Here is a 72,089-nt window from a genome sequence, read left to right as displayed (position 1 = left end):
ATTACAGTTTTTTTTATGGCAAAAAATGCCAAAAGCAGGATAATACAGAAGTTTGACCCGTGGAACTGCAAAACTACAGTTCTATTTTTCTGGCCTACACCAAACTCTTTTAAACAGATATATTGGAGTCTGAACAGTCAGGGAGACACTATTACTGTTTTTTTATGTCAAAAAATGCCAAAAACAGGATAATACAGAGATTTGACCCGTGGAACTGACAATCCACAGTTCTATTTTTCTGGCCTACACCAGACTCTTTTAAACAGATGTATTGGTGTCTGAACAGTCAGGGAGAAACTATTACTGTTTTTTTACGGCAAAAAATGCAAAAAGCAGGATAATACAGAGAATTGGCCCCTGGAAATGCAAAACCACAGTTATAGTTATGTGGCATACACCAGACTCTTTTAAACAGATATATTGGAGTCTGACCAGTCAGGGAAACATTATTATAGTTTTTTTTACGGCAAAAAATACCAAAAGCAGGATAATGCAGAGATTTGACCCGTGGAACTGCAAAACCGCAGTTGTATTTCTTTGGCCTACACCAGACTTTTTTAAACTGATATATTGGTGTCTGACCAGTCAGGGAGACACTGTTACTGTTTTTTTTTTATGGCAAAAAATGCCAAAAGCAGGATAATACAGAGATTTGACCCGTGGAACTGCAAACCACTGTTACAGTTATGTGGCATACACCAGTCTCTCTTAAACAGATATATTGGAGTCTGAACAGTCAGGGAGACACTATTACATTTTTTTATTATGACAAAAAATGCCAAAAGCAGGATAATGCATAGATTTGACCCGTGGAACTGCAAAACCACAGTTATAGTTATGTGGCTTACACCAGACTCTTTTAAACAGATATATTGGTGTCTGACCAGTCAGGGAGACACTATTACAGATTTTTAGCGGCAAAAACTGCCAAAAACTGAATAATACAGAGATTTGAAACTTGGAACTGCAAAACCACAGTTCTATTTTTCTAGCATACACCAGACTCTTTTAAACAGATATATTGGTGTCGGAACAGTCAGGGAGACACTATTACGGCAAAAAATACCAAAAGAAGTATAATACAGAGATGTGAACCGTGAAACTGCAAAACCACAGTTATAGTTTTGTGGCATACACCAGACTCTTTTAAACAGATATATTGGTGTCTGACCAGTCAGAAAGACACCATTACAGTTTTTTTTTAAGGCAAAAAATGCCAAAAGCAGGATAATACAGAGATTTGACCCGTGGAACTGCGAAACCAAAGTTCTATCCTTCTGGCCTACACCAGACTCTTTTAAACTGATATATTGGTGTCTGACCAGTCAGGGAGACACTATTACTGTTTTTTTTTAACGGCAAAATATGCCAAAAGCAAGATAATACAGAGATTTTACCCGTGGAACTGCAAAACTACAATTATAGTAATGTGGCGTACACCAGACACTTTTAAACAGATATATTGGTGTCTGACCAGTCAGGGAGACACTATTACAGTTTATTTATGTCAAAAAATGCCAAGAGCAGGATAATACAGATATTTGAACCTTGGAACTGCAAAACCACAGTTCTATTTTTCTAGCCTACACCAGACTCTTTTAAACAGATATATTGGTGTCTGAACAGTTAGGGAGACACTATTACATTTTTTTTATGGCAAAAAATGCTAAAAGCAGGATAATACAGAGATTTGACCCGTGGAACTGCAAAACCACAGTTCTATCTTTCTGGGCTACACCAGACACTTTTAAACAGATATATTGGTGTCTGACCAGTCAGGGAGACACTATTACTTTTTTTTTTTAACGGCAAAAAATGCCAAAAGCAAGAAAATACAGAGATTTGACCCGTGGAACTGCAAAAACACTATTATAGTAATGTGGCGTATGCCAGATTCTTTTAAACAGTTATATTGGTGTCTGACCAGTCAGAAAGACACTATTACAGTTTTTTTATGTCAAAAAATGCCCAAAACAGGATAATACAGAGATTTGACCCGTGGAACTGCAAAACCACAGTTCTATTTTTCTGACCTACACCAGACTCTTTTAAGTAGATATATTAGTGTTTGACCAGTCAGGGAGACACTATTACAGTTTTTTTTAAGGCAAAATATGCCAAAAGCAGGATAATACAGAGGTTTGACGCGTGGAACTGAAAAACCACAGTTCTATTCTTCTGGCCTACACCAGACTCTTTTAAGCAGATATATTGGTGTCTGAACAGTCAGGGAGACACTATTACATTTTTTTATTATGGCAAAAAATGTCAAAAAGCAGGATAATACAGAGATTTAACCCGTGGAACTGCAAAACCACAGTTCTATTTTTCTGGCCTACACCAGACTCTTTTAAACAGATATATTGGTGTCTGAACAGTCAGGGAGACACTATTACATTTTTCTTTTTACGACAAAAAATGCCAAAAGCAGAATAATACCGAGATTTGTCCCGTGGAACTGCAAAACCAAACTTATAGTTTTGTGGCGTACACCAGACTCTTTTAAACAGATATATTGGTGTCTGTCAAGTCAGGGAGACACTATTACATATTTTTTTTAGGGAAAAAATGCCAAAAGCATGATAAAACAGAGATTTGACCCGTAGAACTGCAAAACAACAGTTATAGTTATGATGCGTACACCAGACTCTTTTTAACAGATATATTTGGTGTCTAACCATTCAGGGAGACACTATTACAGTTTTTTTTATGTCAAAAAATGCCAAAAGCAGGATAATACAGAGATTTGACCTGTGGAACTGCAAAACCCCAGTTGTATTTTTCTGGCCTACACCAGACTTTTATAAACTGATATATTGGTGTCTGACCAGTCAGGGAGACACTATTACTGTTTTTTTTTTATGTCAAAAAATGCCAAAAGCAGAATAATACAGAGGTTTGACCCGTGGAACTGCAAAACCACAGTTATATTTATGTGGAATACACCAGACTCTTTTAAACAGATATATTGGTGTCTGAATAGTCAGGGAGACACTATTACATTTCTTTATTATGACAAAAATTGTCAAAAGCAGGATAATACAGAGATTTGACGCTTGAAACTGCAAAACCACAGAACTATTTTTATTGTCTACACCAGACTCTTTTAAACAGATATATTAGTGTCTGACCAGTCAAGGAGACACTATTACAGTTTTTTTAACGGCAAAAACTGACAAAAACAGAATAATACAGAGATTTGAACATTGGAAGTGCAAAACCACAGTTCTATTTTTCTAGCCTACACCAGCCTCTTTTAAACAGATATAATGGTGTCTGAACAGTCAGGGAAACACTATTATTATTTTTTTTTACGGCAAAAAATGCCAAAAGCAGGATAACACACAGATTTGACCCGTGGAACTGCAAAACCACAGTTATAATTATGTGGCGTACACCAGATTCTTTTAAACAGACATATTGATGTCTGACCAGTTAGGGAGACATTATTACAGTTTTTTTATGCCAAAAATTGCCAAAAGCAGGATAATACAGAGACTTGACCCGTGAAACTGCAAAACCACAATTCTATTTTTCTGGCCTACACCAGACTCTTTTAAACAGATATATTGGTGTCTGACCAGTCAGGGAGACACTATCACTGTTTTTTTTAACGGCAAAAAATGCCAAAAGCAGGAAAAAAAGAAATTTGACCAGTGGAACTGCAAAACCACAGTTCTACTTTTCTGGGCTACACCAGACTCTTTTAAACAGATATATTGGTGTCTGAACAGTCAGGGAAACACTATTACTATTTTTTTTTACGGCAAAAAATGCCAAAAGCATGATAACACAGAGATTTGACACGTGGAACTGCAAAACCACAGTTATAGTAATGTGACGTACCCCAGACTCTTTTAAACAGATATATTGGTGTCTGACCAGTCAGGGAGACACTATTACAGTTTTTTTATGTCAAAAATGCCAAAAACAGGATAATACAGAGATTTGACCCGTGGAACTGCAAAACCACAGTTCTATTTTTCTGACCTACACCAGAATCTTTTAAACAGATATATTGGTGTCTGACCTGTCAGGGAGACACTATTACAGTTTTTTTATGGCAAATTATGCCAAAAGCAGGATAATACAGAGGTTTCACCCGTGGAACTGCAAAACCACAGTTCTATTTTTCTGGCCTACCCCAGACTCTTTTAAGCAGATATATTGGTGTCTGAACAGTCAGGGAGACACTATTACATTTTTCTTTTTACGGCAAAAAATGCCAAAAGCAGAATGATACCGAGATTTGACCATTGGAACTGCAAAACCAAAGTTTTAGTTATGTGGCATACACCAGACTCTTTTAAACAGATATATTGGTGTCTGACCATTCAGGGAGATACTATTACAGTTTTTTTTTCTCAAAAAATGCCAAAAACAGGATAATACAGAGCTTTGACCCGTGGAACTGCAAAACCACAGTTCTTTTTTCCTGGACTACACCAGAATCTTTTAAACAGACATATTGGTGTCTGAATAGTCAGGGAGACACTATTACATTTTTTTATTATGACAAAAAATGTCAAAAGCAGGATAATACAGAGATTTGATGCGTGAAACTGCAAAACCACAGTACTATTTTTATGGCCTACACCAGACTCTTTTAAACAGATATATTAGTGTCTGACCAGTCAGAGAGACACTATTACAGTTTTTTTAACGGCAAAAACTGCCAAAAACAGAATAATACAGAAATTTGAACCTTTTAAGTGCAAAACCACAGTTCTCTTTTTCTAGCCTACACCAGACTCTTTTAAACAGATATATTGGTGTCTGAACAGTCAGGGAAACAGTATTATTATTTTTTTTTACGGCAAAAAATGCCAAAAGCAGGATAACACAGAGATTTGACCCGTGGAACTGCAAAACCACAGTTATATTTATGTGGCATACACCAGACTCTTTTAAACAGATATATTGATGTCTGACCAGTCAGGAAGACACTATTACAGGTTTTTTTATGGCAAAAAATGACAAAAACAGGATAATACAGAGATTTGACCCGTGGAACTGCAAAACCACAGTTCTATTTTCCTGGACTACACCAGACTCTTTTAAACAGATATATGGGTGTCTGAACAGTCAGGGAGACACTATTACATTTTTTATTATGACAAAAAATGTCAAATGCACTATAATACAGAGATTTGATGCGTGAATCTGCAAAACCACAGTACTATTTTTATGGCTACACCAGACTCTTTTAAACAGATATATTAGTGTCTGACCAGTCAGGGAGACACTCTTACAGTTTTTTTAACGGCAAAAACTGCCAAAAACAGAATAATACAGAGATTTGAACCTTGGAAGTGCAAAACCACATTTCTATTTTTCTAGCCTACACCAGACTCTTTTAAACAGATATATTGGTATCTGAACAGTCAGGGAAACACTATTATTATTTTTTTTACGGCAAAAAATGCCAAAAGCAGGATAACACAGAGATTTGACCCGTGGAACTGCAAAACCACAGTTATAATTATGTGGCGTACACCAGATTCTTTTAAACAGATATATTGATGTCTGACCAGTTAGGGAGACACTATTACAGTTTTTTTATGGCAAAAAATGCCAAAAGCAGGATAATACAGAGATTTGACCCATGAAACTGCAAAACCACAATTCTATTTTTCTGGACTACACCAGACTCTTTTAAACAGATATATTGGTGTCTGAACAGTCAGGGAGACACTATTACATTTTTTTATTATGGCAAAATATGTCAAATGCAGGATAATACAGAGATTTGACCCGTGGAACTGCAAAACCATAGTTATAGTTATGTGGCATACACCAGACTCTTTTAAACAGATATATTGGTGTCTGACCAGTCAGGGAGACACTATAACAGTTTTTTTTACTGCAAAAAATGCCAAAAGCAGGATAATACAGAGATTTGACACGTGGAACTGCAAAACCACACTTGTGTTTTTATGGCTTACACCAGTCTCTCTTAAACAGATATATTGGTGTCTGACCAGTCAGGGAGACACTATTATAGTTTTTTTTATGGCAAAAAAAATGCCAAAAACAGAATAATGCAGAGATTGGATGCAACTTACTGCAAAACCACACATCTATTTTTCTGGCCTACACCAGACTCTTTTAAACAGATATATTGGTGTCTGACCAGTCAGGGTGACACTATTACAGTTTTTTTTTAACGGCAAAAAATACCAAAAGATGTATAATACAGAGATTTGAACCGTGGAACTGCAAAACCACAGTTATAGTTATGTGGCATACACCAGACTCTTTTAAACAGATATATTGGTGTCTGACAAGTCAGGGAGACACTATTACAGTTTTTTTTTTATGGCAAAAAATGCCAAAAGCAGGATAATACAGAAGTTTTACCCGTGGCACTGCAAAACTACAGTTCTATTTTTCTGGCCTACACCAGACTCTTTTAAACAGATATATTGGTATCTGAACAGTCAGGGAGACACTATTACTGTTTTTTTTTACGGCAAAAAATGCAAAAAGCAGGATAATACAGAGATTTGACCCGTGGAACTGCAAAACCACAGTCATAGTTATGTGGCGTACACCAAACTCTATTAAACAGATATATTGGTTTCTGACCAGTCAGAGAGACACGATTACTGTTTTTTTATGGCAAAAAATGCCAAAAACAGGATAATACAGAGATTTGACCTGTGGAACTACAAAACCACAGTTCTATTTTTCTTGACTACACCAGACTCTTTTAAACAGATATATTGGTGTCCGACCAGTCAGGGTGACACTATTACAGTTTTTTTTTTACGGCAAAAAATAGCAAAAGATATATAATACAGAGATTTGAACCCTGGAACTGCAAAACCACAGTTATAGTTATGTGGCGTACACCAGACTCTTTTAAACAGATATATTGGTGTCTGACCAGTCAGGGAGACACTATTACAGTTTTTTTTATGGCAAAAAATGCCAAAAGCAGGATAATACAGAACTGTGACCCGTGGAACTGCAAAACTACAGTTTTATTTTTCTGGCCTACACCAGACTCTTTTAAAGACATCTATTGGTGTCTGACCAGTCAGGGAGACACTATTATAGTTTTTTTTTATGGCAAAAATACCAAAAGCAGGATAATACTGAGATTGACCCGTAGAACTGCAAAACCACAGTTCTATTTTTCTTGCCTACACCAGACTCTTTTAAACAGATATATTGGTGTCTGAACAGTCAGGGAGACACTATTACATTTTTTTTATGGCATAAAATGTCCACAGCAGAATAATACAGAGATTTGACCCGTGGAACTGCAAAACCACAGTTCTATTTCTCTGGCCAACACTAGACTCTTTTAAACAGATAAGTTGGTTTCTGAAAAGTCAGAGGCACACTATTACTGTTTTTTTACGGCAAAAAATGCCAAAAGATGTATAATACAGAGATTTGACCCGTGGAACTGCAAAACCACAGTTCTATTTTTCTGGCCTACACCTGACTCTTTTAAACAGATATATTGGTGTCTGAACAGTCAGGGAGACACTATTACTTTTTTTTTTCGGCAAAAATTGCCAAAAGCAGGATAACACAGAGATTTGACCCGTGGAACTGCAAAACCACAATTATATTTATGCAGCGTATGCCAGAATCTTTTAAACAAATATATTGATGTCTGACCAGTCAGCGAGATACTATTATAGTTTTTTTTTATCGTAAAAAATGCCAAAACCAGGATAATACAGAGATTTGAACCATGGAACTGCAGAACCACAGTCATAGTTATGTGGCGTATACAAAACTCTTTTAAACAGATATATTGGCTTCTGACCAGTCAGGTAGACACTGTTACTGTTTTTTTTTATGGCAAAAAATGCCAAAAGCAGGATAATACAGAGATTTGACCCGTGGAACTGCAAAACCTCAGTTAAAGATATGTGGCGTACACCAGAATCTTTTAAACAGATATATTGGTGTCTGACCAGTCAGGGAGACACTATTACAGTTTTTTTTACGACAAAAAATGCTTAAAGCAGGATAATACAGAGATTTGACCCGTGGAACTGAAAAACAATAGTTATAGCTATGTGGAGTACACCAGACTCTTTTAAAAAGATATATTGGTGTCTGACCTGTCAAGTAGACACTATTACAGTTTTTTTTATGGCAAAAAATGCCAAAAGCAGGATAATACAGAGATTTGACCCGTGGAACTGCAAAACCTCAATTCTATTTTTCTGGCGTACACCAGACTCTTTTAAACAGATATATTGGAGTCTGAACAGTCAGGGAGACACTATTACATTTTTTTTTTATGACAAAAAATGCCAAAAGCAGAATAAAACCGAGATTTGACCCTTGGAACTGCAAAACCACAGTTATAGTTATGTGGCGTACACCAGACTCTTTTAAACAGATATATTGTTGTCTGATGAGTCACGGAGACACTAGTACAGATTTTTTTTAGGGCAAAAAATGCCAAAAGCATGATAATACAGAGATTTGACCCATAGAACTACAAAACCACAGTAATAGTTATGATGCGTTCACCAGACTCTTTTAAGCAGATATGTTGGTGTCTGACCATTCAGGGAGACACTATTACAGTTTTTTTTATGTCAAAAATTTCCAAAAACAGCATAATACAGAGATTTGACCCGTGGAACTGCCAAACCACAGTTCTATTTCTCTGACCTACACCAGACTCTTTTAAACAGATATATTGGTGTCTGACCAGTCAGGGAGACACTATTGCAGTACTTCTTACTGCAAAAAATGACAACAGCAGGATAATACAGAGATTTGAACCGTGGTACTACAAAACCACAGTTATAGTTATATGGCATACGCCAGACTCTTTTATACAGATACATTGGTGTTTTTTCCAGTCAGGGAAACACTATTATAGTTTTTTTTTACGGCAAAAGAAAAAAAAACAGGATAATACAGAGATTTGACCCGTGGAACTGCAAAACCACAGTTATATTTATGTGGCATAAACCAGACTCTTTTAAACAGATATATTGGTGTCTGACCAGTCAGGAAGACACTATTATGGGTTTTTTATGGCAAAAAATGCCAAAAACAGGATAATACAGAGATTTGACCAGTGGAACTGCAAAACCACAGTTCTATTTTTCTAGCCTACACCAGTCTCTTTTAAACAGATATATTGATGTCTGACCAGTCAGGGAGACACTATTACGGCAAAAAATACCAAAAGATGTATAATACAGAGATTTGAACCATGGAACTACAAAACCACAGTTATAGTTATGTGGCGTACACCAAACTCTTTTAAACAGATATATTGGTGTCTGACGAGTCAGGGAGACACTATTACAGTTTTTTTTATGTCAAAAAGTGCCAAAAGCAGGATAATACAGAGATTTGACCCGTGGAACTGCAAAACCACAATTCTATTTTTCTGGCCTACACCAGACACTTTTAAACAGATATATTGGTGTCTGAACAGTCAGGGAGACACTATTATTTTTTTTATTATGGCAAAAAACGTCAAAAGCAGGATAATACAGAGATTTGACCCGTGGAACTGCAAAACCAAAGTTATAGTTATGTGGCATACACCAGACTCTTTTAAACAGATATATTGGTTTCTGTCAAGTCAGGTAGACACTATTACAGTTTTTTTTAACTGCAAAAAATGCCAAAAGCGGGATAATACAGAGATTTGACCCGTGGAACTGCAAAACCATAGTTGTGTTTTTATGGCTTACACCAGTCTCTGTTAAACAGATATATTGGTGTCTGACCAGTCAGGAAGACACTATTACAGTTTTCTTTTACGGCAAAAAATACCAAAAGCAGGATAATACAGAGATTTGACCCGTGGAACTGCAAAACCACAGTTATAGTTATGTGGCGTACACCAGAATCTTTTAAACAGATATATTGGTGTCTGATAAGTCAGGGAGACACTATTACAGGTTTTTTTTACGGAAAAAAATGCCAAAAACAGTATAATACAGAGATTTGACCCATGGAACTGCAAAACCACAGTTCTATTTTTCTGGCCTACACCAGACTCTTTTAAACAGATATATTGGTGTCTGACTAGTCAGGGAGACACTATTATAGTTTTTTTTTACGATGAAAAATGCCAAAGGCAGGATAATACAGAGATAGACCCGTGGAACTGCAAAACCACAGTTCTATTTTTCTGGCCTACACCAGACTCTTTTAAACAGATATATTGGTGTCTGAACAGTCAGGGAGACACTATTACATTTTTTTTTTACGGCAAAAATTGTATAGCAGGATAATACAGAGATTTAACCTTTGGAACTGCAAAACCACAGTTCTATTTTTCTGGCCTACACTAGACTCTTTTAAACAGATAAGTTGGTGTTTGAACAGTCATGGGCACACTATTACTGTTTTTTTTTACGGCAAAAAATGCCAAAAGATGTATAATACAGAGATTTGACCCGTGGCACTGCAAAACCACAGTTCTAGTTATGTGGCGTACACCAAACTCTTTTAAACAGATATATTGGTGTCTGACCAGTCCGGGAGACACTATTACTGTTTTTTTTTTACTGCAAAATATACCAAAAGCCAGATAAAACAGGAATTTGACCCGAGGAACTGCAAAACCACAGTTCTCTTTTTCTGGCCTACACCAGACTCTTTTAAACAGATATATTGGTGTCTGAACAGTCAGGGAGACACTATTACTATTTTTTTTTATGGCAAAAAATGCCAAAAGCAGGATAACACAGAGATTTGACCCGTGGATCTGCAAAACCACAGATAAAGTTGTGTGGCGTATACCAGATTCTTTTAAAGAGATATATCGATGTCTGACCAGTCAGGGATACTCTATTACAGTTTTTTTACGGCAAAAAATACCAAAAGCAGGATAATGCAGAGATTTGACCCGTAGAACTGCAAAACATCAGTAATAGATAAGTGGCGTACACCAGAATCTTTTAAACAGATATATTGGTGTCTGACCAGCCAGCGAGACACTATTACAGTGTGTTTTTACGCCAAAAAATACCAAAAGATGTATAATACAGAGATTTGAACCGTGGAACTGCAAAACCACAGTTATAGTTATGTGGCATACACCAAACTCTTTTAAACAGATATATTGGTGTCTGATCTGTCATGGAGACACTATTACTGTTTTTTTATGGCAAAAAATGCCAAAAACAGGATAATATAGAGATTTGACCGTGGAACTGCAGAACCACAGTTATAGTTATGATGCCTACACCAGACTCTTTTAAACAGATATATTGGTGTCTGACGAGTCAGGGAGACACTATTACAGTTTTTTTTATGGCAAAAAACGTCAAAAGCAGGATAATACAGAGATTTGACTCGTGGAACTGCAAATCCATAGTTATAGTTATGTGGCATACACCAGACTCTTTTAATCAGATATATTGGTATCTGACCAGTCAGGGAGACACTATTACAGTTTTTTTTTTATGGCAAAAAATACCAAACGATGTATAATAAAGAAATTTGAACCGTGGAACTGCAAAACCACAGTTATAGTTATGTGGCGTACACCAGACTCTTTTAATCAGATATATTAGTATCTGACCAGTCAGGGAGACATTATTATAGTTTTTTTTTATGGCAAAAAATGCCAAAAGCAATATAATACAGAGGTTTGACCCGTGGAACTGCAAAATTACAGTTCTATTTTTCTGGCCTACGCCAGACTTTTTTAAACAGATATATTGGTGTCGGAACAGTCAGGGAGACACTATTACTATTTTTTTTTACGGCAAAAAATGCCTAAAGCAGGAAAATACAGAGATTTGACCCATGGAACTGCAAAACCATAGTTATGTGGCGTATAACAGACTCTTTTAAAAAGATATATTTGTGTCTGACCCGTCAAGGAGACACTATTACAGTTTTTTTTATGGCAAAAAATGCCAAAAACAGGATAATGCAGAGATTTGACCCATCTAACTGCAAAACCACAGTTCTATTTTTCTGGCCTACACCAGACTCTTTTAAAGAGATATATTGGTGTCTGAACAGTAAGGGAGACACTATTACTATTTTTTTTTACGGCAAAAAATGCCAAAAGCAGGATAACACAGAGATTTGACCCGTGGAACTGCAAAACCACAGTTATAGTTATGTGGCATACACCAAACTCTTTTAAACAGATATATTTTTCTCTGACCTATCAAGTAGACACTATTACTGTTTTTTTATGGCAAAAAATGCCAAAAACAGGATAATACAGAGATTTGACCAATAGAACTGCAAAACCATAGTTATAGTTATGTGGCATACACCAGACTCTTTTAAACAGATATATTGGTGTCTGACCAGTCAGGGAGACACTATTACAGTTTTTTTTACTGCAAAAAATGGCAAAAACAGGATAATACAGAGATTTGACCTGTGGAACTGCAAAACCACTGTTCTATTTTTCTGGCCTACACCAGACTCTTTTAAACAGATATATTGGTGTCTGAACAGTCAGGGAGACACTATTACTATTTTTTTTTATGCCAAAAAATGCCAAAAGCAGGATAACACAGAGATTTCACCCGTGGATCTGCAAAACCACAGATAAAGTTGTGTGGCATATACCAGATTCTTTTAAACAGATATATCGATGTCTTACCAGTCAAGGATACTCTATTACAGTTTTTTTACGGCAAAAAATACCAAAAGCAGGATAATGCAGAGATTTGACCCGTAGAACTGCAAAACATCAGTAATAGATAAGTGGCGTACACCAGAATCTTTTAAACAGATATATTGGTGTCTGACCAGCCAGCGAGACACTATTACAGTGTGTTTTTACGGCAAAAAATACCAAAAGATGTACAATACAGAGATTTGAACCGTGGAACTGCAAAACCACAGTTATAGTTATGTGGCATACACCAAACTCTTTTAAACAGATATATTGGTGTCTGATGTGTCATGGAGACACTATTACTGTTTTTTTATGGCAAAAAATGCCAAAAACAGGATAATATAGAGATTTGACCGTGGAACAGCAGAACCACAGTTATAGTTATGATGCCTACACCAGACTCTTTTAAACAGATATATTGGTGTCTGACGAGTCAGGGAGACACTATTACAGTTTTTTTTATGGCAAAAAACGTCAAAAGCAGGATAATACAGAGATTTGACTCGTGGAACTGCAAATCCATAGTTATAGTTATGTGGCATACACCAGACTCTTTTAATCAGATATATTGGTATCTGACCAGTCAGGGAGACACTATTACAGTTTTTTTTTTACGGCAAAAAATACCAAACGATGTATAATACAGAAATTTGAACCGTGGAACTGCAAAACCACAGTTATAGTTATGTGGCGTACACCAGACTCTTTTAATCAGATATATTAGTATCTGACCAGTCAGGGAGACATTATTATAGTTTTTTTTTATGGCAAAAAATGCCAAAAGCAATATAATACAGAGGTTTGACCCGTGGAACTGCAAAATTACAGTTCTATTTTTCTGGCCTACGCCAGACTTTTTTAAACAGATATATTGGTGTCTGAACAGTCAGGGAGACACTATTACTATTTTTTTTTACGGCAAAAAATGCCTAAAGCAGGAAAATACAGAGATTTGACCCATGGAACTGCAAAACCATAGTTATGTGGCGTATACCAGACTCTTTTAAAAAGATATATTTGTGTCTGACCCGTCAAGGAGACACTATTACAGTTTTTTTTATGGCAAAAAATGCCAAAAACAGGATAATGCAGAGATTTGACCCATCTAACTGCAAAACCACAGTTCTATTTTTCTGGCCTACACCAGACTCTTTTAAACAGATATATTGGTGTCTGAACAGTAAGGGAGACACTATTACTATTTTTTTTTACGGCAAAAAATGCCAAAAGCAGGATAACACAGAGATTTGACCCGTGGAACTGCAAAACCACAGTTATAGTTATGTGGCATACACCAAACTCTTTTAAACAGATATATTTTTGTCTGACCTGTCAGGGAGACACTATTACTGTTTTTTTATGGCAAAAAATGCCAAAAACAGGATAATACAGAGATTTGACCCATGGAACTGCAAAACCATAGTTATAGTTATGTGGCATACACCAGACTCTTTTAAACAGATATATTGGTGTCTGACCAGTCAGGGAGACACTATTACAGTTTTTTTTACTGCAAAAAATGGCAAAAACAGGATAATACAGAGATTTGACCTGTGGAACTGCAAAACCACTGTTCTATTTTTCTGGCCTACACCAGACTCTTTTAAACAGATATATTGGTGTCTGAACAGTCAGGGAGACACTATTACTATTTTTTTTTATGCCAAAAAATGCCAAAAGCAGGATAACACAGAGATTTCACCCGTGGATCTGCAAAACCACAGATAAAGTTGTGTGGCATATACCAGATTCTTTTAAACAGATATATCGATGTCTTACCAGTCAGGGATACTCTATTACAGTTTTTTTACGGCAAAAAATACCAAAAGCAGGATAATGCAGAGATTTGACCCGTAGAACTGCAAAACATCAGTAATAGATAAGTGGCGTACACCAGAATCTTTTAAACAGATATATTGGTGTCTGACCAGCCAGCGAGACACTATTACAGTGTGTTTTTACGGCAAAAAATACCAAAAGATGTATAATACAGAGATTTGAACCGTGGAACTGCAAAACCACAGTTATAGTTATGTGGCATACACCAAACTCTTTTAAACAGATATATTGGTGTCTGATGTGTCATGGAGACACTATTACTGTTTTTTTATGGCAAAAAATGCCAAAAACAGGATAATATAGAGATTTGACCGTGGAACTGCAGAACCACAGTTATAGTTATGATGCCTACACCAGACTCTTTTAAACAGATATATTGGTGTCTGACGAGTCAGGGAGACACTATTACAGTTTTTTTTATGGCAAAAAACGTCAAAAGCAGGATAATACAGAGATTTGACTCGTGGAACTGCAAATCCATAGTTATAGTTATGTGGCATACACCAGACTCTTTTAATCAGATATATTGGTATCTGACCAGTCAGGGAGACACTATTACAGTTTTTTTTTTACGGCAAAAAATACCAAACGATGTATAATACAGAAATTTGAACCGTGGAACTGCAAAACCACAGTTATAGTTATGTGGCGTACACCAGACTCTTTTAATCAGATATATTAGTATCTGACCAGTCAGGGAGACATTATTATAGTTTTTTTTTATGGCAAAAAATGCCAAAAGCAATATAATACAGAGGTTTGACCCGTGGAACTGCAAAATTACAGTTCTATTTTTCTGGCCTACGCCAGACTTTTTTAAACAGATATATTGGTGTCTGAACAGTCAGGGAGACACTATTACTATTTTTTTTTACGGCAAAAAATGCCTAAAGCAGGAAAATACAGAGATTTGACCCATGGAACTGCAAAACCATAGTTATGTGGCGTATACCAGACTCTTTTAAAAAGATATATTTGTGTCTGACCCGTCAAGGAGACACTATTACAGTTTTTTTTATGGCAAAAAATGCCAAAAACAGGATAATGCAGAGATTTGACCCATCTAACTGCAAAACCACAGTTCTATTTTTCTGGCCTACACCAGACTCTTTTAAACAGATATATTGGTGTCTGAACAGTAAGGGAGACACTATTACTATTTTTTTTTACGGCAAAAAATGCCAAAAGCAGGATAACACAGAGATTTGACCCGTGGAACTGCAAAACCACAGTTATAGTTATGTGGCATACACCAAACTCTTTTAAACAGATATATTTTTGTCTGACCTGTCAGGGAGACACTATTACTGTTTTTTTATGGCAAAAAATGCCAAAAACAGGATAATACAGAGATTTGACCCATGGAACTGCAAAACCATAGTTATAGTTATGTGGCATACACCAGACTCTTTTAAACAGATATATTGGTGTCTGACCAGTCAGGGAGACACTATTACAGTTTTTTTTACTGCAAAAAATGGCAAAAACAGGATAATACAGAGATTTGACCTGTGGAACTGCAAAACCACTGTTCTATTTTTCTGGCCTACACCAGACTCTTTTAAACAGATATATTGGTGACCGACCAGTCAGGGAGACACTATTACAGCTTTTTTTTACGGCAAAATATACCAAACGATGTATAATACAGAAATTTGAACCATGGAACTGCAAAACCACAGTTATAGTCATGTGGCGTACACCAGACTCTTTTAAACAGATATATTGGTGTCTGAACAGTCAGGGAGACACTATTACTATTTTTTTTTACGGCAAAAAATGCCAAAAGCAGGATAACACAGAGATTTGACCCGTGGAACTGCAAAACCACAGATAAAGTTATGTGGCGTATTCCAGATTCTTTTAAACAGATATATCGATGTCTGACCAGTCAGGGATACTCTATTACAGTTTTTTTACGTCAAAAAATACCAAAAGCAGGATAATGCAGAGATTTGACCCGTAGAACTGCAAAACATCAGTTATAGATAAGTGGCGTACACCAGAATCTTTTAAACAGATATATTGGTGTCTGACCAGTCAGCGAGACACTATTACAGTTTGTTTTTACGGCAAAAAATACCAAAAGATGTATAATACAGAGATTTGAACCGTGGAACTGCAAAACCACAGTTATAGTTATGTGGCGTACACCAAACTCTTTTAAACAGATATATTGGTGTCTGACCTGTCATGGAGACACTATTACTGTTTTTTTATGGCAAAAAATGCCAAAAACAGGATAATATAGAGATTTGACCGTGGAACTGCAGAATAACAGTTATAGTTATGATGCCTACACCAGACTCTTTTAAACAGATATATTGGTGTCTGACGAGTCAGGGAGACACTATTACAGTTTTTTTTATGGCAAAAAACGTCAAAAGCAGGATAATACAGAGATTTGACTCCTGGAACTGCAAAACCATAGTTATAGTTATGTGGCATACACCAGACTTTTTTAATCAGATATATTGGTATCTGACCAGTCAGGGAGACACTATTACAGTTTTTTTTTTTACAGCAAAAAATACCAAACGATGTATAATACAGAAATTTGAACCGTGGAACTGCAAAACCACAGTTATAGTTATGTGGCGTACACCAGACTCTTTTAATCAGATATATTGGTATCTGATCAGTCAGGGAGACACTATTATAATTTTTTTTATGGCAAAAAATGCCAAAAGCCGGATAATACAGAGGTTTGACCCGTGGAACTGCAAAATTACAGTTCTATTTTTCTGGCCTATGCCAGACTGTTTTAAACAGATATATTGGTGTCTGAACAGTCAGGGAGACACTATTACTATTTTTTTTATGGCAAAAAATGCCTAAAGCAGGATAATACAGAGATTTGACCCGTGGAACTGCAAAACCAAAGTTATGTGGCGTATACCAGACTCTTTTAAAAAGATATATTTGTGTCTGACCCGTCAAGGAGACACTATTACAGTTTTTTTATGGCAAAAAATGCCAAAAACAGGATAATGCAGAGATTTGACCCATCTAACTGCAAAACCACAGTTCTATTTTTCTGGCCTACACCAGACTCTTTTAAACAGATATATTGGTGTCTGAACAGTAAGGGAGACACTATTACTATTTTTTTTTACGGCAAAAAATGCCAAAAGCAGGATAACACAGAGATTTGACCAGTGGAACTGCAAAACCACAGTTATAGTTATGTGGCTTACACCAAACTCTTTTAAACAGATATATTGGTGTCTGACCTGTCAGGGAGACACTATTACTGTTTTTTTATGGCAAAAAATGCCAAAAACAGGATAATACAGAGATTTGACCCATGGAACTGCAAAACCATAGTTATAGTTATGTGGCATACACCAGACTCTTTTAAACAGATATATTGGTGTCTGACCAGTCAGGGAGACACTATTACAGTTTTTTTTACTGCAAAAAATGGCAAAAACAGGATAATACAGAGATTTGACCTGTGGAACTGCAAAACCACTGTTCTATTTTTCTGGCCTACACCAGACTCTTTTAAACAGATATATTGGTGTCTGAACAGTCAGGGAGACACTATTACTATTTTTTTTTCTGGCAAAAAATGCTTAAAGCAGGATAATACAAATATTTGACCCGTGGAACTGCAAAACCATAGTTATGTGGCGTACACCAGACTCTTTTAAAATGATATATTGGTGTTTGACCCGTCAAGAAGACACTATTACAGTTTTGTTTTATGGCAAAAAATGCCAATAACAGGATAATGCAGAGATTTGACCCATCTAACTTCAAAACCACAGTTCTATTTTTCTGGCCTACACCAGACTCTTTTAAACAGATATAATGATGTCTGACCAGTTAGGGAGACACTATTACAGTTTTTTACGTCAAAAAAAGCCAAAAGCAGGATAATACAGTGATTTAACCCGGGGAACTGCAAAACCTCAGTTATAGATATGTGGCGTACACCAGAATCTTTTAAAAAGATATATTGGTGTCTGACCAGCCAGCGAGACACTATTACAGTTTTTTTTACGGCAAAAAATACCAAAAGATGTATAATACAGAGATTTGAACCGTGGAACTGCAAAACCACAGTTATAGTTGTGTGGCGTACACCAAACTCTTTTAAACAGATATACTGGTGTCTGATCTGTCAGGGAGACACTATTACTGTTTTTTATGGCAAAAAATCCCAAAAACAGGATAATATAGAGATTTGACCCGTGGAACTGCAGAACCACAGCTATAGTTATGATGCATACACAAGACTCTTTTAAACAGATATATTTGTGTCTGACGAGTCAGGGAGACACTATTACAGTTTTTTTTCATGGCAAAAAATGCCAAAAGCAGGATAATACAGAGATTTGACCCGTGGAACTGCAAAACCACAATTCTATTTTCCTGGCCTACACCAGACTCTTTTAAACAGATATATTGGTGTCTGAACAGTCCAGGAGACACTATTACATTTTTTTATTATGGCAAAAAATGTCAAAAGCAGGATAATACAGAGATTTGACCCGTGGAACTGCAAAACCATAGTTATAGTTATGTGGCATACACCAGACTCTTTTAATCAGGTATATTGGTGTCTGACCAGTCAGGGAGACACTATTACAGTTTTTTTTACTGCAAAAAATGCCAAAAGCAGGATAATACAGAGATTTGACCCGTGGAACTGCAAAACCATAGCTGTGTTTTTATAGCTTACACCAGTCTCTCTTAAACAGATATATTGGTGTCTGACCAGTCAGGGAGACACTATTACAGTTTTTTTTTACGGCAAAAAATACCAAAAGCAGGATAATACAGAGATTTGACCCGTAGAAATGCAAAACCACAGTTATAGTTATGTGGCGTACACCAGACTCTTTTAAACAGATATATTGGTGTCTGACTAGTCAGGGAGACACTATTATAGTTTTTTTTTACGACAAAAAATACCAAAGGCAGGATAATACAGAGATTGTCCCGTGGAGCTGCAAAACCACAGTTCTAATTTTCTGGCCTACACCAGACTCTTTTAACCCCTTAACCCCCGAGGGTGGTTTGCACGTTAATGACCAGGCCAATTTTTACAATTCTGACCACTGTCACTTTATGAGGTAATTACTCTGAAATGCTTCAACGGATCCCTCTGATTCTCAGATTTTTTTTTTCGTGACATATTGTACTTCATGATTGTCGTAAAATTTCTTCGATATCACTTGCGTTTATTTGTGAAAAAAACAGAAATTTTGCAATAATTTTGAAAATTTAGCAATTTTCAAAATTTGAATTTTTATGCCCTTAAATCAGAGAGATATGTCACACAAAAGAGTTAATAAATAACATTTCCCACATGTCTACTTTACATCAGCACAATTTTGGAACCAAAATTTTTTTTTGTTAGGGAGCTATAAGGGTTAAAATTGACCAGCGATTTCTCATTTTTCCAACAAAATTTACAAAACCATTTTTTTAGGGACCACATCACATTTGAAGTCACTTTGAGAGGTCTTTATGACAGAAAATACCCAAAAGTGACATCATTCTAAAAACTGCACCCCTCAAGGTGCTGAAAACCACATTCAATAAGTTTATTAACCCTTCAGGTGCTTCACAGGAATTTTTGGAATGTGGAAGAAAAAAATGAACATTTAACTTTTTTCACAAAAATGTTATTTAGACCCAATTTTTTTTGTCTTCACAGGGGTAACAATAAAAAATGGAACACAAAATTTGTTGTGCAATTTCCCCTGGGCACGTAGATACCCCATATGTGGGGAAAAAACACTGTTTGGGCGCAAGGCAGGGCTCGGAAGGGAAGGAGCGCCATTTGACTTTTTGATTGTAAAATTTGCTTGAATAATTAGCGGACGCCATGTTGCGTTTGGAGAGCCCCTGTGTGCCCAAACATTGCATAGATGCATAGTGAGCACTTGGAACCCCCAGGTGCTTCACAAATTGATTCGTAAAAATGAAAAAGTGAAAAAAAAAACACTTTTTCATTTTTACGAATCAATTTGTGAAGCACCTAGGGGTTCCAAGTGCTCACAATGCATCTAGATAGGTGCATTGGGTGGTCTAGTTTCCGAAATGGGGTCACATGGTGTCCGCTAGCAAATTGAATGGAAAATCAGCTCAATTTGTTAGTGGACACCATGTTGCGTTTGGAGAACCCCTGTGTGCCCAAACATTGGAGCTCCTACACAAGAGACCCCATTTTGGAAACTAGGCCCCCCAAGGCACCTATCTAGATGCATAGTGAGCAGTTGGAACCCCCAGGTGTTTCACAAATTGATTAGTAAAAATGAAAAAGTGAAAAAAAAAAACCTTTTTCATTTTTATGAATCAATTTGTGAAGCACCTGGGGGTTCCATGTGCTCACTATGCATCTAGATAGGTGCTTTTGGGGTCTAGTTTCCAAAATGGGGTCACTTGTGGGGGAGCTCCAATCTTTGGGCACACAGGGACTCTCCAAATGCAACATGGTGTCCGCTAACAAATTGAATGGAAAATCGGCTCAATTTGTTAGTGGACACCATGTTGGGTTTGGAGAGCCCCTGTGTGCCCAAACATTGGAGCTCCCGCACAAGTGACCCCATTTTGGAAACTAGACCCGCCAAGGCACCTATCTAGATGCATAGTGAGCACTTAGAACCCCCAGGTGCTTCACAAATTGATTCGTAAAAATTAGAAAGTGTTTTTTTTCACTTTTTCATTTTTACGAATCAATTTGTGAAGCAACTAGGGGTTCCAAATGCTCACTGTGCATCTAGATAGGTGCCTTGGGGGGTATAGTTTCCAAAATGAGGTCACTTGTGGGGGAGCTCCAAGGTTTGGGCACACAGGGACTCTCCAAATGCAACATGGTGTCCGCTAACAATTTGAGCCGACAATTTGTTAGCGGACACCATGTTGCATTTGGAGAGTCCCTGTGTGCCCAAACATTGGAGCTCCCCCACAAGTGACCTCATTTTGGAAACTAGACCCCCAAAGGCACCTAGATAGATGCATAGTGAGCAGTTGGAACCCCCAGGTGCTTCACAAATTGATTAGTAAAAATGAAAAAGTGAAAAAAAAAACCCTTTTTCATTTTTATGAATCAATTTGTGAAGCACCTGGGGGTTCCATGTGCTCACTATGCATCTAGATCGGTGCCTTTGGGGTCTAGTTTCCAAAATGGGATCACTTGTGGGGGTGCTCAAATGTTTGGGCACACAGGGACTCTCCAAATGCAACATGGTGTCCGCTAACAAATTGAATGGAAAATCGGCTCAATTTGTTAGCGGACACCATGTTGGGTTTGGAGAGCCCCTGTGTGCCCAAACATTGGAGCTACCACACAAGTTACCCCATTTTGGAAACTAGACCCCCCAAGGCACCTATCTAGATGCATAGTGAGCACTTGGAACCCCCAGGTGCTTCACAAATTGATTCGTAAAAATGAAAAAGTGAAAAAAAAACACTTTTTCATTTTTATGAATCAATTTGTGAAGCACCTGGGGGTTTCAAGTGCTCACAATGCATCTAGATAGGTGCCTTGGGGGGTCTAGTTTCCAAAATGGGGTCACTTGTGGGGGAGCTCCAATGTTTGGGCACACAGGGGCTCTCCAAACGCAACATGGTGTCCGCTAACAATTTGAGCCGACAATTTGTTAGCGGACACCATGTTGCATTTGGAGAGTCCCTGTGTGCCCAAACATTGGAGCTCCCCCACAAGTGACCCCATTTTGGAAACTAGACCCCCCAAGGCACCTATCTAGATGCATAGTGAGCACTTGGATCCCCCAGGTGCTTCACAAATTGATTCGTAAAAATGAAAAAGTGAAAAAAAAACACTTTTTCATTTTAATGAATCAATTTGTGAAGCACCTAGGGGTTCCAAGTGCTCACTATGCATCTAGATAGGTGCCTTGGGGGGTCTATTTTCCAAAATGGGGTTTCTTGAGGGGGAGCTCTAATGTTTGGGCATACAGGGGCTCTCCAAATGCAACATGGTGTTCGCTAACAATTTGAGCCGACAATTTGTTAACGGACACCATGTTGCATTTGGAGAGTCCCTGTGTGACCAAACATTGGAGCTCCCCCACAAGTTACCCCATTTTGGAAACTAGACCCCCCAAGGCACCTATCTAGATGCATAGTGAGCAGTTGGAGCCCCCAGGGGCTTCACAAATTGATTCGTAAAAATGAAAAAGTCGAAAAAAAATACTTTTCAATTTTTATGAATCAATTTGTGAAGCACCTAAGGGTTCCAAGTGCTCACTATGCATCTAGATAGGTGCCTTGGGGGTCTAGTTTCCAAAATGGGGTCACTTGTGGGGGAGCTCCAATGTTTGGACACACAGGGGCTCTCCAAACGCAACATGGCGTCCGCTAACAATTTGAGCCGATTTTCCATTCAATTTGTTAGTGGACACCATGTCGCGTTTGGAGAGCCCCTGATGTGCCTAAACAGTGGAGCTCACCCACAAGTGACCCCATTTTGGAAACTATACCCCTCAAGGATTTTATTAAGGTGTATAGTGAACATTTTGAACCCAGAGGTACGACACAGAGTTTGATAACATTAGGTCATCATATTGAATAAGTTGTCATTAGTCTTGAGCGCAAGTGCTCGCTACTTGAGTTTGCATCGGGTACTCAGGTATGCACCATGTACTGCATGTGCTCGAGTGACATGCTTGAGTCCCCACCGGGATGTTTCACGCTTATTAGACACCCAAAAAAAAACATGCGGGGATCGCTCGTGCATTGCAGGCAATCCCCGCAAAGTTTTGTGGGCCGTGAAGCATATGGGGCGGAGACTCGAGCATGTCACTCAAATACCCACGATACTCAATGCATATCAGAACACCCAATGCAAACTCAAGTAGCGAGCACTTGCGCTCAACACTAGTTGCCATATCATCATCTTTTTTTCTTACTTTTGAAAAAAATCACAACCCCATCACAACCCTAACCCCAGCCCTAACCCTAACACAACAGTAACCGTAGCACAACCCTAACCGTAGCACAACCCTAACCGTTGCACAACCCTAACCGCAGCACAACCCTAACCCTAGCACAACCCTAACCTGAGAGTTTATTTTTTACGCCGTTCCTCATGCGGTATAAGTGATTAGACGACCGTATTCTTCGGGTCGGTGAGACTACAGCGATACCAGAATCATATGGGGTTTTTATGACTGACAGCTGTCAGACACTAAAAGACGCATTTTTTGTAAAATCTAGTTTTTGCATCGCCACATTTTGAGAGCTATAATTTTTCCAGATTTTGGCAGACAGTCATTTGACGGCTTGTTTTTTGCGGGATGAGTTGACGTTGTTATTGGTGCCATTTTTTTTTTTTATTCTGTTTCGCGTGTGGTAAAATTGATAAGGCAGCTTTATTCTTCGGGTCAGTACATTTACAGTGGTACCACATTTATATCGTATTTCTATGTTTTGCACTTTAAAATAATAAAAGCAATTTTATAGAAAAAATTATTTTTTAGCATAGCTTTATTCTGAGAGCTATAACTTTTTTATTTTTTGGCTGATGGAGCTTTATCATGGCTTGTTTTTTGTGGGACGAGATGACGTTTTCAGCGGTACCATTTTTATTTATATTTGTCTTTTTGATCGCGTGTTATTCCATTTTTTGTTTGGCGGTATGGTGATAAAGCATTGTTTTTTGCTTAGGTTTTTTTTTTTTTCTTTACCGTGTTCACTGAAGGGGTTAACTAGTGGGACAGTTTTATAGGTCAGGTTGTTCCGGACGCGGCGATACCAAATATGTGTACTTTTATTGTTTTTGTTGTTTTTTTTTTATAATAATATTTATTGATGGGTACATTATATTTTTATTTTTGGTGGATTATTTTTTTTTTTATTTATTTTTTTTTTACAATATTTTTTTTATTTTTTTTTTCACTTTCTGATAGTTTTAATACTTTATTACTTTGTCCCACTGTGGGACATTCACTTTTCTTTCTCTGATCGCCTGCATGGCACAGGAATGCAGCACCATCCCTGTGTCATGCAGGCTGTCAGCGCTGGACAGGGAGAAGATTGTTTGGAGATGCACTGCGCATGTCCAAAAAATCTTCCTGCTGTCTTGTGACCCGGATGTTGTCATGACGACATCGGGTCATCATGGCAACATCCTGGAAGCCACGGCAGGAAGCCGGAAGAGGAGGTGAGTATCTGCAATCACCACCCCTTGCCACCGCAATGCTGCGATCGACTTCGATTGCAGCATCGTGGGGGTTAATGTGCTGGGAGAGGTGCAGGACCGCTCCCTGCACATAGTACCGGGTGTCAGCTGTGACAATCAGCTGACACACGGTGGCGATCGCACCCGCACAGCCTGTATGCGCGCGCGATCGCCATGACGTACTAATACGGGTCTGGCTCTTAAGTCCCAGGGCACAGACGCGTATTAGTACGTCAAATGTTGTTAAGGGGTTAAACAGATATATTGGTGTCTGAACAGTCAGGGAGACATTATTACATTTTTTTTTTACGGCAAAAAATGTCCAAAGCAGGATAATACAGAGATTTGACCTTTGGAACTGCAAAACCACAGTTCTATTTTTCTGGCCTACATTAAACTCTTTTAAACAGATAAGTAGGTGTTTGAGCAGTCAGGGGCACACTATTACTGCTTTTTTTTACGGCAAAAAATGCCAAAAGATGTATAATACAGAGATTTGACCCGTGGCACTGCACAACCACAGTTAAAGTTATGTGGTGTTCACCAAACTCTTTTAAACAGATATATTGGTGTCTGACCAGTCAGGGAGACACTATCACTGTTTTTTTTAACGGCAAAAAATGCCAAAAGCCGGATAAAAAAGAAATTTGACCCGTGGAACTGCAAAACCACAGTTCTACTTTTCTGGCCTACACCAGACTCTTTTAAACAGATGTATTGGTGTCTGAACAGTCAGGGAAACACTATTACTATTTTGTTTTACAGCAAAAATGCCAAAAGCAGGATAACACAGAGACTTGACACGTGGAACTGCTAAACCACAGTTATAGTAATGTGGCGTACACCAGACTCTTTTAAACAGATATATTGGTGTCTGATCAGTCAGGGAGACACTATTACAGTTTTTTTTATGTCAACAATGCCAAAAACAGGATAATACAGAGATTTGACCCTTGGAACTGCAAAACCACAGTTTTATTTTTCTGACCTACACCAGACTCTTTTAAACAGATATATTGGTGTCTGACCAGTCAGGGAGACACTATTACAGCTTTTTTTATGGCAAATTATGCCAAAAGCAGGATAATACAGAGGTTTCTCCCGTGGAACTGCAAAACCACAGTTCTATTTTTCTGGCCTACCCCAGACCCTTGTAAGCAAATATATTGGTGTCTGAACAGTCAGGGAGACACTATTACATTTTTTTATTATGGCAAAAAATGTCAAAAGCAGGATAATACAGAGATTTAACCCGTGGAACTGCAAAACCACAGTTCTATGTTTCTGGCCTACACCAGACTCTTTTAAACAGATATATTGGTGTCTGAACAGTCAGGGAGACACTATTACATTTTTCTTTTTACGACAAAAAATGCCAAAAGCAGAATAATACCGAGATTTGACCCTTGGAACTGCAAAACCAAAGTTTTAGTTATGTGGCGTACACCAGACTCTTTTAAACAGATATATTGGTGTCTGACCATTCAGGGAGATACTATTACAGTTTTTTTTTTTTGTCAAAAAATGCCAAAAACAGGATAATACAGAGATTTGACCCGTGAAACTGCAAAACCACAGTTCTTTTTCCTGGACTACACCAGACTCTTTTAAACAGATATATTGGTGTCTGAATAGTCAGGGAGACACTATTACATTTTTTTATTATGACAAAAAATGTCAAAAGCAGGATAATACAGAGATTTGATGCGTGAAACTGCAAAACCACAGTACCATTTTTATGGCCTACACCAGACTCTGTTAAACAGATACAGTATATTAGTGTCTGACCAGCCAGGGAGACACGATTACAGTTTTTTTAACGGCAAAAACTGATAAAACAGAATAATACAGAAATTTGAACCTTGGAAGTGCAAAACCACAGTTCTATTTTTCTAGCCTACACCAGACTCTTTTAAACAGATATATTGGTGTCTGAACAGTTATGGAAACACTATTATTATTTTTTTTTACGGCAAAAAAAATGCCAAAAGCAGGATAACACAGAGATTTGACCAGTGGAACTGCAAAACCACAGTTCTAATTTTCTGACCTACACCAGACTCTTTTAAACAGATAAGTTGGTGTTTGAACAGTCAGGGGCACACTATTACTGTTTTTTTTAAGGCAAAAAATGCCAAAAGATGTATAATACAGAGATTTGACCCTTGGCACTGCAAAACCACCAAACTCTTTTAAACAGATATATTGGTGTCTGACCAGTCAGGGAGACACAATTACTGTTTTTTTACGGCAAAAAATGCGAAAAGCAGGATAATACAGAGATTTGACCCGTGGAACTGCAAAACCACAGTTATAGTTATATGGCATACACCAGACTCTTTTAAACAGTTATATTGGTGTCTGACCAGTCAGGGAGACAATATTACAGTTTTTTTTACGGCAAAACATGCCAAAAACAGGATGATACAGAGATTTGACACGTGGAACTGCATATCCACAGTTCAATTTTTCTGGCCTACACCAGACTCTTTAAACAGATATATTGGTGTCTGAACAGTGAGGGAGACACTATTAGTGTTTTTTTACGGCAAAAAAATGCAAAAAGCAGGATAATACAGAGATTTGACCAGTGGAAGTGCAAAACCACAGTTATAGTAATGCGGCGTACACCAGAATCTTTTAAACAGATATAATGGTGTCTGACCAGTCAGGGAGACTCTATTACAATTTTTTTTACGGCAAAAAAATGCTAAAAACAGAATAATACAGAGATTTGACCCATGGAACTGCAAAACCACAGTTAGACTCTTTTAAACAGATATATTGGTGTCTGAACAGTCAAGAAGACACTATTACAGTTTTTTTTTATGGCAAAAAATGCCAAAAGCAGGATAATACAGAGATTTGACCCGTGGAACTGCAAAACCACAGATATAGTTATGTGGCCTACACCAGACTCCTTTAAACAGATCTATTGGTGTCTGACCAGTCAGGGAGACACTATTACTGTTTTTTTTTTACGGCAAAAAATGCCAAAAACAGGATAATACAGAGATTTGACAGGTGGAACTGCAAAACCACATTTCTATTTTTCTGGCCTACACCAGACTCTTTTAAACAGATATATAGATGTCTGAACAATCAGGGAGACCCTATTACTGTTTTTTACGGCAAAAAATGCCAAAAGCAGGATAATACAGAGAATTGACCCGTGGAACTGCAAAACCACAGTTGTAGTCATGTGGCGTACCCCAGACTCTTTTAAACAGATATATCGGTGTCTGAACAGTCAGGGCGAAACTATTACTGTTGTTTTTACGGCACAAAAAAGGCAAAAAGCAGGATAATACAGAGATTTGACCTGTGGAACTGCAAAACCACAATTGTAGTTATGTGGGGTACACCAGAATCTTTTAAACAGATATATTGGTGTATGACCAGTCAGGGAGACACTATTACAGTTTTTTTATGGCAAAAAATGCCAAAAACAGGATAATACAGAGATTTGACCCGTGGAACTGCATAACCACAGTTCAATTTTTCTGGCCTACAAGAGACTCTTTTAAATAGATATATTGGTGTCTGAACAGTTAGGGAGACACTATTACTGTTTTTTTTACGGCAAAAAATGCCAAAAACAGGATATTACAGAGATTTGACCCGTGGAACTGCAAAACCTCAGTTATAGTTATGTGGCATACACCAGACTCTTTTAAACAGATATTTTGGTGTCTGAACAGTCAGGGAGAAACTGTTACTGTTTTTTTACGGCAAAAAAAAGGCAAAAGGCAAGATATTACAGAGATTTGAAACGTGGAACTGCAAAACCACAGTGAAAGTTATATGGCATACACCAGACTTTTTTAAACAGATATATTGGTGTCTGACCAGTCAGGGAGACACTATTCCTGTTTATTTTACGGCAAAAAATGCAAAAAGCAGGATATTAGAGAGAATTGACCTGTGGAACTGCAAAACCACAGTTATAGTTATGTGGCGTACCCCAGAATCTCTTAAACAGATATATTGGTGTCTGACCAGTCAGGAAGACACTATCACTGTTTTATTTTTTGACAAAAAATGCCAAAAAAAGGATAATGCAGAGATTTGAACCGTGGAACTGCAAAACCACAGTTATAGTTATGTGGCGTACACCAGACTGTTTTAAACAGATATATTGGTGTCTGACCAGTCAGGGAGACACTATTACTGTTTTTTTATGGCAAAAAATGCCAAAACCAGGATAATGCAGGGATTTGACCCGTGGAACTGCAAAACCACAGTTATAGTTATGTGGCATACAACAGACTCTTTTAAACAGATATATTGGTGTATGAACAGTCAGGGAGACACTATTACTATTTTTTTACAGCAAAAAATGCCAAAAACAAGATAATATGGAGATTTGACCCGTGGAACTGAGTAACCACAGTTCAATTTTTCTGGCCTACAAGAGACTCTTTTAAACAGATATATTGGTGTCTGAACAGTTAGGGAGATACTATTACTGTTTTTTTTTACGGCAAAAAATGACAAAAACAGGATATTATAGAGATTTGACCCGTGGAACTGCAAAACAACAGTTATAGTTATGTGGCGTACACCAGACTATTTTAAACAGATATTTTGGTGTCTGAACAGTCAGGGAGAAACTATTACTGTTTTTTTACAGCAAAAAAAAAGGCAAAAAGCAGGATAATACAGAGATTTGACCCGTGGAACTGCAAAACCACAGTTAAAGTTATATGTCATACACCAGACTCTTTTAAACAGATATATTGGTGTCTGACCAGTCAGGAAGACACTATTACAGTTTTTTTTTACGACAAAAAATGCCAAAAGCAGGATAATACAGAGATTTGACCAGTGGAACTGCAAAACCACAGTTATAGTTATGTGGTGTACACCAGACCCTTTAAAACAGATATATTGGTGTCTGACCAGTCAGGAAGACACTATTACAGTTTTTTTTTACGGCAAAAAATGCCAAAAGCAGGATAATACAGAGATTTGACCCGTGGAACTGCAAAACCACAGTTATAATTATGTGGTGTACACCAGACTCTTTTAAACAGATATATTGGTGTCTGAACAGTCAGGGAGAAACTATTACTGTTTTTTTACGGCAAAAAAAAGGCAAAAAGCAGGATAATAGAGAGATTTGACTCGTGGAACTGCAAAACCACAGTTATAGTTATATGGCATACACCAGACTCTTTTAAACAGATATATTGGTGTCTGAACAGTTAGGGAGACACTACTACTGTTTTTTTTTACGGCAAAAAATGCCTAAAACAGGATATTACAGACATTTGACCCGTGGAACTGCAAAACCACAGTTATGGTTATGTGGCGTACACCAGACCTTTTTAAACAGATATATTAGTGTCTGACCAGACAGGGAGACACAATTACTGTTTATTTTATGGCAAAAAATTCAAAAAGCAGGATAATACCGAGATTTGACCTGTGGAACTGCAAAACCACAGTTATAGTTATATGGCCTACACCAGACTCTATTAAACAGATATATTGGTGTCTGACCAGTCAGGGAGACACTATTACAGTTTTTTTTTATGACAAAAAATGCCAAAAGCAGGAAATTACAGAGAATTGACCCGTGGAACTGCAAAACCACAGTTATAGTTATATGGCATACACCAGACTCTTTTAAACAGATATATTGGTGCCTGACCAGTCAGGGAGACACTATTACTGTTTTTTTATGGCAAAAAATGCCAAAAGCAGGATAATACAGAGAAATGACCCGTGGAACTGCAAAACCACAGTTATAGTTATGTGGAATATACCAGACTCTTTTAAACAGATATATTGGTATCGGAACAGTCAGGGAGACACTATTACAGTTTTTTTTTATGGCAAAAAATGCCAAAACCAGGATAATGCAGGGATTTGACCCGTGGAACTGCAAAACCACAGTTATAGTTATGTGGCCTACACCAGACTCTTTTAAACAGATATATTGGTGTCTGACCAGTCAGGGAGACACTATTACAGGTTTTTTCACGGCAAAAAATGCCAAAAACAGGATAATACAGAGATTTGACCCGTGGAACTGCAAAACCACAGTTATAGTTATGTGGCATACACCAGACTCTTTTAAACAGATATGTTGGTGTATGAACAGTCAGGGAGACACTATTACTATTTTTTTACAGCAAAAAATGCCAAAAACAAGATAATATGGAGGTTTGACCCGTGGAACTGAGTAACCACAGTTCAATTTTTCTGGCCTACAAGAGACTCTTTTAAACAGATATATTGGTGTCTGAACAGTTAGGGAGACACTATTACTGTTTTTTTTTACGGCAAAAAATGACAAAAACAGGATATTATAGAGACTTGACCCGTGGAACTGCAAAACAACAGTTATAGTTATGTGGCGTACACCAGACTATTTTAAACAGATATTTTGGTGTCTGAACAGTCAGGGAGAAACTATTACTGTTTTTTTACAGCAAAAAAAAGGCAAAAAGCAGGATAATACAGAGATTTGACCCGTGGAACTGGAAAACCACAGTTAAAGTTATATGTCATACACCAGACTCTTTTAATCAGATATATTTGTGTCTGACCAGTCAGGAAGACACTATTACAGTTTTTTTTTACGACAAAAAATGCCAAAAGCAGGATAATACAGAGATTTGACCAGTGGAACTGCAAAACCACAGTTATAGTTATGTGGCCTACACCAGACTCTTTTAAACAGATATATTGGTGTCTGACCAGTCAGGGAGACACTATTACAGTTTTTTTTACGGCAAAAAATGCCAAAAACAGGATAATACAGAGATTTGACCCGTGGAACTGCAAAACCACAGTTATAGTTATGTGGCATACACCAGACTCTTTTAAACAGATATATTGGTGTATGAACAGTCAGGGAGACACTATTACTATTTTTTTACAGCAAAAAATGCCAAAAACAAGATAATATGGAGGTTTGACCCGTGGAACTGAGTAACCACAGTTCAATTTTTCTGGCCTACATGAGTCTCTTTTAAACAGATATATTGGTGTCTGAACAGTTAGGGAGACACTATTACTGTTTTTTTTTACGGCAAAAAATGACAAAAACAGGATATTATAGAGATTTGACCCGTGGAACTGCAAAACAACAGTTATAGTTATGTGGCGTACACCAGACTATTTTAAACAGATATTTTGGTGTCTGAACAGTCAGGGAGAAACTATTACTGTTTTTTTACAGCAAAAAAAAGGCAAAAAGCAGGATAATAGAGAGATTTGACTCGTGGAACTGCAAAACCACAGTTATAGTTATATGGCATACACCAGACTCTTTTAAACAGATATATTGGTGTCTGAACAGTTAGGGAGACACTACTACTGTTTTTTTTTACGGCAAAAAATGCCTAAAACAGGATATTACAGAGATTTGACCCGTGGAACTGCAAAACCACAGTTATGGTTATGTGGCGTACACCAGACCTTTTTAAACAGATATATTAGTGTCTGACCAGACAGGGAGACACAATTACTGTTTATTTTATGGCAAAAAAATGCAAAAAACAGGATAATACCGAGATTTGACCTGTGGAACTGCAAAACCACAGTTATAGTTATATGGCCTACACCAGACTCTATTAAACAGATATATTGGTGTCTGACCAGTCAGGGAGACACTATTACAGTTTTTTTTTATGACAAAAAATGCCAAAAGCAGGAAATTACAGAGAATTGACCCGTGGAACTGCAAAACCACAGTTATAGTTATATGGCATACACCAGACTCTTTTAAACAGATATATTGGTGTCTGACCAGTCAGGGAGAAACTATTACTGTTTATTTTACTGCAAAAAATGCAAAAAGCAGGATAATACAGAGATTTGACCTGTGGAACTGCAAAACCACAGTTATAGTTATATGGCTTATACCAGACTCTTTTAAACAGATATATTGGTGTCTGACCAGTCAGGGAGACACTATTCCAGTTTTTTTTTATGGCAAAAAATGCCAAAAACAGGATAATACAGAGATTTGACCTGTGGAAATGCAAAACCACAGTTCTATTTTTCTGGCCTACACCAGACTCTTTTAAACAGATATATTGGTGTCTGAACAGTCAGGGAGACCCTATTACTGTTTTTTTTACTGCAAAAATTGCCAAAAACAGGATAATACAGAGATTTAACCCGTGGAACTGCAAAACCACAGTTATAGTTATGCGTCCTACACCAGAATCTTTTTAACAGATATATTGGTGTCTGACCAGTTAGGGAGACTCTATTACAGTTCTTTTTTACTCCAAAAATATGTCAAAAACAGGATAATACAGAGGTTTGACCTGTGAAACAGCTAAACAACAGTTATAGTTATGTGGAGTATGCCAGGATCTTTTAAACAGAAATATTGGTGTCTGTCCAGTCAGGGAGACTCTATTACTGTTTTTTTATGGCAAAAAATGCCAAAAACAAGATAATACAGAGATTTGACCCGTGGAACTGCAAAACCACAGTTATGGTTATGTGGCGTACACCAGACCCTTTTAAACAGATATATTATTGTCTGACCAGACAGGGAGACACTATTACTGTTTATTTTATGGCAAAAAATGCAAAAAGCAGGATAATACAGAGATTTGACCTGTGGAACTGCAAAACCACAGTTATAGTTATATGGCCTACACCAGACTCTATTAAACAGATATATTGGTGTCTGACCAGTCAAGGAGACACTATTACAGTTTTTTTTTATGACAAAAAATGCCAAAAGCAGGAAATTACAGAGAATTGACTCGTGGAACTGCAAAACCACAGTTATAGTTATATGGCATACACCAGACTCTTTTAAACAGATATATTGGTGTCTGACCAGTCAGGGAGAAACTATTACTGTTTATTTTACTGCAAAAAATGCAAAAAGCAGGATAATACAGAGATTTGACCTGTGGAACTGCAAAACCACAGTTATAGTTATATGGCTTATACCAGAATCTTTTAAACAGATATATTGGTGTCTGACCAGTTAGGGAGACTCTATTACAGTTCTTTTTTACTCCAAAAATATGCCAAAAACAGGATAATACAGAGATTTGACCTGTGAAACAGCAAACCAACAGTTATAGTTATGTGGAGTACGCCAGGATCTTTTAAACAGAAATATTGGTGTTTGTCCAGTCAGGGAGACTCTATTACTGATTTTTTTATGGCAAAAAATGCCAAAAACAAGATAATACAGAGATTTGACCCGTGGAACTGGAAAACCACAGTTCTATTTTTCTGGCCAACATCAGACTCTTTTAAGCAGATATATTGGTGTCTGAACAGTCAGGGAGACACTATTACTGTTTTTTTACGGCAAAAAAGGCGAAAAGCAGGATAATACAGAGAATTGACCCGTGAAACTGCAAAACCACAGTTATAGTTATGTGGCGTACACCAGAATCTTTTAAACAGATATATTGGTGTCTGACCAGTCAGGGAGAAACTATTACATTTTTTTAGGGCAAAAACAAGGCAAAAAGCTGGATAATACAGAGATTTGACCCGTAGAACTGCAAAACCACAGTGATAGTTATATGGCATACACCAGACTCTTTTAAACAGATATATTGGTGTCTGACCAGTCAGGGAGACACTATTACTGTTTATTTTATGGCAAAAAATGCAAAAAGCAGGATAATACAGAGATTTGACCTGTGGAACTGCAAAACCACAGTTATTGTTATATGGCATACACCAGACTCTTTTAAACAGATAATTTGGTGTCTGACCAGTCAGGAAGACACTATTACAGTTTTTTTTACGGCAAAAACTGCCAAAAAAAGGATAATACAGAGATTTGACCCGTGGAACTGCAAAACAACAGTTATAGTTATGTGGCGTACACCAGACTCTTTTAAACAGATATATTGGTGTCTGAACAGTCAGGGAGAAACTATTACTGTTTTTTTTTTAACGGCAAAAAAAAGGCAAAAAGCAGGATATTACAGAGAATTGACCCGTGGAACTGCAAAACCACTGTTATAGTTATGTGGCGTACACCAGATTCTTTTAAATAGGTATATTGGTGTCTGACCAGTCAGGGAGACACTATTACAGTTTTTTTATGGCAAAAAATGCCAAAAACAGGATAATACAGAGATTTGACACGTGGAACTGCAAAACCACAGTTCTTTTTTTCTTGGCTACACCAGACTCTTAAACAGATATATTGGTGTCTGAACAGTCAGGGAGACACTATTACTGTTTTTTTTTACCGCAAAAAATGGCCAAAACAGAATAATACAGAGATTTGACCCATGGAACTGCAAAACAACCGTTATAGTTATGTGGCATACAGCAGAATCTTTTAAACAGATATATTAGTGTCTGACAAGGCAGGGAGACACTATTACAGTTTTTTTTTACAGGAAAAAATGGCAAAAGCAGGATAATACAGTGATTTGACCCGTGGAACTGAAAAAACACAGTTATCGTTATGTGGCATACAGCAGAATCTTTTGAAAAGAAATATTGGTGTCTGACCAGTCATGGAGACACTATTACAGTTTTTTTTTACCGCAAAAAATGGCCAAAACAGGATAATACAGAGATTTGACCCATGGAACTGCAAAACAACCGTTATAGTTATGTGGCATACAGCAGAATCTTTTAAACAGATATATTAGTGTCTGACAAGTCAGGGAGACACTATTACAGTTATTTTACAGGAAAAAATGGCAAAAGCAGGATAATACAGTGATTTGACCCGTGGAACTGAAAAAACACAGTTATCGTTATGTGGCATACAGCAGAATCTTTTGAAAAGAAATATTGGTGTCTGACCAGTCATGGAGACACTATTACAGTTTTTTTTACGCCAAAAAATGCCAAAAGCAGGATAATACAGAGATCTGACCCGTTGAACTGCAAACCACAGTTCTATTTTTCTGGCCTACACCAGACTCTTTTAAACAGATATATTGGTGTCTGAATAGTCAGGGGACACTATTACTGGTTTTTTTTACGGCAAAAAATGCAAAAACAGGATAATACGGAGATTTGACCTGTGGAACTGCAAAACCACAGTTCTATTTTTCTGGCCTACACCAGACTCTTTTAAACAGATTTATTGGTGTCTGAACAGTCACAGACACACTCAATTTTTTTTTTTTTGGGGAGGAATATACCAAAAGGTTAATAAGACGTGTATTTGGACTGTCTGACTGAGGAAAAAAAAATACAGGATTTAGATGAAAAAAAAAAATTTTTCCTTGTCCTGAGTCTAGCAATTTGACCAACAGGAGCACGCAGGACTGTAATGCAGCTTTTGCTGGTATAACCAGTGCGTCTACTATACAGCCTGCCTGCTTAATATCTGGGATGGATATTAGTCCTGACAAGGACTGTTTGTTTCATTTGGCAGGCTTTAGAGATGCTACACTACCTATTTCCCACTATATATCTCTCCCTAGCTCATCAGCACTGACCCTACACTGGCTGATCCGGAGCGACTGTGTCCAAGATGGCGGCGCCCAGTTTTAAATACTCGAGGTGACGCTGTGCGGCCAGCCAATCACTGTAATGCCCACAAACAACATGGCTGCGGCATTACAGTGACTGGCTGGTAATCCCTGCATGTTCATTGGCTCTGTAAAGAGCGCCAAAAGTGCAGGGCGGAGACCCGAGCTCCCACCCGAGTAACCCGGAAATGCTCGGTGCTCGCCGAACATCCCGAGTAGCGTGATGCTCGGGCGAGTAACGAGCAGTGTCGAGCATGCTCGCTCAACACTAATGGCTTCATAAAAAGCCATTGTAATTGTTTATTCATTTTGCAAATAGTAACTGTTGTGGATCCCCCCCCAAAAAAAAAATATATTTTTTTTCACTGGTCCTTCTCTTGATTCTGCTCTCTAAATATTGGGATAATTTTTGCATGTCTTGAGAATACTCTATTGTTTCTTCATTGTGCAAAACTCTGGTGGATCCCAAAAGGATTATTTTTGAATGGCTTGTTAAGAAGCTGCCATAGCTTCTTCTCTATCTAGACAGCCATAATTTTTGGAAGGCTTGTGAAAAGTCTATTGTAAAAAAAACTTAAAAAGTCCATTATTGCTGTGTGTGGTTAAACAGGCTGTTGGTTACCATCTTTTACCATCCATTTATATGGTGAGGTTACTTTAAAATTCTAAGGCTTTATTCAATGTAAGGTGGCTAATTGTCGTGTAGTCGATGAGAGGTATGTATCACAGAGATGGCTGGTCTCTAATGCATGCATGCACTAAGAGTACTAATTGGTGCACCTGGGACCGAGTTACAGGTAGCTGTGAAGAGTTGGGCGGGTATAACTACCCACATACCTCACCTGTTAGCAGCCTACAAAATGGAGGCTGTTGTTTGACACATGGGCTGTGTTTTGGAGGGAGAGGGCCTCCTGTGTGCTGTCTCCAGACTGAGCTGTGTGCTGGACACGTACCAACCTGTGTGACCACAGGTCCGGTTTATCAGAGACTTTGCTAAATGGACTGTTTTCTTTGTTTTTGCCTGCACTAAAGGTTGTTTGCGTTTTACTTTCTGACAAGTTTATGAAGCCAATTGAATAAACCATTCTGGACATTTAAAGTAACATGCCTCCTGTTTGCCTCTCATCGCACCTGAGTGAGTACAATACCTACAATTCGGGGAGAATACGGGCATCGTTCCCAGCAGACACATGTGACTGCTATAAGAAGGACTGCATGTCCTGGGTGAAGTCTTCCATAAGCCAGCAAGTGACACCGGACAAGATGGAGGACCTGCTCAAGCATCTGTTGCAGGTGCAGCAGAAGCAGCAAACACAGCATCAACAGCAGATGACAACTGCAGATGGCGCAATAGAAGACCACCAAATTGCTTAAGCAGCAGCTCCCGCTCCAGCAGCAGGCCCAACAGGACCAGTGCCGACCACAGCAGCAGCAGATCGATTTGCTAGCAGAGGTGATCCGTGGCTCAGCAACAGCTTTGACGACAAGGTCAGTGGGTGATTTTTCCATCCGGAAGGTGGTAAGGGGAGTCCTGCAGAAAATGACCCCGGGGGATGATATAGAGACCTTTCTGATGGTGTTTGAAAGGGTCGCCAAGAGAGAGAGACTTCCGCCAGAGCAGTGGGCAGAGGTGAATACCTGACGGGGAGCTCCAGAAAGCATTCTATGACCTAGCTTTGCAGGACGCTAATGAGTATGGCAAGCTAAAGATCGAGATTCTGGTGTGCTTTGAGGTGACAATGACTGTCAGGGCACAGCGGGTCTACTGCTGGGCGTATTACCCAGATAAACCCCCCCGTTCCCAAATGTTTGACCTGTTCCAGAACAGGCTGCAGCAGGAGTCCGCTATGCCTGCGCAGATGGTGGAATGAGTGGCAATGGACAGGTTTGTGTACTCCCTGCCGAGACCAATGTAGACTTGGGTTGCCCAGAGTGATCCCCGGAACGCCAATGAACTGGTCGAACTGGTTGAAAGATACCAGGGGGTTGAGGGTTCCTTGGGAAGACAGCCCACCCCATACTGGGGGTCCCAACAGGGGGCGGAGGCCCAAAAGGGGGTGGGGCATCCAAGGTCCTAAGGGGCAGGGGAGGTGGTGCCCAAGGTCCCTACGGGTGAGGTGATCTGCTGAAGGTGCCACGGCCCAGCCATAAAGTCGCCCTTTGTCCCATGACCCCCGAGCAGATGGACTGCAGCATGAGGCACCGCTGTTCATATTACGCATATCCGGCCTGCAGTGTGAACAGCGGTAGTAACGATGCTGCTAGACTCCGGGAGTCTGGTGACCCTTGTGGGGGTCACTCTTCCCCTCCAACTGATCTCGAGGAAAAAATTCGGCATACTGTGCATTCATGGCGATGCTAAGGACTATCCTTTGGCTAGAGTGGACATTGAAATGGCCCATGTGACCAACGAGGTCGGCGTTATTGAGGACTTGTTGCACCCTATCATTATAGGCCGGGACTTTTATTTATCTGTGGGGGAAGGGTTCAGGGTTCGCTGGTGCGGTGAAGAAACCAGGCAACCTTGAAGAGGTATCACCACACCCAGAGTCAGACGGGTTTCTCTTTTGTGTCCGTGTGGGGGATGAGGAGGTAGTGTCCCCTGAATCTGACATTCCTGAGTTAGAGGTGACCAGCAAAAATGTTGGGTCTGCCCAACATAGGGACTTAACTCTGAAGGAAGCCTTCAGTAATGTCATGGTCATAAAAGGGGTCCCTATTTATGATAAGTAGGGAATTGTACCGGGTCACGAAAGTGAGGGAAGAGCCTGTGGAACTGTTAATAGTGCCAGGTCTCTATAGATGGAAGGTGTTGGACATGGCCCATTCGCATATCTTGGGGGGATATCTAGGGGTGGAAAAAATGCAGAGGTGTAAAAAACACAGGAACGGATTATGCAGAGGTTTTAATGGCCTGGGTGTCCCTGAGAAATATTAAAGTATTGCAGGTCCTGTCCTACGTGCCAGTTAACCGCCCCCACCACTCATTTTCGAAGTCCCCTTGTGCCGTTGCCCATTATTGAAGTGCCGTTCAAGGGAATCGCCATGTACTTGGTTGGTACTCTGGTTAAATGTACTCGTGGGCATCAATATATCTTGGTCATCCAGGACTATGCCACGCTATCCGGAAGCAATTCCCCTGAGAAACTCCTTCGCAAAGGGTATAGCCCTCAAATTTGTACACGTTTTTTCTCGGACAGGTTTACCAAGGGAGATTCTGAAGGATCAGGGAACACCTTTTATGAGTAAGGTGATGAGGGAGTTATGCAAAGTCTAGCAAATTTCCAAACTGAGGACTTCAGTGTACCATCCTCAGACAGATGACCTGGTAGAAAGATTTAATAAAACACTAAGGAGTATGCTGAGGAAGGACATAGAAAAAGATGGTAGAGACTGGCACTGTCTCTTCCCATATCTGTTGTTCTCCATCCGAGAGGTTCCACAGGCCTCTACAGGGTTCTCGTCATTCGAACTCCTGTATGGCTAACATCCGCGAGGTCTCTTAGATGTAGCAAAGGAAACCTGGGAAGCCAAAGTCAAGCCCCACAGGAGCGTCATTGAGCACGTCCCTCTGATGAAGGAGAGGATTGCAAAGGTAATGCCCATCATCAAAGAACATCTCCTCCAGTCACAAGAGGTGCAAGCAAGGGTCTATAACCGCTCAGCCAGAGTGCGAAAATTCAATCCGGGTGACAGAGTCCTCATTCTGATACCTACCGTGGAAAGCAAGTTCTTGGCCAAGTGGCAACGACCGTATGAGGTGGTGGAAAAGGTTGGCGAAGTGAATTATAAGGTTTATCAACCGGGACGACGTAAGCCATACCAGATTTATCACGTCAACCTCATCAAGCCTTGGCAAGACAGAGATGCGGTAGAAGTTCTATGCTTGCTGATCAAACCACAAGGTGAGGTTGGAGAGGTCGCAATAGCGGAGACGCTAACAAAGGAGCAAAAACATCAGTGTTGGGAGTTGCTGCAGAAGAACAGGGACCTGTTCTCAGAATTGCCAGGCTGCACAAGCATCATATAACACGGGGTTCTGACGGAGCCACATGTGTGGGTGAACTTGAAGCCCTATCAGATACCTGAGGCCTGACGAGATTTGATCTCTAAAGAAGTGGATTGTACGCCTAAGCTCGGTGTCATTTTAGAGTCCAAGAGCGATTGGTCGAGCCCAATTGTCATGGTTCCAAAACCCGATGGCGAGTGGAGATTCTGCAATGACTATCGGAAATTGAATGAAGTCTCCAAATTCGACGTGTATCCAATGCCGCCTGTCGATGAGCTGATAGAGGGACTTGGGCCAGCAAGGTACATAACGACATAGGATTTAACAAAGGGATATTGGCAGATCCACATGGCACAGGGAGCCAAGGAGAAGACTGCGTTTTCTAAGCCGGACCGATGCTTCCAGTATGTCCGGATGCTGCTTGGACTGCAGAGGGCCCCTGCAACCTTCCGGAGACCTATGGATCGAATGCTTGCACCCCATAAGCAATACCTGGACAATATTGTTATCTTCAGCCTGGACTGGGAGAGTCATCTGGAAAAGGTCCAGGCGGTGTTTGATGCTCTAAGGAAGGCATGGTTTTCAATAAACCCGAAGAAATGTACCTTGGGGAAAAAAGAAGCCAAATACCTGGGTTATGTAGTGGGAAGAGGCGAGATCAAACCCCAAATCAGTAAAGTGGAGGCAATCCAAACCTGCCCAAGACAGCTGTCAAAGAAACTGGTTAGAGTCTTCCTGGGGATCATGGAATACTACAGGAGGTTCATCCCAAACTTCGCAATGATGGCCGCACCCCTGACTGACCTCCTTAAGGGGACGAAATCTTTTATGGCGGATTCGACCTTTCAAGAAATGAAGGTGGCACTGTTTAAGCAACCGGTCCTGGTTTATACTCCAAACGAACGCCTCAGATGTCAGTTTGCGAGCAGTCTTTTCCCAGGAGATACACGGGGAGGAGCATGCTGTTCTCTATCTGAGTAGGAAGCTGTCCTCATGTGAGAGGAATTATTCGATCATAGAGAAGGAGTGCTTAGCCATAAAGTGGGCGATGGACACATTACGGTACTTTCTGGTAGGATGTAAGTTTAGATTGGTATCCGACCATGCCCCATTCAGATTCTTGAGGGAAACAAAGGGTAAAAATGCTAGGGTCACCTGCTGGTTTTTAGCCTTACAGGATTTTAACTTCTATGTAGACCTTAGAGCAGGGAAGTATTAGTCATCAGGGTGTTGCTGGATTCGAAAAGGGTCCAAAACCTTCTGTGGTCTCCCACTCTGGTCTAGCCAGAGCTGATGCTGCTCAGCATCATCGTCAGCCCCAACGCCTAGCTGGTCCACTAGATGTACAGATAGTCTCTTGGGTATTTGTGTCAAGAAATGTTAAGCATAGGTTGTGGAGGGAGACAGGGCTCTTGGAGTCTAAGTCAAGGATTCGCTGCACTGAGCATGCCTGTGACCTGGCGGACCATGATTGGTGGTTTGGCAACCACCTGACCCGGTGACCTGGTACCGCCTGATTGGTCCACAGGTGGCGTCACCAATGGTGCGACGGTGTGCAGGGCTTAGTCTTTAAAAGGCCCGCCCACAAACATGGCAGCACGCTCTGATCATTGAGCAGTGATGCTGTTGTGTGGACGACTGTGTTCCACGTAGTTTCCATAGGCAGGTGTAGTGGAAATAGGCAGGCTAGTGGAAATAGGCAGGTAGCTTTGTCTAGCAGTCTGGTTCTGCCAAAGGGATCGCCTAACACCCCGAGCAGCCTGAAGACGTCCTATCCACGGTTATCGCCTGTCAGCCACGTGGAGTAGTACCCTTCAGTCCAGTAGCATGCCAGCTGGAGGCACGTGTACCCATCGGCGTAGTCACACACGCATCCAAGCACCGCTAGTGTAGTCCTGTGCTGTAACAGGACTACAGATAGTTTTTCACCACATATCTCTCGTGCTTCTAATGGAGAATTGCTATACCCATTCCAGTGTGCAGTAACACGGAAGGGTTTATCATTTAAGTTGGTTGCTTTCCTTTTCACCCGGAAAGTGTTCGGCAGCAGTCCACCAGGCAGCATCGCGGACCCCGGGGTCAGTTGCGTTCCATTATAATAAAGTAGTTTGCAACCGCCCCCTTAACAGGAAGCTACATGGTAATGCCAATGCCCTATCATGAATCCCCTGTCTGGCAGCAGAAAGTGCCAAGCCCCACGGCTATAGACAGAGGGAGAGGTATGTAAGGTGGATAATGGTCGTGTAGTTGATGGGAGGTATGTATCACAGAGATGGCTGGTCTCTGTGATGTAACCTGGTGTATTTTGTCTAGTGCACACATGCACTAAGAGGACTAATTGGTGCACCTGGGACCGGGTTACGAGTAGCTGTGAAGAGTTTGGCAGGTCTAGCTACCCACATACCTCACCTCTGGGTGTGTTTAACAGCCTTCAAAATGGAGGCCCATTGTTTGACAAATGGGCTATGTTTTTGAGGGAGAAGACCTCATGTGTGTTATCTCCAGACTGAGCTGTGTGCTGGACACTTACCAACCTGTGTGACCACAGGTCCGGTTTATCAGAGACTTTGCTAAACGGACTGTTTTCTTTGTTTTTGCCTTCGCTAAAGGTTGTTTGTTTGCATTTTACTTTCTGCCCGGTTTTTGAAGCCAATAAACCATTCTGGACATTTAAAGGAACATGCCTCCTGCTTGCCTCTCATCGCACCTGAGTGAGTACAATCCCTACCTTAAACTTCAGTATTTTTGATGAGTATTACATCAGTATTTGTATGTCAAAACCAAAATTGTTTCCAAAACACGGAACAGGTGTTAATCTTTCAATTATAGTTTTTCTACTCCTGGTTTTGGCATACAAACACTGATGCAAAATACTGACCAAATACTGACATGTGAGTAACACCTAAGGCTGTGTTTATGTTAAAGAGCTCTAAAGGAGTTCATTACAGTCCTATGAGACGTCAGAGTGTTACACATCTTTTCTCAACACTTAATGGCTTAGCTATATTAGTGATTCATGATGAATTAACTCTTGGCAAATCAAATGTTTGCTAGAAATTAGTCAAAGCTTGGTGGATTTGAATTTTAAATAATTCAATTATCTCTAACAGACACATTAAAAGTTGGATAAGTGCTATTTTTCCATTTAGTAAAATAATTTAATTTTTTATTTTAAATAATATCAAAACATATTCATATAAATTTACTATTAACATAAAATGTGTCAAAAAAAACAATGTAAGAATCACTAGTATACATAAAGGCATTCCAAAAGTATTATTATGTAAAAATGCCAAATTTGAAAAGTGAAGCTGTGTACTAATGTCCCAAATAAACTGCATCATTAAGCAGTTAAATGTGGCATTTTTCGTGGACTGTATAAACATCACTTAGAAGATTAATTAAATTTCTTAGTCCTCTTAGACCTTATTCAAACACTCATTTTGTATACGAGAAAAAAAAGATCCCATGCTGGACCCTATCAGTATAGAATTTGTTTTTCTTGTATGAAAAAAATCCAAACTTCTTCTAATCATTTGATTGTAAAAAAATAAAAGTATATGGATAACACATAGCATCCAAATTTTTTCACTTGAGTGGGTGATTTTAAACTTCAAATCGGTCCAGAAAGTACACAGAGATTTGAACATGTACAAAAATTATAATGGTTACATCTTCTTTTCGTGTAAACATAGACAGCTCACATGTGACAAAACTGAGGTCTCAATAAGGCCAAAGAACAAACAAAAATTACGAAAGCGAAAGTGTGTTCTAAAATGTATGCTCTTCAGATTTCCCTTAAAGGCTCCAGTGAGGTTATAGTAAGAAGGTGGGGTTAGGGGCGCTGGTGGGTATAGTCAGTATTCTTGCAGCAAGTAGTGAGGGGCACCATATACCCCATAGGTAAAGGGGATAAAAAAAATTTTGTTAAAGTACTACTGCGCTAGTGAACTGAATTCAGGAAAGATGCAAGAGGATTGATTGATAAAAACAGTTTATTTAAATTTTAAGAGTAAAAATTCATAGAGGCATTGATTAAAACTCATAGAAAGTAATAATTAAAATTCAAAGACAGGGGTGATAGTCTTGGCAGGGGAGTCTTTGGCTGTTGAGAATATGAGGTACCACTGTATTGAGGGCTGGGGTTCTCTTTGATAGGTCTTTCTGAGTGATCCAAGGTTTGTTGGTACCTGGGAAGGGTATATACAATAGCTGTAATATGCTGCTTCAGACAGGTTATCAAATACCTTTTGGTGAAGTGGACCATATGTACCTGGAGCGCAATTAGGTGGTATGTATGTTCTTATTTGAAAGTAGGTAGGCGTCTTTGGTCAGATATATAGAGGGGGACCAGCTGGAAGGAAATAAAAACAACGGGATTAAGAGACGTTTGGCCCCTCTTTTAACTTAATACAGCAAATCCAGATATTTACCTGTTTTAGTTAACTGAGGAGTAGGTTTTAATTATTGATCCTGGTGCTCCGGGGAGCCACTAAAGTTTGTATGTCTGGAGAGGTAGTTAACTGTGGGGACTGAATAGTAATATTAAATATGATCTGGACAAATATACATGTACCTGACAACCATAAAAGTATACATGTTTCATGAGGAAATATACGTTACCAGTAGGGAAATGACGGATGATTAGGTGAACTCTATTGGTTCAGTTCTACCAAACGGCTGGTTCTATGGTAGGTATGACTGTTTCGGTCACAGTGTAGTCCAAAAATCTACTGTGTTAACCTGTAGGGACCTGAAGTAAATTAGTTAGTAGGGGGTATATTTATGTTGATTAGAAATAAAGTAAAATTAGAGTAAAATTACCACTGATCAATTTGAGTGGTAAATTACTTTGTACCAGAGGGGCTGGTCGGCCAGATCCCGGTATATTTCGGCTGCAGGAATCTTGTTCCTGTTAATCTGAGGTACAAGTCGTTGTTTGGCTATTTGGTTTTATACTTTAGGCATGAGAATGCACTATATAGTCCAGAGAGCCTTTTGGCTCTATATTGTGTACCATAGGCAGAGGTTCTTATATAAGCATTTGTCTTGAAACCATTGGTGAGGCAGTGCGATACCTTATAGTTATTGCTCCGTAGTGTTGCGGCTTTCCTCCTGATGCAGTGCAGAGGTGCACTGCTGGCAGAGCAGGGCAGGAGCTGGTGGATGTCGGAGTCCCGGCCGGAGACTCCGGCTTCAGCGTGCAGCGTCTGGAAGTGGAGCAGCGTCTGTGTGTCAGGACCTGCGTAGCGTCAGGTCCTAGATGGTCACGTGACTGAAGTTGAAGACGGAGAGCAGGGAGGACCAATATCCTACGCGTTTAGCATACTCCGGTATCCTTCGTCAGGGATGGTCCTTAGTCTCTCTGCACTCCTTACAGTGGTGGCCAAAAGTATTGGCACCCCTGCAATTCTGTCAGATAATACTCAATTTCTTCCTGAAAATTATTGCAATCACAAATTCTTTGGTATTATTATCTTCATTTAATTTGCTTGCAAGGAAAAAACACAAAAGAGAATGAAGCAAAAATCAAATCATTGATCATTTCACACAAAACTCCAAAAATGAGCCAGACAAAAGTATTGACACCCTCAGCCTAATACTTGGTTGCACAACCTTTGGCCAAAATAACTGCGAACAACCGCTTCCGGTAACCATCAATGAGTTTCTTACAATGCTCTGCTGGAATTGTAGACCATTCTTCTTTGGCAAACTGCTCCAGGTCCCTGATATTTGAAGGGCGCCTCTCCAAACTGCCATTTTGAGATCTCTCCACAGGTGTTCTATGGGATTCAGGTCTGGACTCATTGCTGGCCACCTTAGAAGTCTCCAGTGCTTTCTCTCAAACCATTTTATAGTGCTTTTGGAAGTGTGTTTTGGGTCATTGTCCTTCTGGAAGACCCAGGACCTCTGAGGGAGACCCAGTTTTCTCACACTGGGCCCTACATTATGCTGCAAAATTTGTTGGTAGTCTTCAGACTTCATAATGCCATGCACACGGTCAAGCAGTCCAGTGCCAGAGGCAGCAAAGCAACCCCAAAACATCAGGGAACTTCCGCCATTTTTTACTGCAGGGACCGTGTTATTTTCTTTGAATGCCTCTTTTTTTTTCCTGTACACTCTATGTTGATGCTTTTTGCCAAAAAGCTCTACTTTTGTCTCATCTGACCAGAGAACATTCTTCCAAAATGTTTTAGGCTTTCTCAGGTAAGTTTTGGCAAACTCCAGCCTGGCTTTTTTATGTCTCAGGGTAAGAAGTGGAGTCTTCCTGGGTATCCTACCATGCAGTCCCTTTTCATTCAGATGCCAACGGATAGTACGGGTTGACACTGTTGTACCCTCGGACTGCAGGGCAGCTTGAACTTTTTCGGATGTTAGTCGAGGTACTTTATCCACCATCCGCACAATCTTGCGTTGAAATCTCTTGTCAATTTTTCTTTTCCGTCCACATCTAGGGAGGTTAGCCACAGTGCCATGGGCCTTAAACCTCTTGATGACACTGCGCACGGAAGACACAGGAACATTCAGGTCTTTGGAGATGGACTTGTAGCCTTGAGATTGCTCATGCTTCCTCACAATTTGGTTTCTCAAGTCCTCAGACAGTTCTTTGGTCTTCTTTCTTTTCTCCATGCTCAATGTGGTACACACAAGGACACAGGACAGAGGTTGAGTCAACTTTAATCCATGTTAACTGGCTGCAAGTGTGATTTAGTTATTGCCAACACCTGTTAGGTACCACAGGTAAGTTACAGGTGCTGCTTTAATTACACGAATTAGAGAAGCATCACATGATTTTTCAAACAGTGCCAATACTTTTGTCCACCCCCTTTTTTAGGTTTGGTGCGGAATTATATCCAATTTGGCTTTAGGACAATTCTTTTTGTGTTTTTTCATTGAAGACAAATTAAATGAAGATAATAATACCAAAGAATTTGTGATAGCAATCATTTTCAGGAAGAAACTGAGTATTATCTGACAGAATTGCAGGGGTGCCAATACTTTTGGCCACCACTGTATATATCCATCATCGTCAGTGGGTGGTACTTATAATTATTATTCATTAAAGGTAAAATGTTCTATACCACTGTTGAGACCCTTTGGTCTTAGAGAGTCCATCTTAAAGATCCACTTGGTTTCAGCTTTTGACATCTGTTTAATAAAATCACCATTCCTCCAGTTTTTTCGGATAATCTGTATCCCAGTGATTTCAATCCCATTAGTTAATCCTTTGTGTTTATCTTTTAAATGTTTAGACAAAGGATGTCCCTCAAATTGCTTTTTTATATTTCTGACATGTTCACTCAATCTTTTGTTAAGGGGTCATATAGTACGACCTACATATAATTTCTTACATGGGCATTTTATCCCATATATTACTCCTTTGGTGGTACAGGTAATATGATCCTTTATGGGGAATTCAATGTTACCTTGTGAGATATGGCTGTGTTTTTTTGTGTGCAACATTTTGCAAATTTTGCAGAATCTACAGGGAAAAAAGCCCGCAGTGTCAGAAGGCAAGTAGCCTTTAGATTTCTTATTGTAGGAGCTACCTCCATGCCGATATTGTTTGCTTTTCTGAAGATAAATTTTGGGTGGGGGGGTAATAGATCCCCTATAATCTTGTCATCTTTTAAAATATTCCAGTGCTTTTTAATAATAGTTTTAAGGATACTAGTGTTGGAATTGTAAGTAGTGATGATAGGAATCTCTATTATGGATTTGTTTGGTGTGGGATTCTCCAAGTTCCTAAGGTTTTTGTCTCTTAGTAATTGTGATCGTGGTATTTCCTCAATTTGGTTTTTGGTGGTATGGAGGAAGTCCTGCTGGTAACCCTTGTCAAGAAACTTTGTTGTAAGGAGATTCGCTTCATTATTGAAATCCGCCAGTTGGGAGCAGTTCCTGCGGAGTCTTAAATATTGGCTTCTTGGTACGTTTAAGAGCCACCTCAGTAAATGGCAACTGTCCAAGGGGATACAGTTATATGAAAAAGTTTGGGCACCCCTATTAATCTTAAGCTTAATGTTTTATAAAAATTGTTTTTTTGCAACAGCTATTTCAGTTTGATATATGTAATAACTGTTGGACACAGTAATGTTTCTGCCTTGAAATGAGGTTTATTGTACGAACAGAAAATGTGCAATCTGCATTCAAACAAAATTTGACAGGTGCATAAGTATGGGCACCTCACCAGAAAAGTGACATTAATATTTAGTAGATCCTCCTTTTGCAAAAATAACAGCCTCTAGTTGCTTCCTGTAGCTTTTAATGATTTCCTGGATCCTGGATGAAGGTATTTTTGACCATTCCTCTTTACAAAACAATTCCAGTTCAGTTAAGTTTGATGGTCGCCGAGCATGGACAGCCCTCTTCAAATGATCCCACAGATGTTCAATGATATTCAGGTCTGGGGACTGGGATGGCCATTCCAGAACATTGTAATTGTTCCTCTGCATGAATGCCTGAGTAGATTTGGAGCGGTGTTTTGGATCATTGTCTTGCTGAAAGATCCATCCCCTGCGTAACTTCAACTTTATCACTGATTCTTGAACATTATTGTCAAGAATCTGCTGATACTGAGTGGAATCCATGCGTCCCTCAACTTTAACAAGATTCCCGGTGCCGGCATTGGCCACACAGCCCCAAAGCATGATGGAACCTCCACCAAATTTTACTGTGGGTAGCAAGTGTTTTTCTTGGAATGCTGTGTTTTTTTGCCGCCATGCATTACGCCTTTTTGTATGACCAAACAACTCAATCTTGGTGTCATCAGTCCACAGGATCTTCTTCCAAAAAGAAATTGGCTTCTCCAAATGTGCTTTTGCATACCTCAGCCGACTCTGTTTGTGGCGTGCTTGCAGAAACGGCTTCTTTCGCATCACTCTCCCATACAGCTTCTCCTTGTGCAAAGTGCGTTGTATAGTTGACCGATGCACAGTGACACCATCTGCAGCAAGTTGATGCTGCAGCTCTCTGGAGGTGGTCTGAGGATTGTCCTTGACTGATCTCACCATTCTTCTTCTCTGCCTTTCTGATGTTTTTCTTGGCTTGCCACTTCTGGCCTTAACAAGAACTGTCCCTGTGTTCTTCCATTTCCTTACTATGTTCCTCACAGTGGAAACTGACAGGTTAAATCTCTGAGACAGCTTTTTGTATCCTTCCCCTGAACAACTATGTTGAATAATCTTTGTTTTCAGATCATTTGACAGTTGTTTTGAGGAGCCCATGATGCCACTCTTCAGAGGAGAATCAAACAGGAGAACAACTTGCAAGTGACCACTTTAAGTAGCTTTTCTCATGATTGCATACACCTGGCTATGAAGTTCAAAGCTCAATGAGGTTACAAAACCAAAAAAAGTGCTTTAGTAAGTCAGTAAAAAGTAGGTAGGAGTATTTAAAACAAGAAAATGATAAGGGTGCCCATACTTATGCACCTGTCAAATTTTGTTTGAATGCAGATTGCACATTTTCTGTTAGTACAATAAACCTAATTTCAAGGCAGAAACATTACTGTGTCCAACAGTTATTACATATATCAAACTGAAATAGCTGTTGTAAAAACACCAATTTTAAGAAAACATTAAGCTTAAGATTAATGGGGGTGCCCAAACTTTTTCATATAACTGTATATCCATTTGTGTCAGTTGGTTTGAAAAAATTGCTTGTGCATAATTGGTCCTTGTCAATAAAATTATTTAAATCTAGAAAGTTTACTTTCTCTTGGCTGACAGAGGAAGTAAATTTAAGAAAAAAGTCATGTTGGTTGATCTCCACTAAGAATTCCTCCAGATCCGAATGGCTCCCTGACCACATGAACAAAATATCGTCGATAAAGCGACACCACAGAGCCAGGCCTGTCCGTAGTTGCCCTTCGGGGTATATAACAGAGTGTTCCCACATGCCTACAAATAGATTTGCGTAACTGGGTGCAAATCTGGTCCCCATCGCGGTGCCCCATCTCTGTGTATAGTGATTCTTTCCGTATTTAAATGAATTATGATTCAAAATGAAATACATACATTCATTAATGAAATCAATCTGTGTGTCTGGTATAGTGCTAAATTCTTTTAAAAAGAACGTGGTTGCTTGGCAGCCTTTGTGGTGCTGGATCACTGTATAGAGTGATGTGATGTCCAGTGTGCCCAGGATGTAGTGTTTTTGCCATTGAATTTGGCTAAGTAGTTGGAGAGCATGTTTTGTATCCTTTAGATGGGCAGGTAGCTGAGGTACTAGGTGTTGTATGTGACGGTCCACATATCTAGAAAGATTAGAGTTGAGGCTTTGAATCCCTGAGATAATGGGTCTACCTGGAGGGTTCACTAGGGTTTTGTGGATTTTTGGGAGATGGTAAAAAATTGCAGTTTTGGGGTGAAGGGTCTGTATATATTCATATTCTTGTTTGTTTAGAAAGCCTGCATTAAGGCCTTTGTCAAGGAGAAGTTTCATTTCCCTTAGGTGGTCTCTGGTGGGGTCACATGTTAATAGTTCATAGGTGGGTGAATCGTTTAGTAATTAGAGTGATTCAGCATGGTATTGACAATGATGAAGGATTACAATGCCCCCCCCCCTTTGTCCGCTGGATGTATAATTATATTTTCATTGGTGGACAGTTGCTGGATAGCTTTACGTTCCCTGTTATTGAGGTTGTTTTTGAATCTCGTGCATTTTTTCTCACTTACTTTTCTAATGTCATCCAGGACATTTTTCTGGAAGGTTTCCAGGGATTCAGAATACTCATGAGTTTGGTGGAAGTTAGACTTCTTTTTTAAATCCATATGGATAAAGGTGGAAGTTATAGACATAGAGGGCATGGAGGTCCTACCAGTTTCTTTTTTGAGGAAATGCTTTTTAAGAGCTAGTTTGCGCATAAATTGTTTCACTCCTATGAAGGCATTAAACGTATCAAATTTGGTGAATGGGGCGTATTTTAGGCCCTTATTTAATAGTTGTATCTCATTAGGTTGTAGGATGTACTGGCTAAGATTAAAAATCGATGAGGGGTTAATTGTATTTAGCTCCTGAGTTCGTATCTTTTTCTTTTTGGTGAGTTTCCTCCCCTACAGCCCCTCTGACATTTTTGCCATTGGCCACGTGAAAAAAATCAGTATTGGTTGGCCTTTTCCTGACTTGTGGGTGTTGAGTAGTCTTCTCCTTAGGTCTGGTGTCATTATTCCTAATGGATGTTGGATAGGTACTGGTATTACTTAGGGGAAAGTGAATAGGTGAAGTGCTTTGCGATACAGGGAGAGAGGGATGGGGAGGAGATGGGGGGGTTGAAGAGGGTGGGGGATTCTTCTATGCTTTGCAGGGCCCTGTATCTATTGTGGGTGAAAATCGTGGTCCTAGCATTGTTTTGTTCTTGTCCCGAATTTGTTGGTGTTTCCCCATGTCTTTGGGGGGTGGAAATATGGTTATGTATTTCATCATCAGAGGTTGGGTGTATAGAATATGCATCTTCTATAACCTCTGGGCTTGATGGACTACCGTCTATTTGATCAATACTTTCATATCCATTTTCAGTGAGTGGAATGGTGGGAGTAAGTTCGGGTAAAGAGTCCCTCCCAAATTTCCTACGTTTCTTTTGTATAATTTCTTGTTCCTTGTTATCTATTCTAGTTTTAATATTGTTTGCCAGTTTGATAATATCTGGGTGTTTTTGATAGGGTTTGATTTCCCTTAACAACTTACAGATTTTAATTTTGCTTTCTATTAGCTGTTGTTTCCTTTTTTTCTATGATAAATACCACTGCTTGTTTTGAGAATAATTTAAACATATCTTCCCACTCAACTAAAGTATTGGGGTCACCTATATCTCCTGATAAAGATTTTGTGACACAAAGGCCTACTGGGATTGTGTCATAAGCTAGGTACCTTTCAAGGGTTGCTACTTCCCAGAGGTCCCGCATTTCTTTTAGGAGTTGTTGCTCCAAGGTTCTGAGTGATTCTTTGATCTGATTAATTAATTATTCATAGCTGGAGGATTAGGTGTTTTTGGCGTGTAGCATTAAAAAACCTTTGAATATTTTGAATTCTGTCTACTCTATTTGTCCAGAGGTCTCCCATCTTTTAAGGAATTCTAGACTAATAGGGAGATAGATTCATAATGTACCTGTGTTATATTACCCACAGCAGCCACCTATTATGGTGATATTTATGTAAAGAAAGAAGGTGGGGTTTGGGGCGCTGGTGGGTATAGTCAGTATTACTTGCAGCAAGTAGTGAGGGGCACCATATATCCCATAGGTAAAGGGAATAAAACATTTTATGTTAAAGTACTACTGCGCTAGTGAACTGAAATCAGGAAAGATGAAAGAGGGTTGATTGATAAAAACAGTTTATTTAAATTTTAAGAGTAAAATTTCATAGAGGCATTGATTAAAACTCAGAAAGTAATAATTAAAATTCATAGACAGGGGTGATAGTCTTGGCTGGGGAGTCTTTGGCTGTTGAGAATATGAGGTACCACTGTATAGAGATGAGCGTTGTTCTACTCGAACTGTTCGCCAATCTCAAATTCGAGCTGTTTTGGGCGGTGTTCGAGCCGGTCGGCGAACACGAACAATTTGAGAAAAATTCGGCTGTTCGAGGTTATGTTCGATAACTGTTCGTGCACCAAAATCATAACTGGATTTTTTCTCAGTAATGATGAAAATTAATGTTAATACGCAGTTTGAGTGTACAGCGGGGCGGGGGGAGGGGCAGGGGATGGATCTCTGCAGGAACAATGAAGATCTCCATTTTTTTTTCTCTTTCCCGCATTTGCAGTGGGGAGGTGCAATCTGTCAGCCTATCGGCAGCGCACACACGGAGCGAAGTGCTTTTTTTCACACAAGCAAGGGCATGTGTGATTGGCAGTGTATGTCACATGTCCTTGCCCTATAAGACCAAGCCATTTTCCCCATCGCCACCATTTTCTCACTGCTGCAGCTGCATGTTAGACGGCACCGCTGTTGCTGTGTGCGCTATACCTTGTTAATTTCAAGCCAATTTTCGCACAAATATACAGATAGCTTGAGAGTAGGGAATAGTTGTGATTGCAGTCCTTTTAAGGACTAGGTTACAGCATTTCCTACGACTTTTATCAGGCAGGTCTGTGCTCTTAAATAGATAGATTGTGGGAGTAAAGACTAATTGTAATTGGAGTCCTTTTCAGGACTAGGTTACATCAGTTCCTATCAGTTTTTGCCAGGCAGGTCTGTGCCAGTGCTGTGCAAGTTTTTTTCACAGCATTTGGCTGAATCTAGCAAAGCTAATCCTTTTTGGCCTATTGCAGAGTGTGTTAGTCAGTGGAGTAGCCTATCTGTGTTGCAAGATATACCACCTGTGTATAGAATACCAATTTTTTTACTGCACCTAGTGAAGTAAAATCTTTTGGGCATAGCATCATTCTATTAGTCCATCTATACTGACCTCCATCAGGTTGCAAACTGAATATAATTTTTTTCTGCATCTAGCTCTGAAAAAATATTTGGGCTTCTAGCGGTGTGTGGGACTTGGTCTATTAGTCCATCTATACTGACCTCCATCAGGTTGCAAATTAAAAATAATTTTTTTCTGCATCTAGCTCTGAAAAAATATTTGGGCTTCTAGCAGTGTGTGGGACTTGGTCTATTAGTCCATCTATACTGACCTCCATCAGGTTGCAAATTAAAAATAATTTTTTTCTGCATCTAGCTCTGAAAAAATATTTGGGCTTCTAGCAGTGTGTGGGACTTGGTCTATTAGTCCATCTATACTGACCTCCATCAGGTTGCAAATTAAAAATAATTTTTTTCTTCATTTATCTCTGAAAAAATATTTGGGCTTCTAGCAGCATGTGGGACTTGTTCTATTAGTCCATCTATACTGACCTCCATCAGGTTGCAAATTAAAAATAATTTTTTTCTGCATCTAGCTCTGAAAAAATATTTGGGGTTCTAGCAGTGTGTGGGACTTGGTCTATTAGTCCATCTATACTGACCTCCATCAGGTTGCAAATTAAAAATAATTTTTTTCTGCATCTAGCTCTGAAAAAATATTTGGGCTTCTAGCAGTGTGTGGGACTTGGTCTATTAGTCCATCTATACTGACCTCCATCAGGTTGCAAATTGAATAAAAAAATTTTCTGCATCTAGCTCTGAAAAAATATTTGGGCTTCTAGCGGTGTGTGGGACTTGGTCTATTAGTCCATCTATACTGACCTCCATCAGGTTGCAAATTAAAAATAATTTTTTTCTGCATCTAGCTCTGAAAAAATATTTGGGCTTCTAGCAGTGTGTGGGACTTGGTCTATTAGTCCATCTATACTGACCTCCATCAGGTTGCAAATTAAAAATAATTTTTTTCTGCATCTAGCTCTGAAAAAATATTGGGCTTCTAGCAGTGTGTGGGACTTGGTCTATTAGTCCATCTATACTGACCTCCATCAGGTTGCAAATTAAAAATAATTTTTTTCTTCATTTATCTCTGAAAAAATATTTGGGCTTCTAGCAGCGTGTGGGACTTGTTCTATTAGTCCATCTATACTGACCTCCATCAGGTTGCAAATTAAAAATAATTTTTTTCTGCATCTAGCTCTGAAAAAATATTTGGGCTTCTAGCAGTGTGTGGGACTTGGTCTATTAGTCCATCTATACTGACCTCCATCAGGTTGCAAATTAAAAATAATTTTTTTCTGCATCTAGCTCTGAAAAAATATTTGGGCTTCTAGCAGTGTGTGGGACTTGGTCTATTAGTCCATCTATACTGACCTCCATCAGGTTGCAAATTAAAAATAATTTTTTTCTGCATCTAGCTCTGAAAAAATATTTGGGCTTCTAGCGGTGTGTGGGACTTGGTCTATTAGTCCATCTATACTGACCTCCATCAGGTTGCAAATTAAAAATAATTTTTTTCTGCATCTAGCTCTGAAAAAATATTTGGGCTTCTAGCGGTGTGTGGGACTTGGTCTATTAGTCCATCTATACTGACCTCCATCAGGTTGCAAATTAAAAATAATTTTTTTCTGCATCTAGCTCTGAAAAAATATTTGGGCTTCTAGCAGTGTGTGGGACTTGGTCTATTAGTCCATCTATACTGACCTCCATCAGGTTGCAAATTAAAAATAATTTTTTTCTGCAACTAGCCCAGCCAATAGTTTTGGCCTAATACCACAGTTTGGCCACTCAGCTCTGCTCGGTTACCATCCATTGTTTTTTTGTGCAAACAACTCCAGAGTTGTGAATTAGTTAACCACCAAAATGAGTGGAAAAAGGCCTGCTGCTGGTGGAAAGGGGAATAGGCGTGTTGGGAAGGGGAAAAAAGGTTGTGTCCGTGGGGTAGGTGCAGAAGAAAGACCATCTTCCAGCCAAACTAAAATGTCTACTTCTTTTAGCGGACAATGTGATAAGATCCCTTTCTTACGGCCACGCCAATCGCTACAAATTCCAGATGAGGCACAAAAACAGCAGGTGCTTCAACGGATATCAAGTGCTCCTTTAAGTGGGCTCTCCTCCACATCAACTTCAACATCACAAATACTCCAGTCCTCAAAGGTGTCACCCAAATCGCACTTGCTTCCTCACAGCTCCCAAATCTCCAGCTGCCCGTCTGAGTATGAGGTAGAACAGATGGTTGAGTCTGCAGAGCTGTTTACTCATACTATAGCCTGGGAATCAGAGGTCGACTCCAGCGCTTCTGTGAATCCAGACGAGGAAATGATCTGCACTGATGCCCAGAATCTTTATGAGTCGGATCCAGGACCAGACGCTGAAGGTTCTGACCATAATGTAGACCCTCATTCCCAAACTGTAACTCCTGTTGGTGGAGACAATGAGGAAGACGATGATAAGACTCAAATACCTGATTGGAGCGACAACTTTAGTTTTTTGTCAGGGCAGGAACAGGTTGGCTCTGAGGACGACGGGTGTGATAACGCACAGGGAGATGATGATGAGGTCGGAGATCCCACTTACTGTCAACCCACAGTCAGCCAAGAGATGAGGTCAGCAGAGGAGGTGGAGGAAGATGCTAGTGACGACGAGGTCAGGTTGCGCCTTCCTGGACAGAGACGTAGTACTGGAAGCACGTCAACAACTGCATCCTCAAACACAACTCTGCCTCTCACCACAAGTCGTGGTGGCTCTTCAGGTCGCATGGGTGCTAAGCCTTGCATAGCCTGGGCATTTTTTCAGATCGATAAAGATGACCCAACTCGTGTTATCTGTAACATTTGTCAGCAAAAGCTAAGTAGAGGCCAAAAAATACATAGTTTGAGTACTTCATGCATGAACCGGCACATGGACATGAAGCATAAGTTGCAGTGGGAAGCTCAGTGTGCTACAATGCGGCCTAGCCGGCCGGGCCAATCACCGTCTGCCATATCTTGTGCATCCGCGGCCTCTTCATCCTCTGTGACTGGGGGGACAGCAGTCACACCTGTTTTGGGGCGCAGACCTGCCACCTCTTTACCCGCAACAGCCAGCGTGATTGGCAGGTCATCATTTTCTTTGGAGGTGGTAACACCAGCTGGTGTTGAGCGCTGTGCGACATCGATAGCACCACCTTTGGATCAAGGCAGCCTTATCAACCCCGTCTAAGCACAATAGCCAGCCCTCGGTCCCTCAGATGTGGACAAGTAAAAGACCATTTCCTCCTAGCCATGAGAAAGCTAAGAGGTTGAATTTCACCATCTGCAAGCTCTTGGCTACAGAAATGCTGCCTTTCCGCCTGGTGGACACAGAGGATTTTCGAGACCTTATGTCCGTCGCAGTGCCCCAGTACCAGATGCCCAGTCGGCACTACTTCTCAAAGAAAGGTGTGCCTGCGCTCCACCAGCATGTCGCACACAACATCACCGCTTCTTTGAGAAACTCTGTGTGTGACAGGGTGCATTTCACCACAGACACTTGGACGAGTAGGCATGGACAAGGGCGTTACATGTCGCTGACTGGGCACTGGGTAACTATGGTGACAGCAGGACAAGGGGCTGCTGTCCAAGTCTTGCCGTCCCCACGAGTTGTGCGTCAATCCTCTTTATGTCAAAGTTCCTCCACTGCTTCTGCCTCCTCAACCTCCTCTCGGTCTTCCACCTGCACCCAAATCCTGTCTGGTCATGCCACAAGCTTTCTAACTGCGCAGAAGGGATCCTGCACACCTCCTTACTATGCTGGCAGTAGGGCTCAACGTCATCAGGCGGTTTTTACATTGAAATGTCTGGGAAATGTGAGTCACACAGCTGAGGAGTTGTGGTCAGCTCTGGAGAACCAATTTCATGAATGGTTGTCTCCACTGGACCTGAAACCAGGGAAGGCCGTGTGCGACAATGCTGCAAACCTGGGTGCGGCCCTTCGCCGGGGCAATGTCACACACGTGCCTTGTATGGCTCACGTGTTGAACCTGGTTGTCCAGCAATTTTTAGCCCACTATCCCAGACTAGATGGCCTTCTGCAGAGGGCACGGTCGCTGTGTGCTCACTTCCGCCGTTCGCATCCCGCAGCTCAGCGACTTACATCTCTACAGAAGTCATTGGGCCTGCCACTTCACCGGCTAAAATGCGATGTGCCTACCCGGTGGAATTCAACTCTGCACATGTTGCAGTGACTGTGGCAGCACCGACAAGCCCTGGTGCAATACGTTCTGACGTATAGCCTGGGCCAACGAGATTCAGAGGTGGGGCAAATCACGCTGGAGGAGTGGTCTCAGATCAGGAACCTATGCACCCTTCTGCACAGTTTTGAAATGGCGACGAAGATGTTTAGTGCTGACGATGCCATTATCAGCATGACTATTCCGGTGATTTACATGCTGGAGCACATGTTAAACAGAATTCGGAGTCAGGTGGTGGCACAAGAGGAGGTGGAGGAAGTAGAGGAGGAGGAGTTGTATGCGGAAGGGCTAACATCTGCAAGGTCCAGACGGTCGGCAGCACCAAGGCGGCAGGCATGTGAGGGTGGGGGAGATGGTTTTACCAGGGCACATGGTAGCAGCCAAACTAGTGAGGAAGGTGCAGGAGCCCAGGAAGAAGTGGAGGACGAACTGATGGAAGACTCATCAGATGAGGGAGACCTTGATCACATTTCTGTTGTGCGAGGTTGGGGGGAGAGGACAGAGGAAGGAAGCATGATTGTTACCTCGCCACCAACACAACAGGGACTTGGTGCTCCTGGATGCGCAACACACATGAGTGCCTTCTTGCTGCACTACCTGCAACATGACCCTCGAATTGTGAGAATTAGAAATAATCCTGACTACTGGGTTGCCACACTGTTAGATCCCCGGTACAAAAGTAAATTTGCAGCAATTATTCCTGCCATAGAAAGGGATGCACGCATGCAGGAGTATCAGCAGAGACTGTTGCAGAATCTTACATGTGCTTTTCCACAAAATACCAGTGGTGCACGTAGTGAATCTCACAGTTCCAACTTGCCAACCGTGGGACCGTCAAGTGTTCAGCACTCAAACCGTAACAGAACCACAGTATCTGCTGGTAACATCAATTTTGCGGAATCATTTCACCACTTTTTTAGCCCATCCTTTGCAAGGCCACAGGAGACAAGAAGTCTGACACATAGTCAACGCCTAGAGACGATGGTACAGGAGTATCTCCAAGTAAACATTGAAGCCACGACTGTGTCACTGGACCCTTGCTCTTTTTGTGCTTCCAATCTGGATAAATGGCCGGAGCTAGCCACTTACGCCTTGGAGATCTTGTCATGCCCCGCAGCCAGCGTTCTGTCTGAACGTGTGTTCAGCGCTGCTGGTGGTGTGCTGACAGATAAGCGCACGCGGCTCTCCACTGATAATGTAGACAGACTCACGTTCATAAAGATGAACAAATCATGGATCCGAAACGACTTTTCTACCCCTGTGTCATCCTGGGGAGAGTAAAAGCTTGATGATTGGTTAAAATCACCCTACCAACCGTTTTAAGCTTTCAAATTACTAATCATGTTTATCTGTATCTTGACTGGAAAATAATTTGGGCTTTGTAGCAGTGTGCAGCACTGATCCTATTAGGCCATCTATAATAAGCTTCACCAGATTTAAAATTAAAAATAATTTTTAGCTGCATCTAGCCCGGAAAATAATTTTGGGGCTCCGAGATGTGCAAGACACATAAGTGCCTTCTTGCTGCACTACCTGCAGCATGACCCTCATATTGTCAGAATTCGAAGTAATCATGACTACTGGGTTGTCACACTCTTAGATCCCCCAAACTTTTCGATCAACCTTTTCATTTTAATAAAGACCAAAAAAATGGTCATTTTTGAAATTATAAGCATTAGCAGGTTGTTAGAAACTGAAATCAAACAGTTTTCAACTCAAAACTTTATTCTAGGTGATGTTACATTTTCACATAGGACCCCTTGTTCGAAAGGAGCTTCTGAACTCTCTCGTCCATTGAATTTGTCAGGTTTTGGATGGTTTCTGCTTCAATTGTTTTGCATGAGGACAGAATACCCTCCCAGAGCTGTTGCTTAGATGTGAACTGCCTCCCGCCATCATAGACACTCCTTTTAATGATGCTCCAAAGGTTCTGAATGGGGTAGAGGTCAGGGCAGCATGGGGGTCACACCATAAGTTTGTCCCCTTTTATGCCCATATCAGCCAGAGATGCAGATGTTTTATGTGCAGCATGAGATGGTGCATTATCATGCAGAAAAATGATCTTGCTGTGAAATACACGGTTCTTCTTCTTGAACCATGGCAGGAAGTGCTGTTTGAGAAAATCCAAATACATTATGGAGTTCATCTTTAGCGCCTTCAGGGATCCTAAAGGGGCCGACAATCTCTCTCCCCATGATTCCAGCCCAAAACATTACTCCACCTCCTCCTTGTTGGCGCTGTAGCCGTGTTTGCGTGGGGTGTCCATCAACCAGCCATCCTCCACTCCATTCATCTGGACCATCGAGCGCTGCACGGCACTCATCCGTGAACAAAACAGTTTTGAAATCAGTCTTCATGTAATGTTTGGCCCACTGGAGCCGTTTCTGCTTGTGTGAAGTGGATAGAGGAGGTCGACAGGATGGCATATGCACAGCTGCAAACCTCTGAAGGACCCTGCATCTTGTTGTTCGGGGGACGTTGGAGGCACAAGCAGCTTCAAAAACTTGTCTGCTGCTATGACAAGGCTTTTTTGCCGCTGCTGTTTCAACCTGACGTAATTGCCTGTAGGAAAGAGTCCTCAATTTGCCCTTATCAGCACGCACACGTGTGTACTGTGAATCAGCTACATACTTCTTGATTGCCAAGACACTTCATCCTGATCATCGCACAATGTTGATTGTAGTCATGCCTTGACCTAAACACTCCACAATTTGTTGCTTCTCAGCAGCCGACACATCCTTTTTCTTTCCCATTTTGGCAGAAAATGTAGGCTGCTTAATAATGTGAGAGAGCCTTCTTAAGTAGTCTTGCCTTTCATTGGACACACCTGCCAAACTAATTAGCACAGGTGTCTGCAATTGCTTACAGTGATATAAAGAGCCCTGACACACATCACCATCAATGAGTTTAACTGACAAACAAACAAATTCTTCCCTTATCACTCCTAAACACTTTTTGCATAATAATTTGGAACGCGGTGTACATGTGCTTTTCCACAAAACACCAGTGGTTCACGTAGTGAATCTTACAGTTCTAACTTGCCAACCGTGGTCTGTATGGAATTGTTCAATAAAGGGCCCAAAATTAAGATAACATAGATGGGAGAGGTCTCTATGAATAGGAATTCCTAAGTATTTGATACCCTGTGAGGGCCAGGCAAAGGGAAAGTTGGACTGGATATAATCCTATATGGATTTAGGGAGGGAGACATCGAGGGCCTCAGACTTCGCTGCATTGATTTTAAAATTTTACCATGTAACAAAGTGATCTATTTCAGCCATAACAGCAGGGATGGATATATGTGATTGAGTGATATATACTAGGACATCATCAGCAAATAGAGAGCACTTGTACTCAGTGCCTGCCACCTCAATCCACCTAATATTGGGGTTATGGCGAATTGATGAGAGCAGGTGCTCCGTCACTAGGATGTATAAGAGAGGGGACAGAGGACATCCCTGCCTTGTCCCATTGGTGATTGTGAAAGGTGATGAAAATGTTCTGACGCACCCCCTGGGCCTTGGGACACCCGGAGCCGGACCCTTTTTGGTGGATGCTGGTGGTTGTAGTCTTCGTGGCGGCGATCCGGTTCCGTGGCTTAGGGCGGTCAAACCAGTGGCGGAACTATTTATGTGGTTTTGATGTTTAAATGTCCGACTACGCCACCCGTGGATTGCGGTCAGAGTGAACCGCCGCTACAGGGCAGACCGCTAAGGCTGGTGTTGTGGGTGCAGCAGAGCGTAGCATAACTCCCCACGGGAGGAGTATAGCCTCAGGGCAGTGTATGCGGAGGATGGGGGTGATGGTGCAGGGCAGCAGCAGTAACGACACGGAGTCAGTGATGCAGTTCAGGGCCTTTACTCACAGTTCTTATTATCCAGACCACGTCTGCAGGTAACGGCTGCCCACGTCGTACTGTGCTCACCAGGTGAGGGGCTCAGACAACTCCCAGATAACTTTGGAGCGCTTCACAGGACCCCCTTTGTGTGTCCTTTGTCTGGCCTTTCTTACCAACACTTCTGTCCGGCTGCCTCGGGCCTCCTCTTGGTAAACTTGGTGCCAGTTTCCCTGACCCTATGTGGTGCCTTCCTAGCGGGTGGAGCAAGGGGCTGCGCCACATAAAATGTCAGAGCCTCCGGTTTCTAGCTGAGGGTCGTTTCCTGCCTCCACTAGTTCGGGGACCGGTCTCCCCCTTTGGCCTGACCCCTCCACGCAGGTGGATTCGGGCGTGCGGTGGCGACTCGCCCGTCCGCACCCCTGGGATCCCTTCATTCCTCGTTCCTGGAGCCTTCTCCGCTCCTCTTCCTTCCTTCTCCTTCTTGCAGGCCTGGGCCTCTGTTACTAGGCCCGCCTCCGGAGCAGAGCTCATGCAGAGCCCCTGCTCCCTGCCACTTCTGCTCAGACTTCTCTGCACTGAACTAAGATGGTGCCCACCTTTTATACTCCCTTCTCAATGCACCCAGGAACTGCTTCCTCCCTGCTCCTGCACTGCAGGGTTCCCCTTCCTCAGTGTTCCCTCCCCCCACTCCAGCCAGGGACAGGGACTGTCGTGCCCATCTCAGGGGCATATTGGTCGCCCTGCCCCACGGCAATGTGGTGTAATGCATGCAGGTGTCGGGTCCTGATCCACACTCCATCCTTATCTGAGAGTGAGATATCACACCTCTGGGTGAGGTGCAATACGTCTGTAGCAACCGAGCCCTCGGTGCTACAGTTCCATTTATCTTCAGCCTAGGTGACGTATTGTGATACAGGGCCGTGATTTTGGCTATAAAAGGGTCCCCTAGACCCCTACCCCAAGCTTTTTAAGAGAATCATATATGGCGTGCCAGGAGACTCTATGGAATGCTTTCTCAGCATCCAACGAGAGTATCTACTTACAAATTTTTAACTGCATCTAGCCCAGGAAATACCTTGTGCCTAGTAGCAGTGTCTGCTAGTCAGCGGATTATCCCGGCTGTTAAGCAAGCTACACCACCTGTAGTTTGGACACTTAATTTTTTCAAAGGAAATGCTTCGGGACCACGGGATACTTAGTGAAGAGCATCAGGAGGCACCCCAAGGCATAGGGGCTGGGACTGGCACTAGGATGCCTTGCGGTGGACAGCCGAGCTCGATCCTTATAAAAGCTTTTTAACTGCAGCAGCTTTAGTGAACGCTACTGGAGCTGGAATTACGCGGCTGCTGGCATGAGACTTGCCCTCCAATGGATCCTTGTAAATGGATTTAAAGTGTATTCATTCAAATTAGAGGGACAATTTAAATTAAAAAGCTTAGAGCTGCCTCCACCACAGGGGGGCTCTCTCGACCCACCAGCGGACAGGCACCAGTATTGGGAGAGGGGGGCTGGCCGTCAGGGTTCACCGCGGCTCTGGCACAAACCCGGTGACACGGAGGTGGCACGGGCAGGAGCGGACTGGCCGTCTCGGCTTCTCACTTTTTGGATTTTAGAAGGGCATGACATGCCTATATCTGTGTCTCCCCCTCCTTTTACTCCTCCACCTCTTTTCTTTTCGCATGACTATATGTACTTGTCACTTTTCCATGTGTTAGTTGTGTCTTCTGAGCAGTTTGTCAGCTTTTGGACACCTTTGAAGGTGTTTTCTATGTGTTTCTATGTGTTTTTGTTTGCCTGCCATTGGTTTTAACGGTGTTCGAAGGTGTTCGACGAACAGTTCGACGAACAGTTCGGCGAACACACGGGTGTTCGACGAACCGAACCGAACTCGAACACTACGGGGGTGGCTCAACACTACCACTGTATTAAGGACTGGGGTTCTCTTTGATAGGTCTTTCTGAGTGATCCAAGGTTTGTTGGTACCTGGGAAGGGTATATACAATAGCTGTAATATGCTGCTTTAGACAGGTTATCAAATACCTTTTGGTGAAGTGGACCATATGTACCTGGAGCACAATTAGGTGGTATGTATGTTCTTATTTGAAAGTAGCTAGGCATCTTTGGTCTGCTATATAGAGAGGGACCAGCTGGAAGGAAATAAAAACAACTGGATTAAGAGTAGAGATGAGCGGTGTTCGACTAGAACTGTTTGCCAATCTCAAATTCGAGCTGTTTTGGGCGGTGTTCGATTTGTTCGACGAACCCGAACGATTTGCAAAAAATTCGGCTGTTCGAGGTTATGTTCGATAACTGTTCGTGCACCAAAAGCGTGTCCTGCATGTCTGGCGCTATTTAGAGCACCAATCATGCAGGGATTGTCTGCCACTCACTGTAATGTCACAGCCATGGTGGTTGTGGCATTACAGTGATAGCCCAAATCGATGGGAACAGTTCTCACAGTGAAACATGGAAAGTCGACAATTCAGCAGCGGCATACACCGGTACCCGACAATTTAGAACAGAAAGAATAGAGTATCACACATAGATTAGATAGATAGAAACATGTCAGTCACACATATAAGAAGTACAGTGACAGTGTTGCTTACTATACTTGTCATTTAGTGTAAAGGATTTATTAAAAAAAATAATAGTGTTTTCATGCACCGTCTCTTTAAAAAAGCCGGCCGGCATTTCAGCAGCGGTACCTGACAATTTAGAATAGAAGGAATAGAGAATCACACATAGATTAGATAGATAGAAACATATCAGTCACATATATATGAAGTACAGTGACATTGTTGATTACTGTACTTGTCATTTAGTGTTAAAATAAAGGATTTATTTAAAAAAAAAATTGGCGTGGGGTTCCCCATAATTTTAGTCTCTAGCGGAGGTTAAGCAAACGGCAAGCAAGCAGCTGGAATGGGCGTGATGGTAATTATGGTTTAATTTAGAACAATAAAGAAGTGTGTGTTTATTTCAATTAAAGGACTTTATTCTGGGTGTTTGTGTTTTTTTTAACTTTAACTATGGGGTTAGTAATGGGGGTGTCTTATAGACGCCTCTCCATTACTAACCTGGGCTTGATGTCAGCTGCCATTATAAGCTGACATCAACCCCAACCCCATTACCCCACTGCCACCGCTACAGGGCAGTGGGAAGAGCGAGGCTAAGTGCCAGAATTTGCGCATCCTATGGATGCGCCATTTCTGGGGCGGCTGACGGCTGGTGTTTCTAGACTGGGAGGGGGCCAATATTCATGGCACCCTTCCTGAGCTATTAATATCAGCCCCCAGCTATCTGCCTAGCCTTTGCTAGCTATTAAAATAGGGGGGACCCCACGTCATTTTTTGGGGGGGTTCCCTTATTTTAATAACTAGTAAAGGCTAGTTATTCAGCTGGGGGCTGATATTAGTAGCCTGGGAAGCTCCATGGGTATTACCCCCTTCCCAGGCTTCAAACATCTGCCCCAGCCATCTGCTTAACCTCCGCTAGAGCCTAAAATTACGGGGAACCCCACGCCAATTTTTTTTTTAATAAATCCTTTATTTTAACACTAAATGACAAGTACAGTAACCAGCACTGTCACTGTACTTCTTATATATGTGACTGACATGTTTCTATCTATTTAATCTATGTGTGATGCTCTATTCTTTCTGTTTTAAATTGTCGGGTACCGCTGCTGAATTGCCGGCCGGCTTTTTTAAAGAGACGGTGCATGAAAACACTAATATTTTTTTAAATAAATCCTTTACACTAAATGACAAGTACAGTAAGCAACACTGTCACTGTACTTATTATATATGTGACTGACATGTTTTTCTCTATCTAATCTATGTGTGATGCTCTATTCCTTCTTGTCTAAATTGTCGGGTACCGGTGTATGCCGTTGCTGAATTGCCGGCCGGCTTTTTTAAAGAGAGCGTCTTCTGAGCAGTTTGTCAGCTTTTGGACACCTTTGAAGGTGTTTTCTATGTGTTTCTATGTGTTTTTGTTTGCCTGCCATTGGTTTTAACGGTGTTCGACGGTGTTCTAAGGTGTTTGACGAACAGTTCGACGAACAGTTCCTCGAACATCCCGGTGTTCGACGAATCGAACCGAACCCGAACACTACGGGGGTGGCTCAACACTAATTAAGAGACGTTGTTTGGCCCCTCTTTTAACTTAATACAGCAAATCCAGATATTTACCTGTTTAGTGAACTGAGGAGTAGGTTTTAATTTTTGATCCTGGTGTTCTGGGGAGCCACTAAAGTTTGTATGGCTGTAGAGATAGTTAACTGTGGGGACTGAATAGTAATATTAAATATGATCTGGACAGATATATATCTATAGAACATTAGATTACAAGTGTCTTGACATTTACATTTTTAATATGTTAATACAAGAAAGTGCATAGTCATCCATGTATTTATAACTCAATAATTGATTGTTTTCCTTATATTTTCCTTAAAGTGTAAAACACAACTCCCTTACAAAGTGTGAAATTCAAATTTGCGAAAAGTTATTATTTTTTTTTTTACAGTTTTTTATTTACTGTTTACAGCAAATATACTAAAATATAGTCTAGGATGATTACATGTGAGGTGCTCTCCTGTTTGTTCTTCAAACTTAACTGATTCAGATTTCTCTAAGACTTGTGGTTATCAGGCCCTAATCAGTAAAACAGTTACTCTAATATTTAAGAAAAATGAACTAGATTGAAAATTGTTTTCCAAAGCACCGTATTAATTGTGAGGGAAACACAGTTTTATAAAACTAAATTTTAATATAATTGGACATTTAAGGCATTAACCAAATGAGAAAATTTACTTTACATTGTCTTATTGAGGCAATATAAGATCCCTTCTGGTCTCGGTTTAGTGGACCTGTTTTGTGTCCACATATTATACACAGGGTGGGCCATTTATATAGATACACCTAAATTAAATGGGAATAGTTGGTAATATCAACTTCCTGTTTGTGGCACATTAGTATATGGGAGGGGGAAACCTTTTCCAGATGGGTGGTGCCCATGGTGGCCATTTTGAAGTCGGCCATTTGGGATCCAACTTTTTTTTTTTTCAATGGGAAGAGAGTCATGTGACACATCAAACTTATTGAGAATTTCATAAGAAAAACAATGTTGTGCTTGGTTTTAATGTAACTTTATTCTTTCATGAGTTTTTTACAAGTTTATGACCACTTATAAAATGTGTTCAAAATGCTGCCCATTGTGTTGAATTGTCAATGCAACCCTCTTCTCCCACTCTTGACACACTGATAGCAACACCACAGAAGAAATGCTAGCATAGGCTTCGAGTATTTGTTGTTTCAGATGCTGCACATCTCGTATCTTCACAGCATAGAAAATTGCCTTCAGATGACCCCAAAGATAAAAGTCTAAGGGGGTCAGATTGGGAGACATTGGTGGCCATTCAACTGGGTCACAATGACCAATCCACTTTCCAGGAAACTGTACATGGAATGTTTGGACCTGACACCCATAATATGGTGGTGCACCATCTGGTTGGAAAAACTCAGGGAACGTGCCATCTTCAGTGCACAAAGAGGGCAACACATCATCATGTAGCAATTTCAGATATCCAGTGGCATTGAGGTTTCCATTGATGAAGAATGGCCCCACTATCTTTGTACCCCATATACCATACCATGCCATCAAGATACGAGATGTGCAGAATATAAAGTGGATGCAGTTTCCCAGTAGCAGAACCTGTCATGATTAAGTTATCAGTGAGTGAGTTTGTTTTCAATAAAATAGTTTTTTTTTAAGTAGAAATGTCTCTATAAGTGGTTTCATTGCAGCATTTATATCGATACTAAAATGTAACTGCAGTTTTTGAGCCATGAGTGTATTCAAATGTAATGGAAACTACATGCTTTTTCTTCACTCACAAGCTTGCAATGGAGCTCTGTTCATGGCAGTCTAGAAGCTCTACATATGCCTTCGACAAACCGTTTTTTCAGAAGCCCCTTTGACCTTTAGCAGATCCCATAGGAAATCTGGCCTTGACTTATGTAGGACTCCCTGGCTTACACTCACAGAGTGGAAGCTGGCCTGTGGATCAAACTGGCAGCGGGAAGGGTCATAACAAATCGTCATTACCAGGATGTCAATGACACAGACAAACATCGAGAAACAGTCGTGTAGTCAAAACGCATGTTGAGATCAGGAATTAAACACCAGAAAATACAAAATCCTGGGACTTGACAAGAATCAGACCAAGGTAGTTACAAATGGTAACTATAAGTTCCAAGTAGCTGCTGTGAGTTTCAGTAGAGTGGGGCCCAGTCTAAAGCTCATATTAATGAGCTATTTAGATAAATAGTGTTAAAAAAGTAACTTACAAGCTCCTGTCTGAACAGCACCAGAAGATCCAGAAATCAACCAACAGAAAAGAGGAGAGGACAATGGAAAGAACACCATTGTAGGCATTTACTATAGGCCATCCGAGCAAGCTGAAGACGTAGTGATCATGGGAGATTTCAGCTATCCAGACATTTGTTGAGAATTTCTCTCAGGTAATAGTAACAGGTCCAGCCAATTCTTATCCTCTCTTGCTGACAAATTTATTTTCCAAAAATTAGAAGAGAGAACAAAGGGATCTGCTGCTAACTTGAATCTAATCCTCATAAACAGGGAGGAAATGGTTAAGGAGGTAAGGTGGCTGGGACCCTGGGAGGCAGTGATCATGCCATCATAGAATTTTGGCTAACTAGAGGAGGGAGACCTGTGAAGAATCAGACTTCAATGCTGGATTTCAGATAGGCAGATTTTAAGGCACCCAGAAAGAGGATAAGAGGGATCCAACAACTGGATATCCTTAAGGACAGAAATGTCCAGGAAGGATGGGAAATTTTGAAAAATAAGATTCTCAAAGCACAATAGTTAATAATCCCTAAAAGAGGGAAGAATAGGAAGCATTTAAGGAAACCAAGATGAATGAACACAGAACTTAAACACATGCTAAAAAGGAAGAAAGAAATTTTATCAAATTGAAAGAGGGAGGCATATCTAAAGAAGAATATAATGTTGTTTCCAAAACCTGCAGGGCACGCATCAGATTATCTAAAGCTGATAATGAATTAAGGCTTGCAAGAAATGTCAACAGCAATAAGAAAGGATTTTGGGGGTATGTCAAAAGTAAAAGAAATGTCAAAGATGCTATAGGATTTTTACAGGATGAAAATGGTAAAGTGTTAAAAATTGTTGCTAAGAAGACCAAACTTTTAAATTCCTATTTTGTATCTGTTTTCTCTCAGAAAGTAAATGTAACATCAACTGATCTTCACTGTGCTATTGAGGGAATAGAATACTCCACACTACCTACAAACATAGAGATAGTGAGGGAATACTTAGCTAACATAAATTAATTCAAGTCTCCAGGTCCAGATGAATTACATCCTGGGGTACTGAAGGAGATAGCAGAGGAAATTATTGATCCACTCTCCATAATCTTTGTATATTCTTGGAGAACAGGAGATGTCCAAGAAGACTGGAGAAGAGCGAATGTTGCCCCTATCTTCAAAAAGGGGAAGAACCTGGACCCAGGGAACTATAGGCCTGTGAGCCTTACTTCTACACCAGGAAATATTTTTGAACAAATTATTAAACAACATGTATGCAAGTACCTACAGTGCCTACAAGTAGTATTCAACCCCCTGCAGATTTAGCTGGTTGACACATGCGGAATTAACTTGGCATTGTGACATTTGTACTGTAGATCAGCCTGGAAGTGGGAAATGCACTGCAGCAAATTTTTTTTTTTTTTTTTTTTTTTTTTAAACGTTAAAAGTTAATTCAGAGTGTCATTTATTATTCAACCCCTCAAACCACAAGAATTCTGTTTGGTCCCCCTAAAGTATTAAGAAGTAGTTCAGGCACCAAGAATAATGAGCTTCACATGTGTGGATTAAAGATCTCTTTTGGCAGCCTTTTCTGACTATTTAAGACCCTCCCCAAACTTGAGAACAGCACTCAGACATGGTCAACATGGGAAAGACAAAGGAGCATTCCAAGGCCATCAGAGACAAGATCGTGGAGGGTCACAAGGCTGGCAAGGGGTACAAAACCCTTTCCTAGGAGTTGGGCCTACCTGTCTCCATTGTTGGGAGCATCATCCGTAAGTGGAAGGCTTATGGAACTACTGTTAGCCTTCCACGGCCTGGACAGCCTTTGAAAGTGTCCTCCCGTGCCGAGGCCAGGCTTGTCCGAAGAGTCAAGGCTAACCCAAGGACAACAAGGAAGGAGCTCCGGGAAGATCTCATGGCAGTGGGGACATTGGTTTCAGTCAATACCATAAGTAACGTACTCCACCGCAATGGTCTCCGTTCCAGACGAGCCCGTAAGGTACCTTTACTTTCAAAGCGTCATGTCAAGGCTCGTCTACAGTTTGCTCATGATCACTTGGAGGGCTCTGAGACAGACTGGTTCAAGATTCTATGGTCTGATGAGACCAAGATCGAGATCTTTGGTGCCAACCACACACGTGACGTTTGGAGACTGGATGGCACTGCATACGACCCCAAGAATACAATCCCTACAGTCAAGCATGGTGGTGGCAGCATCATGCTGTGGGGCTGTTTCTCAGCCAAGGGGCCTGGCCATCTGGTCCGCATCCATGGGAAGATGGAAAGCACGGCCTACCTGGAGATATTGGCCAAGAACCTCCGCTCCTCCATCAAGGATCTTAAGATGGGTCGTAATTTCATCTTCCAACAAGACAACGACCCAAAGCACACAGCCAAGAAAACCAAGGCCTGGTTCAAGAGGGAAAAAGTCAAGGTGTTGGAGTGGCCTAGTCAGTCTCCTGACCTTAACCCAATTGAAAACTTGTGGAAGGAGCTCAAGAATAAAGTCCACATGAGACGCCCAAAGAACCTAGATAACTTGGAAAAGATCTGCATGGAGGAGTGGGCCAAGATAACTCCACAGACCTGTGCCGGCCTGATCAGGTCTTATAAAAGATGATTATTAGCTGTAATTGCAAACAAGGGTTATTCCACAAAATATTAAACATAGGGGTTGTATAATAATTGACCCACACTTTTATGTTTAAAATTTAATAAAATTCAACTGAGCAACATAACTTTTTGGTTTGTAAGATTTATGCTTCTGATCATAAAACCTACTCTCGTTTGCAGTTTGAAGGCTCTAACTTATTTGCATCTTATCAAACCAGCTAAATCTGCAGGGGGTTGAATACCACTTGTAGGCACTGTATATGATAATGAAGTGATTAACCAGAGCCAGCATGGGATTGTAACTAATAAGTAATCTCAGACTTACTTAATTTCCTTCTATGACAGAATCACTGACTGGATAGATCAGGGAAACTCAATAGATATAGTATATCTTGACTTCAGCAAAGCATGTGACCAAGTATCTCATACCATCCTTATTGAAAAAATTACCAAATATGGAATGGACAAGACAAGTGTTAGGTGGATTCATCACTAGCTTTGTGATCGAACCCAAAGAGTGGTCATAAATGGTTGCCTATCAAGTTGGAAGAATGTCTCAAGTGGGGTACCATAAGGCTCTGTCCAGTGTCCTGTGTTGTGCAACATCTTTATCAATGATTTAGATGAAGAAATTGAGGGTAAACTGATTAAATTAGCTGGTGACACAAAGCTAGGAGGGATTGCTAATACTAGAGAAGAGAGGATTCAAAAAGATCTAAACAAACTGGGACTGTGGGTTGCATCTAACAGAATGGTTTTTTAACAGGTAGAAATGCAAAGTCCTACATCTGGGAAAGAAAAATTGAAAAAGCATATACAGAATGGGACTAATGGGACTAAGCAACAGCAAACAACAGACTTGGGTACTAATAGATCAACAGACTAAACATGAGGCAACAGTGTGATGCAGCAGCAGAAAAGGCAAACACAATTTTGGGTTACATTAACAGAAACATACAGTCTAGATCACGTGAAGTAATTATCCCCCTCTTGGGTCAGACCTCATCTGGAATACTTTATCCAGTTCTGGGCACCACATTTTAAAAAAGACATGAAGAAACTGGAGCAAGTTCAGAGAAGAACGACCACAATGTCATATGAGAAATAGTTAGAGGATTTGGGAATGTTTAGCTTGCAAAAGGGCAGACTGATAGGAGACTTAATAGCTGTCTACAAATATCTCAAGGGCTGTCACACTGCAGAGGGATTGCACATAGAAAGACAAGAAGCAATGGGATGAAACTGAATGGGAGAAGATACAGATTATATGTTAGAAAAACCTTTTTGACAATGAGGGTGATTAGCCAGTGGAACAGTCTGCCATGAGAGGTGGTGAGTTCTCCTTCAATAGAAGTCTTCAAACAGAGGCTGGACTGATATCTGTGTGAGATAATTTAGTGAATCCTGCATTGAGCAGGGGGTTGGACCAGATGATCCTGGAGGTCCCTTACAACTCTACCTTTCTATTCTAGAATTGTTCTTGTGTGCCCTTGACTCATTTGCAATGAAAGTGCAGCACTGCCCAGTCACACATACAACTGTAGTAGGGGCAAGTTTCGATATGGAAGTTCCACATCTGATTTGGCTGAAAAAATCTGTTTCAAAAACTGAAGTGGTGTTTTTCCAAAATCACTAGTACATATTTATATAGGGAAAATATATATTCTTGTA

This window comes from Phyllobates terribilis, unplaced genomic scaffold (assembly GCF_046119375.1).
Source record: "Phyllobates terribilis strain yellow unplaced genomic scaffold, ASM4611937v1 Scaffold_2__4_contigs__length_985480577, whole genome shotgun sequence".
NCBI classification, from domain to species: domain Eukaryota; kingdom Metazoa; phylum Chordata; class Amphibia; order Anura; family Dendrobatidae; genus Phyllobates; species Phyllobates terribilis.
The sequence above is the reverse complement of the archived record's forward strand: the minus strand, read 5'-3'. Positions refer to the sequence as shown.